Source organism: Pleurodeles waltl, chromosome 8, assembly GCF_031143425.1.
Source record: "Pleurodeles waltl isolate 20211129_DDA chromosome 8, aPleWal1.hap1.20221129, whole genome shotgun sequence".
Taxonomy (NCBI): Eukaryota; Metazoa; Chordata; class Amphibia; order Caudata; family Salamandridae; genus Pleurodeles; species Pleurodeles waltl.
Window position 1 is genome coordinate 767,326,502 of NC_090447.1, and position 72,089 is coordinate 767,398,590.

A 72,089-nucleotide genomic window follows, 5' to 3' on the forward strand; every position below is an offset into this window, starting at 1 on the left:
AGTCTCCACTGGTTCTGGAGGGGGCATGGTGCCCAGAGTGCTTCATCCTGTGTAGGACAGAGGTAGTGGATGGATGTCTCCACTGGTTCTGGAGGGGGACTGGTGCCCAGAGTGCTTCATCCTGTGAAGGACAGAGGTAGTGGATGGATGTCTCCACTGGTTCTGGAGGGGGACTGGTGCCCAGAGTGCTTCGTCCTGTGAAGGACAGAGGTAGTGGATGGATGTCTCCACTGGTTCTGGAGGGGGACTGCTGCCCAGAGTGCTTCGTCCTGTGTAGGACAGAGGTAGTGGATGGATGTCTCCACTGGTTCTGGAGGGGGACTGGTGCCCAGAGTGCATCACTCATCCTGTGACGCACCCAGTTGCATCAGTGCCCCTGCCCCTCATGGGCTAGCAGTGCCTGAGTTGGCGGTGCCCTGTTCAGCGGTGCTTGAGTTGGCGGTGCCCTGTTCAGCGGTGCTTGAGTTGGCGGTGCCCTGTTCAGCGGTGCTTGAGTTGGCGGTGCCCTGTTCAGTGGTGCTTGAGTTGGCGGTACCCTGTTCAGCGGGGCTTGTGCTGGCAGTCCTTCATGGATCAGCAGGGCTGGTGCTGGCGGTGGCCTCCTGGGCAGCTGTGCTGGGGCTGGCGGTGGCCTCCTGGGCAGCTGTGCTGGGGCTGGCGGTGGCCTCCTGGGCAGCTGTGCTGGGGCTGGCGGTGGCCTCCTGGGCAGCTGTGCTGGGGCTGGCGGTGGCATCCTGGGCAGCTATGCTGGGGCTGGCGGTGGCCTCCTGGGCAGCTGTGCTGGGGCTGGCGGTGGCCTCCTGGGCAGCTGGGCTGGGTCTGGCAGTGGCCTCCTGGGCAGCTGGGCTGGGTCTGGCAGTGGCCTCCTGGGCAGCTGTCCTGGGCAGCTGTCCTGGGCAGCTGTGCTGGGGCTGGCAGTGGCCTCCTGGGCAGATGTGCTGGGGCTGGCGGTGGCCTATTGGGCAGCGGGGATGATGGTGGTCTTCTCCGCTGTGCAGCTCTTCCCAGACTTGCCGGGTTTCTTGTGGCCCTTCCCCACCTTGGAAGGTGTCACAGCTGAATCCACACCCCAACGGGACCCCTGGGAGCGGCCTTGGTGGCTGGAGTCTTCCCCCTCTCCCACCGGGCACTGGCCAACTTCTGATGTTTCACAGGTGGGGGACTGTCTGTGCTGTGGCTCCGTGCCACACTGGCTGTCCTGGTGGCCGGTGCACTCCACATACCGGTGACTACAGGCACCACTGGTCCTGGAGATGTTGTGGCTGAGGTGCTACTCCGGGACCTATGAGATGGACGGGGTGGGGGAAGTGTGGGAAAAAGGTCAAGGCTGGACAGGAAATGTTTTTTGGACACACTGGGACGGGTAGCTTTAGGGGGTTTGGGAGTGGAGGAAGAGGTGGTGGTAGTAGGAGGTGTACGTTTGGTGACTTTGGGTGCAGTTGCATGCACTGGAGGCTGTCGTGAGGTGGATGGCTGTTGGGTGGGTGTGTGCCTGCGTTTGTGTATCTTGCGAGGGGGCGTCACAGACACACTGGGAGAGGACACAGGGGACGTGTGAATGGTAGTGGGGGTGGTGACTGCACGTGAGCGGGGTGTGCTGGTGGGTGTGCTGGTGAGGGACGTAGAGGCTGTAGAGGTAGTGCATTCAGGCGTGAGTGTAGATGAGACTGGGAGGGAGGAGGGAGATGACGAGGAGGGGGACACAATGGAGGCACTGGATGTTGGTGTGTCTGCAAGTGTGTGTTGCTTGCGTGAGTGCCTGTGGGATGTGTGGTGCTTATGTTTGCCTGAGCTTCTCTTGTGTGTTGACGTGTGTGCAGGCTGGTCTGATGGTGTGCTTGGGATAGGCAGAGGTACAGGGGATTGGGTCTGGGTGGAGGAAGTTGGAGGGGGAGGCTAGAGACGGGGACAATGGCTGCCATCAGTGCTGAGGCCAGAGTTTGAAAAGCTCGGTGGAGGGCCGCCTGACCAGAATGAATGCCCTCCAGGAATGCATTAGTTTGTTGCAACTGCCTTTCTACACCCTGGATGACATTCAAAATGGTAGACTGCCCAACAGTGAGGGACCTGAGGAGGTCAATGGCCTCCTCACTGAGGGCAGCAGGGGTGATGGGGGCTGGGCCTGAGGTGCCTGGGGCGAAGGTGTTGCCCACCCTCCTGGGTGAGCGGGCACGGGGCGAAGGCTGAGGGGCTGCTGGGAGGGCGGTGCTGGTAGGGGGGGGTGGCGGCTGTACCTGTAGATGTGGGGGGACAGATGTTGCCGCCACCACAAGGGAGCTCCCATCAGAGGACGAGTCTGTGTCGCTGGTCTCAGCTCCTGTCCCCTCCGTGAAGCTCCCCTCACCCTCCGTCCCACTGGTGAATTCAGAGTTCCTAGTCTCGCCCTCCAGGGCCATGTGGGATGCAGCTCCCTCGTGCTCCGGTGCCACTGCTCCTCCGCCTGATGATGCTAATGCACACAAGAACAGGGAGACCACAAAAAGTGGGGGGGGGGACGACAGAAGAAAGACATGCTGAGTGCATGGATTACCGCTACCGTTGGCAGACAAGACAGACACAGAAGCCCCCTGCACTACGCCGTGCTCTTGGGCTCCACTGTTCAATTCCTGGAAAATGGCCTACAAGGCTATGGACGACATCTGCACACATAGATGACACAGGGGCATGAATAGCTGTACTTGGCAGTCTACAGAGGTGGGCTGGGGTGCCACATGGCCTGCCTTATGGAGGGGCCTTGCCTACGGAACTCGCCCTGGCCTAGGGAAACCCACAGCCCTCCTCCCCCACCCATACAACTCCACTGGGCGCAAAGTCAGCAGAATGAGAGTGTACTCACACCCTTGTGTCTGCTGTGATGCCCTCAAGCGCCCATCCAACTCCGGGTAGGCCACTGGCAGGATCCTGAACATCAGGGGGGTCATGGTGCGACGGGCACCCCTCCCACATTGGGAGGCCATCCCCAGCTGAGCCTCTGCCGTATTCTTGCTCCAGCGGCGAATGTCCTCCCATCTTTTACGACAGTGGGTGCTCCGTCTGTGGTAGACCCCCAGGGTCCGGACGTCCTTGGCGATGACACGCCAAATATCCTTCTTCTGGTGCGCGCTGACCTACATGAAATGTACAGGGGAAGAAGAGAAGTCATTACCAACTGCACCGTCAAAGTGCTTGGCCCCATCCCTACCCTTGCCATGTGGCACATGCATTCACCGTCTTTCATGCATGCAGCACTCTGCCCCCTTCCTTCTTACTTCCAGCCCTCTCCACACAGGCATAGCCCATACAACATGCTCCCTGTGTACTTACCTGTTTGCCTGGAGGACCGTAGAGTAGCGTGTACTGGGGGAGGACCCCATCCACGAGCTTCCCCAACTCCTCCAATGTGAAGGCAGGGGCCCTTTCCCCAGACGCACAAGCCATTGTCTCTTCCAGACCGAGGTCACAGCAGCATTTGCAGTGTAGGTATTCTCCTGTCGAAGATCAGGTATCGAGTGATTGAACAGATAGAAAATGGCAGTCACGTCCGCGGTGGTGTGTACTGTCACCGCCGGTTTACATCGTCATTGGCTCCTAGGACCCATAGGGTCCAATGTTAACCAATGCAGCATTGCGCCGCGGTCTTCAACCGCCTACCGCGACGGTGTACAACGCCAGCGCAGTTACCTCACATCCCATTGTCCCACTTTACAGGTCAGGCAGCCGCCATTTCAGGGGCCCACATGGCTTCATTTTCAACTGCGTCACACATACCTAGGCCTAGTCTCAACACACATACAGGCCACCTTAAGTGTATCATTGGTGTTCTGGGTAAACTGTGGGTACGTACCTCTGAGTTGTTTGACTCTGTGCTTGCTGTTGTCCTTCATAGGCACCGTCCGCTGGGACATGTGAGAAGATGGCGGCATCCTCCGGTGTACCGACCGTTGGTGGACCTGTCGACAATGGAGGAGCGACATTCGATAATCACCTGCAGACTTGACCGTGCCACAATCCAGGAACTGTGTACCCAGTTGGAGCCAGAACTGATGTCAGCAATCCGCCATCCCACAGGAATCCCCCTTCAAGTGCAGGTGCTGTCAGTGCTCCATTTCCTTGCAAGTGGCTCTTTTCAAACAACTGTGGCCATGGCATCAGTGATGTCCCAGCCTATGTTTTCCAATGTATTGTCCAGAGTGTTGTCTGCCCTTCTGAAACACATGCAGAGCTACATTGTTTTCCCTCAGGTGGAGGATTTGCCTACAGTGAAAGGTGATTTCTATGCCCAGGGACATATCCCCAACATCATAGGTGCCATTGATGGTACCCATGTGGCTTTGGTCCCCCCCCACAGGAGTGAACAGGTGTACAGAAACCAGAAGAGTTATCATTCTATGAATGTACAGATGGTATGTTTGGCAGACCAGTACATCTCCCATGTGAATGCCATGTTCCCTGACTCAGTGCATGACGCCTAGATCCTGCGGAATAGCAGCATCCCTTATGTGATGGGTCAACTCCAGAGGCACCGTGTGTGGCTATTAGGTGAGCACCTGGAAGCAAGTCAGTGGGAATGGTTGTCTGGGGTTATCCCTCCAGGTTAGTGTGTGTCTAACAGTTGCCCCTCACCATTTGCAGGTGACTCTGGTTACCCCAACCTGTCATGTCTACTGACCCCAGTGAGGAATCCCAGGACCAGGGCAGAGGAATGCTACAATGAGGCCCATGGGCGAACTAGGAGGGTGATTGAGCGGACCTTCGGCCTCCTGAAGGCCAGGTTTAGGTGCCTCCACATGACAGGTGGATCCCTATTCTACTCACCAAAGAAGGTGTGCCAGATCATCGTGGCCTGCTGTATGCTTCACAACTTGGCTTTGCGAAGCCAGGTGCCTTTTCTGCAGGATGATGGTCCAGATGGCGGTGTTGTTGCAGCTGTGGAGCCTGTAGACAGTGATGAGGAGGAAGCAGAGGAAGAAGACATGCACAACAGGGACTCAGTGATCCAGCAATATTTCCAGTGAGACACAGGTAAGAATACAATCCTGCCTACTACATGTATTTTAACACTACTACCTCTCTCCTGTCTGTCGTTTTCACCTAGTGTATGGTCACTGAGATGTCACTTTCCCTTACGGTTTCACAGATGTGGGTCCCACTGTGTGACATCTGCTTAGATTCCTCATGGACTAGAGCTGTGAGACATAGGTATGTTGACATTACTATTTAAAAAACATTTTGTCACTGTAATTGCTAATACACTATTTCGAAATCACAGACAGACTCCAGATCATTTTGTGCTTTAGGTGTGTTTATTTAAATGCTCAAAATTGGAGGGGGTAGTGAAATGGTGAGGGGTGATGGCGGAGGAGTGTCCATGGCAGAGTCCAGTCTATTAGTCTCATAGGTGCATTGCCCATATGGGCATAGGAAGTGGAGCTGGGGCAGTTTAATTATGGACAGGATGACAAAGTGGGACAGTAGGATGACAATCAGGGTGGTCTCATTTCTTGACGGGGGTCTTGGCATCGTTCTCTGTCTTGTTCCTGGATCTCAGGGACCGTTTGTGGGGTGGTTCTCCCTCTGCAGGGGGTGGGGTGCTGTTGTGGTGGTCCTGTGACGGGGCGTCCTGTCCACTAGCGCCGGCGGAGGTGGTGGGCAGTTAATCGTCCATGCTAGTGTCAGGGGCCCCTTGTAGTGCCACAGTGTCCCTCCTGGTGTAGAGTAGTTCCTTCAGCACCCCTACGATGGTGCCCAGGGTGGAGCTGATGGTTCTGAGTTCCTCCCTGAAGCCCATATACTGTTCCTCCTGCATGCGCTGGGTCTCCTGAAACTTGGCCAGTACCGTTGCCATCGTCTCCTGGGAGTGGTGGTATGCTCCCATGATGGAGGAGAGGGCCTCGTCGAGAGTGGGTTCCCTTGGCCTGTCCGCCCCCTGTCGCACGGCAGCCCTCCCAGTTCCCCTGTGTTCCAGTGCCTCCATCTCCTGGACCGTGTGCCCACTACCACTGCCCCCAGGTCCCTGTTGTTGTTGGGGTGGTGGGTTATCCTGGGTTCCCTGTAGTGGTGGACACACTGCTGATTGACATGTCCTGGTGACGGAGGTATGGGCCCGCTGGGTGGGTGCTGTGCTGGTGTTTCCAGAGGGGGGAAGGTCTGTGGTGGCCTGTGCCTGTGTGAGGGGAACAGACTGTCAAGAGGTCCCCGATGGTCCGGGCTGGTCATCTAGATCCAGTTGGACAGAGGTGCTGTCATCACTGTGGGCCTCTTCTGTTGGAGGTGTGGACATGTGTGGACCCTCCTGTCCGGTGATGTTGGGTAGGGGTCCTGCAGGGGTATAAAAGGATGTTTGTTAAATCTGTGTGTGTAATGGTGTGCAATGGGTGGGTGACCGTGTACCCCAGTGCTAGCATTCCTGTGTGGGAGCTTGTGTGATGATGGTTTAGGGGGGTGTATTGGTATGTGCATTGGCCATGCTTTGGTGATGGGTGGCCATGCTTTGTTGTTGCATACAGGGCTTGGTGTTGGGATGTGTGGTTTGTGATGTTGGGACATTTGTGAGGAGTTGGGGTGCTGGGGGTTAGGTTGAGGGTGGGGGTATGTGATAGCATGCAGGTAGGGTGGGGATGTAATAGTAAATCTTTGACATACCAGAGTCCATTCCTCCACCTACTCCTGCGAGGCCCTCAGGATGCAGAATCGCCAAGACCTGCTCCTCCCATGTTGTTAGTTGTAGGGGAGGAGGTGGGTGTCCGCCGCCAGTCCGCTGAACCGCCAGGTGGTGTCTTGAGACCACGGAATGCACCTTCCCCCGTAGGTCGTTCCACCTCTTCCTGCTGTCCTCCCGATTTCTTGGGTGTTGTCCCACTGCGTTGACCCTGTCCACTATTCTGCGCCATAGCTCCATCTTCCTAGCTATGGAGGTGTGCTGCACCTGTGCTCCGAATAGCTGTGGCTCTACCCAGACGATTTCCTCCACATGATCCTGAGCTCCTCCTCCGAGAACCTGGGGTGTCCTTGCCGTGCCATGGGATGGTGTAGGTGATGTGTGGGGTGGAGTGTGTGCTGATAAGTGTGGTGATATGTAGTGGTGTGTTGTGTGAGGTGCGTGGAAGTTGTGTGGGTGATGGTGTTGTGTGCCTGTGGATGCTGTTGTTCTTGCTGGTGGTGTCTCTCTCTGGCCTTCTTTCAGAATTTTTTGTTGTGGGGGTTTATGGGTGATGTGGGTGTGTGTTTTATATTGTAATGGGTGTGTGGGAGTGGTGTGTGTATGGGTCTCAGGTGTGTGTATTTCGAATTGTCCAATGTGGCTGTGTTTTGTAAGAGTGTGTGTATTTTGAGTGCGGCGGTGTGTACCGCCAATGGAATACCGCGGTTGAAAGACAGCCGCGTGGATTTGTGTGATAGTGTGGGCGTATTTCTGTTGGCGTGACGGTGGAGGTTTTGTTATCGCCAGTTTATCACTGACCTTTGGTGTGGCGGACTTGTGTGGGTGTCTGACTTTTGGAGGATTCCGAGATGTGGATCATAATAGCTGTAGCGGAATTCCACGTCCGCGGCGGTGTGTTGGCGGTCTTCTGCACGGCGGTAAGCGCCTTTTACCGCCAATGTTGTAATGACCGCCTAAGTTTTCTTGATAATCTGTGACAATTATGACATGCAAATGCCACCACATCTGACTGTGAATGTTTCACTGAGCTTTTTTAAGTGAGCACCACAAGTTCAGAGGTTGAAAATTTTTAAATTGAGGCTCCTTGAGGTAAGTATGATATTATTATTTTGTAAATTTATTTAACTTATATTTTTGTGCTTTGATTTCAGAATTTATTTTTGTTTCAATTTCATTTTGTTTCTTGTATATTTTCATGTTTTCATGCTTTTTGCAATAATATTATTTGTATTCAATTACTTGTTAAATTTAAAATTATATTATATATGTTTGTGCTTTATAATTTTAGTATATAACATTTTTTAATATTTGTATTTAATAGTGGTATTTTTGTTTTATTATTTATATTTATGTAATTCATTTATCTATTTCCATATTAGCTTTATTAGTGTAGTAATATATATAAATATATATATCTATATAATCTATAAATAACTATATAACTATATTTAGATATATATGTATATATATATATATATATATATATATATATATATATATATATATATATATATATATATATATACTAGCATTTCAGAAATACAAAATGCAATTCAATACATGTGTAAAAATACAATTCTGGTTGTTGTCCATTGGGTTTAAACCCAATAATGAGGATAGCATTCCTGTTTCCCAAATATATCTCTTGTTCTGGGTCTAGATAATAAGTCTGTATGTAGCGCTTATATGACATACTATCGCTGACAAAAAAATTGTGACAGTAAATATTTCTAAAAAGCTATTGTTGACACAAATATTGACTTTGTCTATTTACTATGTAAAGTACAAACATATTGACTACAATAAGATACAAACTATAGTAATTAAATAGGTAAGTATATTAATTATAAAATACTTAGCTTTATATAAACTTTAAAAATAAATTAACTTTACAAAATATTACATTAAAAAAATATATGCAATACATTGTATAAATTAAAACATGAAATAAAAACATATATTAAAAAATAAATAACAAAATAATAAAGATCTACAGTGTGCCCTGATGAGCACTTTGAGTAACTGATGGAGCACTGGTGGTTGGGGGGAGGAAAGAAGGGGATATTTGTATTGTTGCAGCAGATATGCTAATATGAGAATATGCTAATGATTTGCATATACATACTCATAAGAGGAATGATATTAATAAGTGAAAATAACGTGTAATGTGGAATATGTGCCCATGGGGAGTGGTCACCAGCTATGATAGCAGTACTAAATGGTGCAAAATGTTTTAAAGTTTTGTATTAATATCTCATAATTAACTAAATAATCTACGTTTTGTAATGCCAGACGTTCTTAGTTTAGCCAAGGGCCTTGCCTGCTTAACATGGAGACGCAATGAGCTGCCGCAGACTGGAACTGGAGAAAAGAACCTTGAACTGTACAGAGTTCAACAATGAGCTCTGCTAAGAGAAAACTACAAATTCACCAACGGACAGGAGACAATCAGAACAAATTGATACAATCATGTGTAGAGTAGGCTAAATGTACTTTCCCAGGATTTGAACAATGGAGCTACGGACTAGGAGCTGGGAGAAACAATTTTGTTAACTGAAGAAATGGATGATGTTCTCATCGACAGAAGAACCAATCATGTTAATGGAACTTGACTCTCAAAATAACATACACAAGTGGTAAACAAAATTTATAGGTTAGAGTCATAAACTCTAATGAGATTGACCAATGGGCAAATTGTGGGATGGACTGAGAGACCCTAATAAAAAGTCATGACATGAAAGGAGAAATCAGAACGGAGGTTGATGACGTCAGGAGACGCTGTCCGAAGTGCTGAAACTTGGGCTTGTTTCTGTGAGCCTGAGCCTTGCTGATGACTAATGACCTGGAGACAAAGACTGACTCGTTGCTTATCTATCTTGGATAGGTAGCTATAACCTGACTGATTAATGAATGCTTTTCTTTCTAGGTACCAACTGCGCTGTTTTAAAATGTTTTTTTCCCTTTCTAAATAGATTTTCCAAATTAATGATTTTTTACTAAATTGTTTTAGCATGAAAACCCACATGCTGATGCTAATCTGGAGATATGTAGGCTGACAAGGGTGACTTAGACTGACTGACATATTGCTGAATCATTCAATATATTATGAATTGCCATTTGCTTTTTTACGTTGATTGCATATTGATAAAGCAATGAGAATTTATTGCTTATGTTACTAATAAAGAAATTGGAAACCATGATATTGATGAATAAAGGTTTATGACTAGAGTTGTAACTAAATAAGGAATAAACAGAACTAACGTTCATATGAGTGATGGTGGTTTTTTCTGATTAGATTAGTTCATGGTATTTTAAGTCGATTAGATTGAATTGTTGAAGTTTTCTTTTACTCGCTATACTTGACTAGGATACGCTATACGATCAAAAAGATTCATCGACCTATACGCGTCCCCTTGTAAGTTTACTTACTAAGGACAAGGCGTGCTAGCAGTTTAAAGAAAATGAACTTTTCATTACCGCAGTCCAGTTTGATGCGGATGTGGCATTTCTTGTATACTATTGGGACAGGGGCCCAGATTTGGGAAACAGGGATGCCAGCCCACTGTTCGTCGGGTGGCAGAGATAACCACCCTGACGAACCACCTCCATCACCCTGGCCATATGACCACCCACTCTACTTTGAGACCTCTGTTGGCTGTGCAGAAATCTCTATACCTGCTCAGATGCTACATTCGTGGTGCCCCCTCTGAAGGCACCGAAGGCCATATTTATGAAAAATGACACACATTTGCATCATTTTTATTAACGTGAGCTAGCGTCATTCCTTAGTGCCATCCTTGCGCCATATTTATGAAATGAGGTAGAATGACATTAAGTGATGGATAGCAAAAAAAGGCACTAACAGCTGCTCGATGCTGTAAGGAAAATTTACGTTAATCCTGCAAAAATGGTGCTACACCGTTTTGCGGCACATAAACATGTAGCAAAAGGGTTAGTACCATTTTACCACTGCATTAGTGTCAAAATAAAACAGAAAAGCAGGAAAGAGTGCAATTGCAAGAGAAGATGGAATCAACAGGTTAGGAAAGAAACCAGAGAGACCCTAAACAACCAAGTACCAGCCAGGAGGGTACAGAAAAATCACAGGAGAAGGAGAAGAGAAAGTGCAAGTGTCGCTTTAGCAAGGAGGAGCATGAACATCCTGGACAGAGAGGTGACGGAGCACCAACATCAGCTATTCCTCACCTCCAAATTGCCAGTTGGTGGGAGAGACGCAATATGGCAGCAAATAGTGGACAAAATAAACATTGTCACTGAGGTGAAGAGAACTGAAACTTGCCAGGAACTGCAAGGCAGCACTGCAGACTGGGGATGGAAGTCCTGCACCACAGGAGGACCTGGATGAGCTGGATGAGATGGTTGCAACCGTCATCCCAGAGGAGCTGGTCACTGGAATTGCAAGACAGGACACCGCAGACTACCTGGAACCACCACAAATGCAGGGTAAGTTGCGAGGGGATATCTGGAACTCCACTAATGGCAGAAGGGAGAGGCACGTAGGACACACCCAATGCATGCTAAAGTGTTGCATCTGGACACATAGGCCCTGAATCAAGACACACCATCCTCACCCAAGCCACACATGTACTGACGCTTTGGTTGTGCTATGCACTCCAACACATACACAACGTCACCATAGGCCACTCACTATGGCTATACTCCACCATGTAAATATGCACCACATTGCCTGGAAGGCACGTGCAAATAGTGTGGCTGTGCCATTACGACACCCACTGCATATAGTCAAAGCCCCTGTACCAACACAATATAGACATCATAGACTAGAACGGAAGTCAATACCACCCCAGGTGTGGTGTCAGGGTAGCGTTTCAGGCCAAAATACTTCCCTGCCTCAATGTTGCATTGCCTTTACTCATGTGTACTGCATCTTGCAGCACACATTGAAATGCCATCTCTGCAAGAAGTGCTTGTACATGTGCAGGAAGGGACACCTCACTGCACATGAACAAATCATCACTTCAAGGCAGCCACCCCGTCACCATGCTACAACAATGCCTGTTGTTGGTGCAGGGAGCACTAATCTGTGCAGGCGTAGGGTGAATTGCAGGGCTGTACTGTGTACAGGTAAATATGGCACATCACTGCAGTGTACTGCAAAACATCTTGTAGCTGCCCTGAGCCATGCCAAATGAGAAAATAATCTGTCCTAAAGCTTGCAACCTGAGGAACACAACCCATACAGACTGAACACACAACAACTCACACAGAACCATGTGCGTCATAGGGGAATGTCCAGAAAATAAAATGCATACAACACATTGTGCATGTATGTGAACATCATGTGTGCAGCTGAACATGTGGCCGTCATCTCACCATTTCACAAGTTATAGGGCTAGATGAAACAGAAAATGATGGTGCGTGCTGCTGTGCAAAGTTAGGCAGCATCAATCACCGTCATTTTAAAAAGGCAGAGATGCACCATATAAATTAGAATATACTGGACCCCTGTATACCTCCCTGCACAAGTGGTAATCAAATGTTGAGCGCCAGTGCAGCCACCCTTTCACCATAGTGAAAGGATGGCTGCATTGAGGGGGAGAAGGTTTATGTGCAGAAAGGACCACCGTCCTGCACAACAACCTGAAAGGGTGATTTGCTCTTACTCTCTGTGCTGCATAATGCAGCACACATAGTAAAAGCAAGAAATGCAGTACAAATGTAAGCATTACTCCTAGACTTTGCCATGCTAAACCCACCCCTGCCCAATCTGAGGCAGTGTCAAAACGCAATGGGTGTTGCCGTGGTACACCCAATACAACACACAATGCACACACCTTCCACGCAAAGTGTTGGGTGTGAAGGGACCATATATGTGAGGTTGCATCAAGGCACAAAACGTGGCTTCATGCCACCTAGAACATATGAGGCAGGGCATTGTGCCACCTGAGCCTCACAAAAGTAACACTCAGGTAGCATTTAGGGCACCTACATATGCTCAAAAATACCTAGGGGCAAATTCATGAGCCCCAAGCACCACTGTAGCATCACTTTTTGTGATGCTCTGGTGGCGCAATGCCCTAGGCTGTATTTACAAGATGGTGTTAGCAGGGCACAAGGAGGAGGTATAGAATTATTCCTCCTCATTTTATCGTTTCTATGTGTGCTGCATTCTGCAGCGCACACAGAGGAGCCAATTCGCCATGAGTGATTGTGGATGTGCAGGAACGGACACCATCCCACACATAAACAATCAAACAGTTCAACGCAAACATCCTTGCACGTTGGCACTAGGCAGTTCTATTTAGTGCCAGCACAGGGGACAGCTCAGGAGTGCGCCGTATACAAATGGATATGGCGCATCCCTGCATTGTGAAATTGACGCAGCAGGGTGCTGACACTCGTAGCGCAGCGTTGCACTCGATCATATTCCATTACTAGTGAGCTTGACCCATGTGTGATGCACAATGCTACATATAAGTACAACCACAACCTTGAGGCAGTGACATGTCACTGAGGCTCCAGTGGCCAATACATGATATCCCATGTCAACAGCCGATGCAATCCAATATTTATTTTACACTATCTCATTGCAGAGGATCATGGCTTATCCCCTGCCGACCTGCCTGTCCTGGATTTTCCTGATGACATGGATGACCAGCTGCCAAACCTCAAAGAACAGACCATCCAAGATGTCCTAAGAGCACTCCATACACCACCTCGAGTTGCAGGAAGGACACACAGTGCTGCGGGTTTCCACATGAACCACCCAGCTACCAAAGCATGCCACCAGCCAGTATTCACATAGCCCTGGACCCCGAGGACCCAGAGATCAGCTTTCAGAGGACAGTGGTAGAAGTCCAGTGGGAGCTAGCAAAGCAGGTCTGGGTGGGGATGGAGACCATGGCAGGCAGCCTAGAGGGAGTGCGGACGTGCTTCAGTCCATATAAGGACAACTCAACTTCCATCAGAGGCACCCACTCCCCGCTATGTGGACTCCCGAAGTCTCTGGCAGGCATAGCTGCTGTCATGAAGAAGAGGCTGCCTCAAATGCCCCCCCAAAATGTCAGCAGCATGCAGAATACCCTGGAGTCCATACAGCAGAAAGTGGCCTCCCTCAGCGAAAACATGGCTACCTACCACCGTGATGTTGTTGCGGCCTTGAAGAATCAGTAGTTACTCCTTGCAGCACTGATGCCTTATGCGTTACCACAAATCGCAGTTGCTGAGACCTTAGACTCCGCATCTCAATCCCCTGAAGTGTTTATGGCCCCCTCTAGCTCTACAACAGCACCATCAGGATGAAGACGTGGAAGGAATAACATTCACAAGGAAAAGCACCCGGTAGCACCAGTCCATACCACATGGACAATTTCTCCTTAGTTCTGGGCTTAAGGTCATGCCAGTGTTGTGACAGTATAAAATGTGCCCCCTTCAACTAACCACTGTGGAATTGTCTGCTATGTGATGTCATTGCCTCTAAAATGACAACTGGAAATGTTATGACCTCCTCACTAATGCACGCTACTCCTAACCATGTCTCTCGACATGTCCCTCAACCCTGGATTCCGATTGTGCTACATATGGCAAACGTTCAATCATGGGGTCTGTGAAATGGATATTGTATAGAAATCACAATAACAATTGGACCTGTAAATAAAGCACCTTGTACACATGTAGCATTTCTACATTTACTGTGATACATCTTCTCAGCTAAAAGTTAGCATTGTGTCAGTCCATGTCAATGTGTGCAGAATATCAGTACATGAGTGCATGACTGTCAGACACTAAGGGCCAGATGTAGGAAGCCTTTTGCGCCTCGCAAACTGCTAAAAACGCAGTTTGCGAGGCGCAAAAGGCTGAACGCGATGCAGAATCACATTTTGCGAGTCGGTACCGACTCGCAAAATGTGATTCCGACTCGCAAATAGGAAGGGGTGTTCCCTTCCTATTTGCGACCGCATCACGATGTAGAGTTGCCTTGTGACCGCGAAAGCGGTCGCAAACCAACTCGCAGTTACCATCCACTTGAAGTGGATGGTAACTCATTCGCAAAAGGGAAGGGGTCCCCGTGGGACCCCTTCCCCTTTGTGAATGCTCACAAAAATATTTTTTCAGAGCAGGCAGTGGTCCTATGGACCACTGCCTACTCTGAAAACACCGAAACAAAAAGGTTTCGGTTTTCTTTCTTTTTGCAGCTCATTTTCCTTTAAGGAAAACGGACTGCAAAGAGAAAAAAAAAACTGCTTTATTTAAAAGCAGTCACGGACATGGTGGTCTGCTGTCTCCAGCAGGCCACCATCCCCGTGAGTGCCTAGACTCGCTATGGGGTCGCAAACTGCGACCCACCTCATAAATATTCATGAGGTGGGTCTTTGCGACCCCATAGCGAGTCGCAGAAGGTGTCTGAGACACCTTTCTGCATACCAGTTTGCGAGTTGCAATTTGCGAGTCGGAAGGACTCGGAATTTGCAAGTCGCAAATTGGTTTGTACCTACATCTGGCCCTAAGCCACACGCTAGGATCCAAACAAGAGAAAGCAGAATGATGGAGTTGTCAGCTACAACCAACTTACTGTGTATACTAAATGCTTTTAAACCCATATCCTTTGAATTAGACATAGGGCATGTATGGCTCAAAACCCAATGAATTATAATTTACCCAGATGGGAGTACCAGTACAACTAATTTGTGTGGAACAAGAAAAGCTAACCTTATCAGTGAAGGCCACCTGTCAATGACGTGATACATCCTTCAGTGAAGTAAGTAATATTTGTGTGCCATCACAAGGCACACATGTGAGCAATAATGCTATGGGAGTATACTAGTTGTTTGGACCCAGTGCATGTTGAAGCTCCCTTACATGGCCTAGACTAATGACACCAAGGGGCCAAGAGAACAACAGGGGTGAAGCACCAATTGCATCAATACAGTCCTTGTGGCATCAGTGCACCCCTTACCCCCACCATGTGTGCGCCTGATGAGAATTAAGGCACAGCATGATGCAGGTAGGGTCCAACTGCATCTACTTATGTGTAGTGAAATGATGTACTCAACAGGAGTTGCAACAGATCCTCACAACTTCTGCTGAGTGCATTGGGGTCCCAGGTCATACATTTTTATGCCCCCATATCACACCTGCTCTCAGCAGCCGTTCAGAGTGCTGGAAAAATTTAACTAAGGGATTTCTCATCTTACTCAGTGGCTTGTACAAATGCCACCCAGACAGGTTTTGGGACCCCCTTCCACACATGATGGATGGTGCAGGCCTCATTTGGTGCTGCTCATTACCAAGTTGCCCTATGCAGGGAAAATGGTACATCTGCCCAGCATCGGCTTCTTCTACATCTGACTTGCAGGCCTAAGGTGGCGCTGCAACTCTTCATACAGGAAGCATACGGCATGTCCACATCCAAAAGCATTACATGCAGCACTAAACCATATCTGCAACTGTCATGCACCTGCAAAAGTAAAGACTTTGTATGGAAATGTGAGATTTATCAACTGCTTCACCAATCTCAGTACCCAGATGATCCAGCAGATACTGCTCCTTTGTAACAAGATCTGCCCAGCAATGCTTTAGTTGGTGGTCGTACTTTCCACTGCCAAAGATCCATGAGAGGTGGTGGAGCACCTTCCTCCACCGCAGCTGCTGTGCCTCTGTGGGGTAGCCAAGGATTACACGACCACTCACTTGCAGCATCATAGGGAAGTAGTGCTGAACAAGCCTGATGAACACCCCCAGCTCATCAGCAGACATCCATGGCATCCTCCCTTTCCCAGACATACTGCAAATGCAGTTCACCCAAAAGAAAAAAAGAAAACAAAAACCTAACACCTAACCCAACTTCCCCAACAACTATAGTACCCCAGACAAACACCCCACAATACAGAGACAAATACAGTATAATTATACTTCAAAAAACAAGTTTAAAGACACATAAGGACAGCACCTACAGGACACAGCACAATAAACACTACAAACACTACAAAAACACAAATCCTCCTACAGCACCAGCTCCACACACCCTCACACATTCACAGACAATAAGACTGTGAAGTGAAAGTGAACTCACTGTACCATGTTTGCAGGCAGGATGTCCCTTTTCTTAATTTCCTTGGCATGTGTGTCACGTTTCCAATCATGCGTTGATTTTTTTGACCCATGGTGGTCATGTGTCGTTTTTCTCACCATTAGAGTGAAAAGACCTGTGGAGATGCGATAGACGCTCAAGGGCTAGCCGTCTTTTTGCTTAGGGGTATTGCATGGTATATGAGTATGGGCGAAAAATTTTGATGCACACGGTCATGCATGGATTTTACACTATGGTGCGTTAGAGGGCGTGTGTACGTGTAATTGCTGCTCAGGGCTCCGGCTCATTTTACTAACGTTGCAATGTGTAGTTGATGCGTTTGCGTCATTTTTTTTTACACATGACGGAATTGCGTGGATTTTTACAATGTAGGCCTTGAGTGCACCCTGATTAACTTAACATGTCACCTGGCCTGTGCAACAATGTTGTATATGTGGTATGGCAACATGTGCATGACTGTCCAGTAATGTCATTACAGTGACAATGGTATGTTGAACCAATGGGTTTGCTTATGAGTCTGCTGCATGCGAGTACTCATACCTTGTGCAAATATGCATGTGTAGCTACACTGTGTCCACATACATGCTGGCACATGTGTGCTATGTGTGAACATATGTGTATGTATACTAAGTTGTGAGTGGACTGCTTTGTTATGTCTCAGGTACAAATGTGCACATACATACAACACAATATATATGGTAGCCTATGTCCAAAACATGGTAAAGCAAGTGACAACCATGACAATTTGTGCTCACAGTATTCAGTGGACTTGGACTGCATTGATATCACCTAAACCCTGGCAATTTGCGTGTGCATGTATAACCACTTTGTGGATTGTAGTTGGATTTTATTTCATGTTGCTCTGCTACACGTGTACCATTTGGTCCTCCAAGCATCTTAGTTGCAGGAGACGTTATGTGCACATGTGTTGGTGAAGGTTGGTATATGCCGTGTGTGTGTATAGACATGTGTTGTGTAATTTCTCAACGTATGACGACAGTGGTGTGTTCATGGGATGTGAAACTTCAAATTACTATCTTCCTGCATGGACACATGTTGGCATTTGACAAATTCATGTCAGTGCCACCTTTATTTCTGTATGTTGGAACACATGCGAAGGTCATTTCTTACAGTCACTGATCTTGAGAAACCTATGCCCTTACTTTTTTGCTAGGTTGCCTTTTGTTCATAATCCATACACATTACCATGCCTGAGTCATTATACTGGTACAAGTGTTGAAAGATATGTGGCATATATGTGCATGCCACCAACAGGGCACTCACATTTGTCCACATCATGTTATGACTGTCACAAACAATGGCATTCCACTGTGTAGCAGTATTGCAGTCTGGCATAGACTGCAGCCTACTCATCATCACAACTGTGTGTGTTTGTATGGCAACACAGACCCATGGTTCAATGTGAAGGGGCAGGTTAATGGAGCTCCAGTTCACTCAGCCTCCTGTGCACATGCATCAGGCCCCTGGCAATGTCATACATTAATGTAGCTGAAGCAGTGGTGTGTGGGTTTATTAAGAAGGGACCTAGCCTTTTCATGCTTGGTATTCAGCGCAGAACTATGCACACTCCCCAGCAGACAGACACATGTACAATTGTGGTCATACAGACCAGGATATCACATTTTTCTCTGCAGTACTTGATGTCAGCTTTCCCCTCTCATATACAGAGCTCGGGTGCTTGCACATGTGGGACATGTAACATTATTTGATGTCCTTAGTTGTTTTCATGGGCAGCTTGCTAGGCTTGTATATCTGTTGTGACTTCAATATTGGAAACGTGCCAGGGTACACATGGTGTTGTCTATCACAGCCTCCTGTCATGGTGGTATGTGATGGGCCAATACCAAAGTCTGCTAGTGGCCAACATGACTGGGTTATGTACTGACCTGGCCACCCTCTCTGTACATATGTTAAATGTTGGTATGTAGACATTGATGTCTTGTACAGTCAGTGTTGGTCTATGTGTGTCCCTTCTCCATGTATTCCTGCACTACTGGTGAGGCATGTATTGTCACCTACATTGCTCTCATTCTTTTGGCTGCTTGCCCTTTGTACACATCTTCTATAGCAACATTGTCTGGTCATACATTGACATGATGCAACATGTGGCTTGTGTAATGGGAAGATGTACACATCTCCTTCTACTGGCTACTTGATAGTTGCAGTTCCATTGACGGTATTCGTGAGATGTAATGAGTTCCGCACACACATGACATTACTTCTGTCACAGCACTTGTGTTGTCTCCATTTCACCTCCCATGTCGTATTTGCAAGTATCTGTGGGTGTCTCAAAGCTGTCGATCCACAACCTCCATTGAACATGGGTATGCATTTCTTCCAGCATGTCACAACCTAGGTAACTCTTACCATGACTGAATGATATTGAAGTGTTAAATCATCTCAGTGCTGTACTGTTCATTTGCCAGTTGCAACATATATGGCTAGGTCTACTCCCACTCAGTTTGATATTGTGTATCAGACATATTTCAACAATGCTGAACATAGTAGCACATCCCACACCTGAGTGCCTAGAGGCCAAAAGATGTATGGAACAATTTGCAACTGGTGCTATCATGCACTTGTTCTGTCATGTGAGTGACAATTAGTGGTGTGTATTGCCTTGTGCTGAGTGATGTAGTTATACACAGCATACTAGGTATACATGCTGACACATCAAGAATTGTTGATACTAGCAAACCCATTGCTACCTAGGACATACATCCGTACATCAGTCTTCACATTTTTGCCTGGATTTGGTCTAGGCATGTCTCAAGACTGCAGATTTGTGTGACAAGTGTGCACCTCATGTACATAGTGAGTATTAGACACTTTGCCTACATTCGACCCAGATAAAAAATTGGTGGTGCATTTTCCCAATAAATCCATGGATCCTGACTATGGGTCATGTGTTTGGATAGTGATTCTGCACCCATAGCTGATTATTTAGTCTGGCAACCCACTGCGCACTCCACAGCCAACGTGTGTGTGCCATACGTGAGGTACAGTCCACCATGTGCCAGGGTTGTGCCCAATGACAGTGCCAGGACACAATCCAATTGATACACTGGGCAGGCTCAGCATCGGACATTGGTTACAATCCCTGGACATTTACTGAAGGTCCACAGTTACCAATGATGTTCCACCCTTGTCACACATGTACCATGCAGGCAAAGCTGCTGTCACCATGAGTTGTGACAGTGTTCTGTTCCTACGTAACTTGATATCCATTTGTTAACAGCCCCTACCTTATGTGTGCCCCCCTTGCATACATACTGTCAGGCATGGTGTTGTTGTGGTGAATGGGCTAGGTATTAGCAGCTTGCCCACTTGACGAAACAATGTATGTAGTGATGCTTGGATTTACACCTTCATGAGTCACACGCCCACAAATTGTGTGCCACTGATATGTGAGATGGTGGCAGTAGAACCTCTTACGTCACAAACGATGTTGCTACCATACTTGTCACCTTTGTGTTACTTACCTTCTCACTGAGGTTTGAGTCACATTCCAATGGTGTATGCAGTGGAGAATGAGTAGATCAAGGAGAATCAGGTGCAAAGTAAGTTTTTGTGTTATTTACAATGTGATGTTTATAGTATTGGGACTATGTGTAGAAGTTCTCAATAATGTGGAGTCTCCTACGAACTCCTGCAGCAGTGTTCTGTTGTTACCCCGCCACATTATCTGCTCCATCATCATCGTCATCCTCATTGGGGACATCAACCTGTTCATCCCAGGGGATATTTGTTCTGACACAGATATTGTGCAGGTTGCATATACCAGATTTATCTTGCAAACAAGTAGTGGAACAAACAAGAGGCTTCCTGGATTTCAGTAGCCCATATGACCTCTCCACCACATTGCAAGATTTCTTGTGTTCCTCATTATAGGCCCACTCCTCAACCATTGTGGGATTTGCAAATGGAGTCATCATCCATGGCTGTATGGTGTACCCTTGATCAGGTGCAAAGGATAGAGAGAAGATGTGTTGGTAACTGTTGATAGTGGTTTGGAACATACCATGGCAGTTGTACTTTTTAGTTGGAGTGGAGACAAACACTTGTTTGTGTTGTAGTGTATGTTCCTGTTCTTGTGAAATTGTTTCAGTGCACTGTGTTGAAGGACATGACAATCTTGGGTAGTAGCTCAAGGGCCTGGGAATTTTTTATGTTGATCCCAGAATGATGGTTATGATTTGGGTAAATGTGTTGTGTAGTCCATATTTGAAGAAGTGTTCTATTGTTAGATGGAACCCACCACCTTCTAGCACCACAATGGTGTCAAATGTTGAAACACCATAGTTGCCCTACAAAGCCAGGCTGTGCCATCCATGTTCCCATATGGCACTGCGCATGCTGCAGTGTGACACTTAGGGGCATATTTATACTCTGTTTGCGCCGGAATTGCGTCTTTTTTTTGACGCAATTCCGACGCAAAACTAACTCCATATTTATACTTTGGCGTTAGACGCGTCTAGCGCCAAAGTCCATGGAGTTTGCGTCATTTTTTAGCGTGGACACCTACTTTGCGTTAATGATATGCAAGGTAGGCGTTCCCGTCTTAAAAATTGACTCCGAGGCATGTGCGCCGTATTTACACTCCCGGGCAAAATTCATGCCCGGGAGTGGGTGGGTCAAAAAAAATGACGTACGGCCGCTTTTGCGCCGTTTTTTAGCGCCTGGAAAAGGCAGGCGTTAAGGGACCTGTGGGCTCGGAAGGAGCCCAGAGGTGCCCTCCCATGCCCCCAGGGACACCCCCTGTCACCCTTGCCCACCCCAGGAGGACACCCAAGGCTGGAGGGACCCATCCCAGGGACATTAAGGTAAGTTCCGGTAAGTATATATATATTTTTTTTTTGTGGCATAGGGGGGCCTGATTTGTGCCCCCCTACATGCCACTATGCCCAATGACCATGCCCAGGGGACAGAAGTCCCCTGGGCATGGCCATTGGGCAAGGGGGCATGACTCCTGTCTTTGCTAAGACAGGAGTCATTTCTATGGGGGTTGGGAGCCGGAAAAAATGGCGCAAATCGGGTTGAGGCGAAAAATTTGCCTCAGCCTGACTTGCCCCATTTTTTGGCGCCCAAGCTCCATATCCCCCTACGCCGGCGCTGCCTGGTGTACGTCGTTTTTTTCCATGCACACCAGGCAGCGCCGGCAGCTAACGCCGGCTAACGTCATTGATTAAATACGGCGCCCACATGGCGCTTCAGAATGGCGTTAGCCGGCGCTAATTTTTTTGACGCAAAACTGCGTTAGTGCAGTTTTACGTCAAAAAGTATAAATATGGCCCTAAGTGACCCTTTGTGACAGATGATGGTTGTGCCAGCCATCAAGTGTACGTGAGTGTGCATCACACATTAGTAGGATGATCTAATTTGATGCAGTAGTATCTCCTGGCTTCCAATACATGATTTCTGACTTTCTACACATGCAGAGTGCAGGCTTTGGGAGGAAGCAAAGCTACTTTTCACATGGGTCCCTTAGTACAGTGCATAAAAGTTCAGGTACGTCCTCTATACACCTACCGAGTCCTACTATGACATCCATGATTGTTAATGTTTTTTCACAAACTCAGCACCATGGTGGACCATTTCTGGTATTCGCAACAGACATGGTGGTGTTAGGGGGCACTAGGGGTGCATGTGAGGTGGCACTGGAGTAGATGCTGCCTCATTTCTCATGATTCAGCCCCATGGTCTTCAATGGCAGATATTTTTGTATACATATGTGTGCAACACAATGCAGCAGACAGGTGTATGTGCACACTACAGTTATGTCAGGTATGTGTAGATGATATGTAGTTGGTTATGGCACCACTTGGGTGGCATTTGATTTAGGTTCTGCCAGAAGCTTGCACATCATGGTTTACGTGAGACTGTGCCTATGTGTGACTTCCTCAAAATGACCATGGCCTATGTCATTCACATGGAGTGCGCTTCTTTGTTTGGTATAATGTGTGTGTGATCTGTATTTAGTTGTTAATCTGTGGACACTTGTAGTGGTTTGTGAGCAGCTTCTGTATGCAAAGGGGACTTGGCTCCACCTGTCCACACGTTGTGTGGCTGTGTTATGTACATTTGGGTGTATGTCTTTGTGACGTGCAATATATGCAGTGTAATGTGGCATGTTGCATATGTGTTGTTGCCTGTACATCTCTGTGGCCCTGCCCGGTGTATTTAGTGTGGTTTTTGTCTTGTTTGTCCTAGATGGTTGGTGTGTACTGTGTTATGAATGGTATGGTAGCTTACCTATGCGTAGCCCTTTGCCATATTGGCCATCCTGGAACCACTCGTTGATGGTGCAATGGCGAAAGATGTATGAATCATGGATGCTGCTGCGATATTTCACAAGGATGTTGGTGGAGAGCCCACAGTGTCCGTGACGGATTGCACATTGATAGAATGTGTGTGCTTGTGGTTCCTATGTAGGTGTTCTGTTGCTGCAGGTGACACTAGTTGCACATGGGTACAGTCCATTGCACCCAGCACATGTGAAAAACCATCAATTTGATAGAAACCTTGCTTGGTCTCCTGCTGCAGATGCTGGGTGTTTGGGAAGCAGATGTGGTGAGGTGTGAGGCGTAGGATAGCATCCAGGAACTTTGGTAGAAAGACCAAGAAAGATGACTGGGAGGTACCACCACTTGTGCACCCGTTATCTGAAATGATCCAGATGCCAGCATATGGAGGACAGCAAAGAGTTTTGTCATGGGTGGCATGTTAGTGGGAGTTTGCACCCTTGCCATGTTGTATGGTGCAATATGGTGCAGCAGGTGTACAATAGACTCCCGGTTGAATCTGTACATCAGGACCACACCTTGTTCCCTCATTCCAAGGATGGTTGTGCGCTGTCTGAAGATCCTCTCCCTCCTTCTGCGCTGCTGTTGTGGCTGCTGTGGTGGTGTTTGGGGTTGCTGCGGTGGAGGGATCTGTTGTCTTCTCAGATGTCTGCAGCATGTACCAAGCAGGAGCAGTGCCACTTCCATGTTGTCCTGGATGTTTCCAAAGCTCCTTCTGTGTGTTTTCCGTGAGTGGTGGTGTGTGAGCCTCTTTTTAGTGCCTAGTCTGACCATGCAATAACTTTTGACGCTAATCGGATTTAGTGCCATTTTTTGAGTCCGCTTCCTTGGTTTGCATTGTTTTTGTGTTGGTAGGTAAATATGGCGCTAGAGGGCTAGTGTTATTTTTAGGAAGGGAACGCCTACCTTACATCTCATTGTCGCAATGAAACGCAAGGTGGTTTGGCGCTCCCTTCAAATTGCCCTAACTCCTATATTTTGATGCTAGACGGGTCTAGCGTCAAAATATAAATATGGAGTTATTTTTTAACCACTTTAGTGTCAAATAAAATGACACTAAGGCGGCACAAAAATTTCATAAATATGGGCCTGAATGTTTAGTGAGTGACTGCCATCTTTCAGATGGCCTCTTAGCAAACTTTTTTGATTTTCAAAAACAAATTCCTGGGTTTTCCATCAGAAAGACACACTCTAGAAGTCCTTTACTTTACCCTTAAAAACAATTAGGGGCTTATTTAGAGTTTGTGGGATGGGATACTCCATCAAAATGTGACAGAGATTTGTAATTGGCTACATAGGGCATCCAGCCAAACAGCTCCTGCTGTTAACCATCATCCTAGAGAAAAAATGACTCTCTCAATTAAGACTGATTGCTTACCTCTTATTGATGTTGGGAATGTGGGAACCTTAGTCAACACAATGTGTTCAAATCAATATGAGGTCTTGCAGTACGAAAATGTGCCCACGCAATCTATCTCTAAGTACCCATCTGTCGAAACCAATCTTAAAGAGGTAACTGTAACCCCTAATATTGGGATCACATCATTATTTAAGGTAGTTGATCTTATACTAACTTTTAGGGATGAGATCAGTGATCTAAACATTGCAATTACTAAGTTAACAAATCTATTGACTAAGGTATGCAAGGATCCAAATAGCATCAGGAAAGACAGCCTGAGTCACGATGTTACTGCTACCAATGATGCCAGAAGCAGTACATTGAGAAAACCTCCACAGGTATCCAGTGTTTCTGAAGGCCCCAATTTGTGGTCCAAAGCTACCCCTTATAACCACCACCTTGCATCTGATAGTGTTTTTGGCCATCAGAAACAATATTCCTGCACTCAACCTGCCCAAAACGTTGGTGTATAAGAGTAAGGTTTCAAAGCTATCCAGGGGTACTGCTGAGTGTAGAATGTCTTTAAAATCACAAAGTAGCCCATTGGATACTTAATGTTATGCACTGCTACTCAGTAGTGATCTCTGATATTGTGTTTGTAAAATGCAATGTAGCCAATGAGGGAAAATGGTATTGTATAGAAATTGAATTTACTGACAATAGCTTTGTAGAAGGCCTAACTATGTTGGACCAACATACTTTCCCCACAGAGTTTGAGATCCAATTCAAACTTGCATTACCCAGTGCTCCACAAGTGATAACTATGCAGACAAATTGCTTTAGTAAGGCATGGTCAAAGGCCCAAAAAATGCAACATGGAAGTCATACTTTAGTCGCTGATTGACTTTTTTCTCCAACTTGTATACATAGGGAATAAAGAAACTCTGCAGGCCCTGATCAGGCTGTTGCCCATGAAACTAAGGAGGTGCCATATCCATCACACAACCCAGAAGAAGAGGGCATGTCTCAATTAATCCCACTACGGAGGTCATTATGACCCTGGTGATCACCAGATCGTGAGGGTCGCGGTCGGACCGCCACCAAAGTGGCGGTCCGACCGCAACAATATGACTGTGGCGAAAGCAGCACGGTCGGACCGCCGGCACCACCAGGTTGTCACCAGTCAACAGCCTGGCGGTCTCGGCGGTTGGGATTACGAGTCCCCTTTCCGCCAACCTTTGTAGCCCGCCATGCAAAGGCTGATGGAAAGGTGTTGGAGGGCCCCACTGCACTTTCTGCCGCCCACCAAACTCAGAATGAGGGCCATAATGTCTAAAGTAAATGAGATAGCTATTTCACAGGTATAGGGAACATACTAGAATATTGCATTGGAATATCAAATGTATGAAAGGAAGCTAGTGTATAATGGTTGGGGGCAGTTTATTGCTGACTTTTATTTATGAATTTTTCAAGAGAATTGAGTGGGCAAATAAATCCACAGGCTGGGCTTCATTGCATATAGTATTGAGGCCCAAAAATCAGTGACACGTAGGCCAACAGGGGGTCTACATCTGTGGATTTCCTATCTTCTATTAAATATGTATAACTGAAATACCCCATTGTGAAAGCCACCATGTGATTTTGATGGAGGATTTTAACACTTGTTTTGAGCCCTATTTCCTCATGACCGATTTAACAAAATGAGAGGATGAGGCCCTCTTTGTCAACACCCACAAGAAAAATGATGAGTGTGTCGCCTCCTTACAAATGGTTGAGCTGGCAGTGACCCGTGGCCTAAGAGCTTGTAATTGCTGTTCTTGTTCATACCAATGTTCCAAGCAGACCTTTAGAAGAGGAAACTATACAAGTAATATAGACTAAATTCTAATTGACCTCAGAATGTGGCACAAAATGGCTGAAATAAAGGTCATTGAAAGGAGAGAGAGTGATCATGATCCCCTTTAATTAGAACTCAAAGGTCCCGGCTTAGAGATCTGACAAATTCCGAAACCCTTTCTTTGGAAACACCTGTTCTATCTAACAATTGAAGATCTGTAAAATGGGCAGATATGGCTAAGTCTGTGAATCATACAAAAGTCATTTATAACACACTGGCTACAACCTTATCCCTGTTAGAAGATCACACTTATACAACTTTTCAATTTGTAAATGCACATGAAGAATACTTTCTAAAGCTGAAATAACTTTTTCAGAAAGATGGTATAAAAAATAAACATGTAGTTAAAACACATGAATGGTTTGAGATTGTAGATAGGCAGAAATTTAGTTGATTTCAGCCTTAAAAGGGGAGAAAGGTGTGACATAATTGAAAGTAGGTACATGTATAAATTAGCAATCAAAAATACAAAGCTCAAATGGGAAAATAAAGTATGAGAACAACTATTAGAATTGGCTGAAAAGAAAGACAACAGTGGCTGTTGGCACTTAGTTACACATGGAGGGTGCAGGGATTTTGTTAAACTTGAAATTCAACCTGGGGAGTGGGTGGAACATTTTTTGTCCCTTTACTCTGAACCGAGAAGTGTAGAGAAGTCAGTTGATACGTTGCCAAATATTCCTAACGTAAGTGTGGTGAGTGACGTAGAGAAGATATAATTCATGTTGCAAGAGACCCTAAGGGGGTCATTCTGACCCCGGCGGGCGGCGGTTGCCGCCTGCCTGGCGGGAACCGCCATTTGGCCGCTCCGCGGTCAAAAGACCGCTGCAGCCATTCCAACCTTCCCGCTGGGCCGGCGGGCGCTAACATTGTTAGCGCCCGCCGGCCCAGCGGGAAGGGGGCCTGCAACACTGAAGCAGGCTCCGAATGGAGCCGGCGGTGTTGCAGGTGTGCGACGGGTGCAGTTGCACGCGTTGCGCTTTTCACTGTCTGCTAGGCAGACAGTGAAAAGCAGGCTGGGGCCCTGTTAGGGGGCCCCTGCACTGCCCATGCCAGTGGCATGGGCAGTGTTTGGGCCCCCAGGGGCCCCTAGACACCCGTTACCGCCAGCCTCTTCCTGGCGGTGTAAACCGCCAGAAACAGGCTGGCGGTAAGGGGGTCAGAATCCCCATGGCGGCGCTGCTTGCAGCGCCGCCATAGCGGATTCGCCCAACCGGGGGAAATCCGGCGGGAAACCGCCAGACTCGGTTTTCTGACCGCGGCTTTACCGCTGCGGTAAGAATGGGCAGGGAAGCACCGCCAGCCTGTTGGCGGTGCTTCCGTCATTCGCGGCCCTGGCGGTCTTTGACCGCCAGGGTCGGAATGATCCCCTAAGTGTAATAACTGCCCAGAAATGCGGAAAAGGCCTGGGCTTAGATAAAGTCCCCAGAGATTTGTTCTGCTCTGAGCCATTAGTATGGGGTACTTATATAAATGAGCTCTCAAATGCTAGAGCTGCAGGAGCCCCAATTCCAAGAGAGTAGAAATTATACTGGGATTCAAGAAGGAGTCTAGAAGTATAACATCCACTTATCGTTCAATAAGCTTTATTGACAATATTCAAAAGGTATAAAGCAAACTTAATGAGTGGATAATTGAAAAAAAAATATTTACCCTCCTTCAGACCGGGTTTAAATCTAACACTAGTAAGGTAAACCAGGTGCTACACTTTTTAATCTTAAAATATAAAACTGTGGATGTAGAGCGAGTTACCTTTGTTGACCTAAAAGCAGCATTTGATTTAGTCCCGAGGAGGTGACTGTGGGAGGTTTTGTGGAAAGAGGGGGTTCCAGCTAGTCTTCTTCATTTGATTGAACAGTTTTATACTGACAATTTTGCTAAAGTAAAACTGGGAAACTACAGAGGCCATCTCAGTAAGAAGGGGAGTCTGTCAAGGGTGTGTTTTGGACCTGACCCCTTTCTTGCTAGTTATTAATGGCTGTATATGGTTTCTAATTGTCTGTGAAAATGATTCCCCCAAAATTGCTGGGTGAGAATTCCTGCCCTTTTATTTGCTGATGACACGCTTATCCTCTCCAAAACACCTATGGGGCTAAGCTCCCTCTTAGAGAAGTTTGACTAATTTTGCAAGACCATAGATTGGAAATAAACAGGGCAAAAAACAAATACATGGCAGTTAATTCTGGGAAAAATAAAAGGAACTGTATCCCTAGATGGTAAAGTTTTAGAGATGTTGGTCGAATTCAATTATTTAGGGGTCAGACTTACAGGCACCCACACAAAGAAAGCCCAGGTTGAGAAAAGCTCTTCAACATGGAAACATAGAGCTGCAGTGATTATGAGTTTTGTTAATTGGGCTCCATGCCCTATGTCACCAGTATTAGAGGTTTACACGGCACAGGCATTAGGATCAGCTCCTTATGGAGCTAAATTATGAGGAAATGGAAAACTGGGTTCCGTGGAAAAAAGTGAGAACTCTTTTATTAGAACTTGGTTGAAACTCCCATTAAGATTGCCACTTCTACCTGTCAGAGTAGGTTTGAATTTGAAACCAATTATTATGGTTGCTAACCTAAAACCAATTATATATTGGATCCGCATATGGTCAACTATGGACTTAAACCCTTTTAGAGATTGTCTTTGCGATCTATTAAACCATCCTATACAATTCACGATCTCTTGTTTCGGCTATATAAAATCGTAGCTGTGTAGGTTTGGGCTGTCTCAGTATTGGTCCCATCCCCTTTTGCTTCCTAAAAATAATTTAAATATGGTTTCATCAAGGTATTGGAATATCATGTCAAATGTCTGGGGCATTAAGGTCCTAATTGACAACCTTGCATACAAGTTCTTACTGGTTAAATGTGATTTCCAATTTGAAATATTCATGGATGTTATTTCCCCTGCACATACTAGATCCCTGTTCAATTAGTTTAGATTGGGAATTCTTCCACTTGCAAGTTTTACCTCTTCATGGTCCAAAGGAAGCACTCCATCTGAATTATGATCAATGAGTTGTCTAAGTGAAGGAAACAAAGAAGATTTGTTACTCTTTTGCAAAGCGTATAGGAGACAGCATGTTTTGGGTGTTAGGGAACAATATCATGCCTTGAGGGTATGCAAAACTGAGGTCAGCAGTTGGGTAGTGTTCTCTGTTTTGAAATTTTTCGAATTGATTTGGTGCCTTAGAATACAAAGCGCAAAGCTAACTTTGATGGCTATGCCTAAAGATCAAACTTAAAAGGACGTTATATTTTGACTAATATTGTATTTATAATTGTACTACCTCTTCTGCCTTTTGACTAGCACCCTTTAAACATCTCATTTAGAGATTATTAAGATGTACTGTTTTGTAATTTGCATGGTATACAGGGGCAATAGAGAAGGGCTGACCTAGGTAGAGTTTGATTTTTTATATTTGACTTCTGAGCACTTAGCACTTTTTGTAGGTTTTAGTACTAGATATATAGAGTATTGTTTTTATTTATATATGTAGATTGTTAGACTTTTCATCCTTGGCGTGGTCTCCCTCAACCTTTTGCCTCTGTTTCCCAGGTTGTTGATGTATGCTGGACTCTGATTTTGCTGTTTTTGTTACTCTGGGCACTTTACCACTGCTACCCAGTGCTAAAGTGCAAGTGCTCTTATAAAACTGTTTATGTAATTAGTTGATCCATGATTGGCATATTTGATTTACTAGTAAGTCCCTTGTAAAGTGCACTAGAGGTGCCCAGGGCCTGTAAACCAAATGCTACTAGTGGGCCTGCAGCACTGGTTGTGCCACACACATAAGTAGCTATGTAATCATGTCTCAGACCTGCCACTGCAGTGTCTGTGTGTGCAGTTTTAACTGTAAATTCAACTTGGCAAGTGTACCCACTTGCCAGGCCTAAACCTTCCCTTTTCTTACATGTAAGGCACCCCTAAGGTAGGCCCTAGGAAGCCAGAAGGGCAGGGTGCAGTGTATGGTTAAGGTAGGACATATAGTAATGTGGTTTATATGTCCTGACAGTGATATATTGCTAAATTCGTTTTTCACTGTTGCAAGGCCTGTCCCTTCCATAGGTTAACATGGGGGCTACCTTTCAAGTGTAGATTCCCTTTGGGAGCAGATGGACATGTGGAGTTTGGGGTCTCTGGGCTCACAATTTAAAAATACATCTTTTAATAAAGTTGATTTTAAGATTGTGTGTTTGAAAATGCCACTTTTAGAAAGTGAGCATTTTCTTGCGTATACCACTACTGTGAATCTGTCTGTTTGTGGATTCCCTGTCTGCGTCAGTTTGACAGTTGGGCTGGTTGCACCTCACACTAGACAGTGACACAAAAGGAGCTGGGGTGTAGTCTGCATTTCCTGATGAGCCATCTCTGCTAGGAGGGAGGGGAGGAATTATCACCCACACCTGAAAGGGCTGTGCCTGCCCTCACACAATGCAGTCTCCACCCCCTGGTGACTGTCTGGGGTCGGGCCTGGGCAAGGCAGGATTTCACAATCAAGAGAGACTTTGGTTTGAAGTAGGCTTCCTTCAAAGGAGAAAATGGGTATAAGAAGGGCACCCAAAACCACAGACTTTGGAACACTTCTGGAAACAAAGAGGAACCTCTGCCAGGAGAAGAACTGAAGAGCTGCCTTGCCTGTGACTGTGCTTGTGGAGCTATCCTGCAGTTGCTGCTTCTGCCAGAGTAAGAGGACAAAGACTGGACTTTGTGTGCCTTCCATCTTGTGAAGATCTCCAAGGGCTTGATTTAGAGCTTGCCTCCTGTTGTTTGAAGTCTCAGGGACAGCAAAGACTTCTCTCTGACAGCACCTGGAGTCTCTGGAGAGACTTCTACTCTGCCAAGTGGTGCCCATCCAGTTCCGCGGCCTAAAATTGACGCTCGCCATCAATGCGACTGAAGAATCGACGCACAGAGCTGCGGAGGCTGGGAGATCGCAACCCACACTGCGTGATTTTCGTATCATCGTGTGGCTGGATTTCCGACAAAAATACTGCTGGCGGTGTAAAAACAACGCAAGGCCTGCCCGGACCTGAGAGTACTGACCGGATCGACGCATCGCTCTCCTGCGGAGAGAAGAAACGACGTGCCCTGACCCGACGAAAGGAGAAACAACGCAAGGTCTTGCTCCTGAGTGAAATGGATGCACCCCAAGCCCTTTTTGACACACACTCGCAAGTGTGAGGCTATTTTTGACGCACCCAAGGTACATTTTCACGCTAACAGTGTTAGTGTGTGTTTAAAACTACATGAGGACTCTTTTTGTTTTTTAATTGATAACTTGAGTTGTGTATTGTGGATTTTTGTTGTTTTGGTCTTGTTTTGTTTAGATAGATATTTCCTATTTTTCTAAACCTGTGTTGTGTAATTTTGTAGCGTTTTCATTAAGTTGCTGTGTATTGGTACAAATTCTTTACACCTCGCACTCTGAAGTTAAGCCTACTGCTCGTGCCAAGCTACCAAGGGGGTAAGCAGGGGTTAGCTGAGGGTGATTCTCTTTAACCCTGACTAGATTGAGGGTCCTTGCTTGGACAGGGGGTAACCTGACAGTTAACCAAAGACCCCATTTTTAACATAGATTAACTCTTTTTAAATTTTAGAATTCAATATTGTCTTTTCAGAGTATGTATGGAATTTGTGATACTGTAGGATTATGATCCAAATAGTATGAAGCTAAATGTATTTTCCAACTCACTAAATTGCTATAGATCTTTGTTTGGACTAGGGAATGTTAACTTAATATACTAGCATTGATGATTTTAGCTATCTCTAGAGAGCACAATGGACTAATTTATAGACATATGTTGCACATATGTTGCACTTTATTGCATATCAATATGATGTGAATTTGGAAATGTGCAATGTGAAATATGTTTTCTTGTATGCAAGATTTTATGGTTATGGTTTAACAAAAAATAGCAGGATTAATTTTGTAAAATGTAAAAAGATTGGAAACATTGTTCCCAATAGATGCCGCACTTCAACCACTCCATCTTTCTGTTCACTGCTTTTGTCTCTTTCCTAACAGAGCATCTTTGCCCCATCAAAAATAACACAGTCCCGTTTGAGATGCTCTACATGACAGGTGCCCAGTGCAGGTCCAGGAGGGTTAAATCCATGGCAGATTATCTGGATAACCCTTAACAATGTAAATATTTTCCATTTAGATTGCTACCATGTATATTGTATAAGAGGATAATCCAGTGCCTAGACTGGACGTCAGAGGACCAAAGGGCAAATTTATGCTTTTTCACGCAAAACTGCATTAACGCAGTTTTACATGAAAAAGTATACCGGCGGCTACTGCCATTCCAAGACACCGGCCGGGCATCATATTTAAGGAATTACAGTAGTCGGCGGTAAGATCCTCTGGCATCCCACTAGGGTGGGTGAGGGGGTCCCTGGGTCTACGGAAGGGCACCTGTGGGCCCATTCCATGGTCTCTGACCATGGAAATAGGCTCACAGGTCTCCTAACGCCTGCCCTGACCCAGGCGGTAAATAATGGCGCTAAGCAAGCTAAGAACCATTATTTAAGGCCCTCATCCCCCCGTCCTTGATTTTAGCACAGGGGATAGAAATGGCGCTAAGTCCATATCGTAATTTTTTGCTCGGGAACGCCTACCTTGCATTTCATTGATGCAAGGTAGTTTCCCGCTAGCAAAAAATGACATTAACTCAAAAACTTTGGCGCTAGACCGGTCTAGCGCCAAAGTATACATTTGGAATTAAGTTTGCGCAAAACAAATGACGCAAATTCGGCGCAAAGCAAGTATTTATCTGGGCCTAAATGTTCATGATAGCTGTACATTTCCGGTAACCTCTGAAATTGGCAATCACTTAGTAAGTGTGAAATTAATTTTAGTGTATTATTTGATACTCTACGCTTCCATTAACATATTCCAGTGGAGTTGACTACATTGGCATACTACACCCTGACCTGGGAAGAACACTTCTGCTTCCTGTTCTGGATTATTTGCCACAAAGTTTACCTACAAAATACAGATTCTTGATTTGGGAGCATGTTCTGCTCATTGTGGTGGCTTCTTCATGGGCTTAGAGTATAAGGACACTCTATTGTCTAATGCTTTCTCACTTCCAGATAGAGCACCTGTCCTTTATGAGCTATTTTCATTCTCTGCTGGCCACACTTATTATTTGCCTTTGAACCATTCAGTGAGCAGTGCTCTGGCTTATCTATGACCTTTTTATATTGATCAACCACTTGTGGATGGGGTATGTCTGGACAGTTTCCTGATTAGCCTCTCACTGAGACATGAAAGCCATATCCCCTTGAGCTCAACCCTGCCTAAACTGTACTGTGGCATCCATCTCTGCCAGACTATCTAAGGCCCTCCCAACAGGCATCGAATATCTACTGGGCTAATGCTGGCTGTGTCATAAAGTAGCATCCACCTTCATTTCCTAAAGAAAAGTGGTGGAGATTACTTCAATCCCCAATGGGAAGGGGGAAGGCACCCTTCAGGTGGCCCTATCAGGCAATAAAAGCATCAAAACCATTCAACAAGATCAACAGGCCATAAAACTGGATCTTCTGGGCTATTTTTCCATGCACTCAGCCTAGTCTGAAGTATGGCCCAGAGGTTAACATGGGCAAGGACAGAAGTCCATTGAGCAACTCTTCCACGTTGTACACTGACACCAGGCCCTTCTACTATGTTGGACATCAGCCAAACAAGTTGGTAAACTGTATCTAGTTCATTTTCCATGTGAAATATGATGGATTGCACCACTACCATTTGCAGTAGTATGCAGAGCAAGTGTTTGTGAGCTGCACCAGTACATGTTTTTAACTGTGTCCCATAACCGTAGGTCCATTATCCACACTGCAATTTTATGAGCTGTGAGCTATGGAAGAATTAAATCAATAGCACGTTTTATGAAATATGCCCAGCGATCAACAGTAAAGTGTGTCAACACATTTTTGGCACATGTCCCCCATGCACGAATAATGCCCTTGTACAACCCTCACAAACTGGAGAGGTGAGCCCCTGTGGTTTTCTGGTGAACAGTTCTTGACTTATGCTCATGTTCCCCCCATACCCATGGGTGTAACAGAGGCCCCAGCAGCCCCTGTGGTGCTGGGGCTGGGCAGCCTTGCCCATACTGGAGGACCTCCCAGCCCCTACTGATGTGAGTATTGGGGGGGGCTTCAGCATGTCTTGTACCCTTTAACTATAAACCAGGCATCAACAAACAATTATGTTGATTATGTTATTGGCAAACTATTACAATATTCAAGCCCATAATCATCCTTATCCTCTCTTTCACACTGCCTTTTGTCACCAGCCTCCTTTTCTCTTCTTAATTACCTCTCTTCATCATGGCAATAACCCATCATTTTTGCTCTGCTAGAAATTCCAGTGCATGATCCTTGGTATCAGAGAAACTCTCAGCCTCATTATTCTACTTAAACTTGATACACAGCAAAATATCACATTCAATAAACAAAATCCTTCCATACAAATGTGTCTCTTTCGATCTCTGTTTGGTTGGTCCATTCGCACAAATACAACCTTTCTCAATTACTTCTGTGACCCTCACCTCCTACACTTTACTGGCATCAAGGAGATCTGGATTGGTATTAATAAGATGCCACACAATACTGTGCATCCTAATATTAACTTGGTGAGGGTCATTCCCATCCTCAAGAAAAGGACCCTCAATGAAAGCAATTTGTTTTTCATATAAACCTTCCATTTTTCTCTAACTACTTAACCAGGCCTTCCCATTACGAGGTATATATAGGATAGCCTCACTCACAATGTTTGCTGTTTTTCTTGTGTGCATCCTTCATTAGGATGGGCATCCTGATCTCTTGCTGCTTTTGAGCTCCGTCTTAATGAATTTCAAGTGCTGGATTGAGCAAAAAGTGATAGGCTGTTGATGGCGCTGGCTTGTGAGAATCCCCTCCTTCTTATGGAATGGATGCCTGGGTATGAAGACCCATGGCTGTGATGTCTACAAGTGAAGAGTCCAGAATTAGTAAAAGTCTTACTACCATATCCAAGCTATTGGCTGGAATTGTCTGACCTTGTAGAGCGGGAACCAAGGACAAGGCCTGTTATTCAAGGAGATCCCCGGAGGATGTGTCCTGTCCCTTTCTGAAATCTCAATTCATGGACTAAACCAGTGTCCTGCCCAATTCTGCACTCCCTGCTTCATGCACATGTCCATGTCCTGGCAGCAGTGGGGGTCAGTGCTTTATAGACCAAACCTCCCTTGTGTGCTTTAACTGCAGAGAAAAGCAGTATCTGCAATGACTTGTTTAGGCTAGATTTGGGAGTTCAGACCGTTGATAAGTCAGTGGCTGATGTGTAATATGAATAAGGAGTAGTAGTATGCTGGGCCAACTCCCATTAATTTTACAGGCCTGGATGATATCAAGGCTTCTGACAGACCCATAGAATGTGGAATATGATGAACCACTTTCCTTCCACACTTCATTTAGTCTGCTTCCCTCCAGTTTGGGCTTGGCTTGATAGGAAAATGTACAATTATTGAAGGTGAAAGATGTTGAGTCCTGACGCGCCCTCTGCACTGGACTCCTTCTTTATGGTGCAATGGGTACTTAAGATGCTATATATTGGTCCTATTGTTCACGTCACTTTCTTCCCTCGTGAAACTACCGGACAATGTCTACAGTGATTGTGGGCCTACTTAAGTCATATGTGCCTGGGTTGCTTGTCTATGAGCTGCTGTGATAATGTTTTTGGTTCAGTCTTGGCTGATCTGCTCTCGGGGTCATAGAGCAACTTTATTGGCATCTTTCACATTGGGTTTATAGCCAACCTGAGATGCTCAGCTCTGGTGAGATCTCTGTTGACCACTTCATTCCTTCATTCTTTAATTTCTCCTTTCCTTCACCTTGACAGATTCAGGGGGAGCAGTGTAATCACTGTTAAACAAACAGTGGTATGATAACACTGAATGGTGACAAGGAAAAACCTGCAGTAGGACATGTGGCCCCTCAGATGTAGGGACTGATGTATATTGGTTCACCAGTGTCCTTGCTGGGTTGCATGAGGTGAGTAATTGGATTGATTTAGCAAACTGACATCACTGTCCTTGTTTATTGGATTATGTCCCTGTCACATTTAGAGTAAAGGCCCCTGTAAGATGTTTGCAGCAGTTTTCGGTTTTCCCTTCATAGTTGGGTGGGATGACTGTAGAGGGTTGTACACCCTGAAGTTGGCGTGCGGTTCCATACAAGGTGTAATTGACTCCAGCATGGGTGCTCTATGGTGCAGCATTTCCCCTGGACTGTCAAGGGATGTGGTGGAATTGCAGGTCACTGATAGGAAGATTTGGTAACCGATTGAGGTTAACTCTTTTCTGGGGGATTCTTGACTATATGAGACAAATCGCTTTGCAAAAGTACTATAGGTTCAACTTCAAGCATAAAATATTGGCTTATTTTTGATTGACGAAGACAACCTTCACTAGGGTACAGAGGGTTTCTTGTTCTACACAGCCTAATTCTGCCACTCCTATCCTGTGGTGACTCCACTCTGAGATGTCTGACTTTCCCCATTTATGTCATAGTGCTCTCTCCATTTGTACTTTTTTCCATGAATGGAATTGGCTGTTATCTTCAGATTTTTCCGCTTATAATTTTATGGGTCTCATGTATAGTTGAATGGGACATCATTGTTGGAACAGCTTTGCTTTAATTTAACACTACTTTTTTCTGTATTTATAAAATAGATGTTCCTGTTGTTCTCTCTACCTTACTTGGCTCCATGGCTGCCTGACTGGACAGGGTGACTCAAGGATGCTGTTGGAAAAGGTTATCACTGTTCTTTGGTGCCTAAGCCAGTTTCATTGTTCCAAAGCACTGAGGTATACATTTGAGCTGATGCCCTCTTAATCTTGATGACAGCTACAGGGCATCTCTTGCCATAAGTGGGTGTTGGATCATCCTCTGTTCTCTTCATTGACCTTCATGCTAATATGCTATCGTTTTCTGGAAGGATATATGTTTCTTGCTGTGACTGCCTCTTGTGTTATATTCATTGATTTTTTTTATTGCGGCTCAGGCATTGTATCTCTGCTGTTTGCTCTTTCGCAATACTTTTCTCCGACCAGCATGAAGGTTCTTCATGTTTTCACCTCAGTTTGCCAGTAGGCCATATCAGTGGTAGACGGCTGTGTCAAAAATAGCGTAGCCCATCCATTAATAGTATGAAACTAAAGCCATGATAAGCTTGTGTGCAAGAACCATTGCACTGCAGTCGGCAAGCTGGGCAATGCTATATTTAACACTACACATCCAACACTGAAATTTCAAGTGCTTACTATTGTGACTTACACGTTGGTCCTCTCAACTCATTTAAATTCCTATGGCTTGAATTGTTTTTGTGATACTACTGCACATTCTCATCCCTTATTTTCAGGAGAATACAAAACCTGATGCTAAGATTTAAGAAATTCTATATCCGAAGAAACACGTGTCAGCTGTCAGATATCTATGTACTAATTCTCATCATCAAGATTTGTGTGGAAACTTGAAGTACTGACAATAAAACTGGAAGAGCACAAAAAAAGTTTGGACTACCTTTTCAATGCAATTTTTGCTATGGATTGCGTCTAGTGTGTTATAGTGCTCCGGTGTCATTGTAATTTTAGATTTGCTAGTAACCCAAGCCGGGTCACAACATATGCCACGCCCTACTGGTAGCAGGGTGTTGGACATTGTTAGCAGCACTCAATGAAAATGTGTCTAATAAATTGCCACATTAGTATTATACTAACCCTTACTAGGTTCATTGTAGGTGTGCAATAATGTTCTGCTACTGCAACCTATTTTTGCTGTCTGAGTTTTCTGCTCATACTAATTGCAGATTTCATGAGGATTCCTCACTGTCATTTAATCACTCTGGGGTGTGATGGGGCTACACACATCTTCTTCTTCAGTATTGTCCACATCAGATCTGACAGATTTTCTCTTGAGTTAACTTCCAGACAGTGTTACGGCACTGCTCACTCTGGTCAGCTTATTCATCTTCAGGTGTAGGGGGATTCTGGACAAGGCATGCCGTGGGGGAGTTTGCCTGTTGTTTCTTAGTGCTCATTTTGCTGCCTTACTCTCTGTTTTTGAACACTTTGTGCTGTCTGTATTGTAAGGTACAATGAAACCATTCTGCACTTTTCTTATTCATCTTGGTGCTATTTAATATGGTTTGTGATGAGATCATACCACTTGGGTGCATCCTCATTCAGTAAGGAATGGATAGAAGAAGCGGTAATGGTCAGGTTACTTACTGACAATCTTCAATTCCTTGATTCTCCTCTCCTTATCTTACTACTTATATTAATTAGGGCATTTAGCTATGATTCTAACTGTGGGTTTGCTTTCTGGCTGGTTATGGATAAGGCTGCATTCTATGGACCTTTCAGGGTCATGTTTTTTCGGTAAAGGGTAAGAGAAACAGTAAAAGGGCTCTATTCACTTTGGTAAATATAGAATTGTAGAGTTAGTCATGTGTAGTTTTACTGCTACACCTAGTGTTAGCTTTACTCTTTTTTGCTATTCACCGTTTCAGAGGGTAAAGTTACTTCTAGGTGCAGTTACATGTCTCCACCCTAGTAGAGCCTTCTTCTTCCATTGATTTAAGACTATAAAGTTGCAAATCCTAACCTTTCACACATTGGCAGAGACTTCTGCCACCATGGCGGAGAACCCCCTATGAGAAAGTATAGGGAAAATGAAAACGATTTATTAAACAAATAAAAAATATTATACATATTTTTATGTAAAATGTAATGTAAACTAGTAAACAGTTATTTTAACATACAACTAATAAAATAAAATGTTACAATACAATGACTTTAGTGTGTAGTAAATAATTAATTAATATGTTTGATTAAATTGTGAGTAATATTTCTAAAAAATGACTTTAAAAATCCCATTTACTGTATAATGTGTATTTTAATTTATTATTACATATTAACCTTTAGTAAAAGTTAAAATTAATTTAAATAATGTTTAACTTTTTTAACAAATGTTAATATATAATTTTAAATGTAAAATGTTTAATATTACCTTCATATCATTATAAAAAACTATTTTAATTGTACATAATTTATAAACATTAACTATATATTTTGGTTTTTTTATTTATTTAACATTATTTCCTATTGGGAGTTATTTTAAATCCTTTCCCACATAATTTTCTGTGTGAGTGTCTTGCAGTCTGTCAGTCACTCCATGCTGTTCCAGATTTATTCCAAACAGAGGTGGAATACATTTACTGCTGCTTTTGAACTACAAAATGCAGTCCGTGAATAGGCCCCAAGGTTTCTAGGAAAAGCAAACTACTTTTGTAGAGGATTCAGTAGGTTACCAGTAATTAATGCCAAATGTAAGCTCCCTTACTCAACTCAGGGGCATAGCTTTGGGTGGGGGGTGGTGTATGGGGTGTTACAGCACCCCGATAAATTAATTTTCTGAAGAATAGTTGAGTACAGGTGCTCTCAGTCGGGTATGGTGAGATGTCTGTCCTGTTTCACCAGGAATTTTTACATGTACACAGAAAAAACGCTCACACGCTCTCTCCCTCTCTGATTTGAGTCTTAAAAAATGTAGGTTATTTTACAGAGTATTATTTTCTTTCCTGGCCCTGATTTATACTTTGTTTGCACCGCATTACCGTCATCTATTGACGCAAAAGCGGCGCAAACTTACAAAATACAATTGAATCAGAAAATGACAGTAATGCGCGCAAAAAAATATAAATCAGGGTCTCAGGGGCATTTTTATACTCTGTTTGCACCAAATTTGCGTCAAAAAAGTTTGACGCAAATTTGGCTCAAACCTAACACTATATTTATACTTTGATGCCCGACCCCGCAAATGTCAAAATTCAGCAGTGTATGTCATTTTCTGGATGCGTGAAACCGCCTTGCGTTAATGGCATGCGAGCTAGGTGTTCCCGTCCAAAAAATGACTTTAAGGCCTGTGCGCCTTAATTATACTCCTGCATCATTTTGACGCACAGGAGGAGGCGGAACTTAAAAAATGGCGACCAGCCTGATTTGCAGCATTTTTTAATGCTTGGGTGAGGGCAAGCGTTAAGGGACCTGTGGGCTCATTTCCATAGTCTCTGACCATGTAAGTAGTCCACAGGTGTCCTTCCCTGCCCCCAGGGACATCCCATGCCACCCACGCCCACCCCTGGAGGACACCCACGGATGGGGGGACCCATCTCAGGTAAGTACAGGTAAGTGGAGGTAAGTATTTTTTTATTTTTTTTTAAGTGGCATGGGGGGGCAAACTTGGGTCCCCCTACATGCCTCTGTGCCCAATTACCATGCCCAGGGGACAGATGTCCCCTGGGCATGGCCAATCGGCAGGGGGGCATGACTCCTGTCTTTCCTAAGACAGGAGTCGTTACAATGGGGGTTGTGCGTCAAACAATGGCGCAAGTCCGGTTAGAGCCGTGATTTTTTACTCTAACCTTTTTTGACGCACAACCCCCATTCTTCCCTACGCCTGCCTTGCCCAGTTAGAGTCATTTTTTTTTTACTCTAACCAGGCCTCAGCGCTGGCTAACGTCAATCCATAAATAAGCCGCCCGCCTGGCACATTGGAATAGCACTAGCCGGCGGTAAATATTTTTACGCAAACCAGCGCTAGCGCTGGTTTGCGTGTAAAAGTATAAATATGGGCCTTAGTGCTCCTACCAACCCACATTCCTCTTCCTTTCCACTGCCCCTTAGGCCCCTCTCATGCCCCCTGCTTGTGGTATATTGTATTTAAACATTATGGCCCATATTTATACTTTTTTAGCGCCGCATTTGCGCTATAAACATGTTTTTTATGTCAGCCTGATTGTCGGAAAATCTGAAGCTCACACTCCCCCAACTTCACTGTCCAAGCTACGCCCCTGACTGATGGGTTTATTTTTCTCACAATTTCAAGGTGTATCACTGTACTAGGTACATAAGAAACATTCCACTAAAAGCATTCTGTGTTTCGCGGGTTTTCATGACAACGTACGTTTTCTCTTGGAAGCGCACGGGTTCCGGTTTTTTTGGTATAAGTTCTGTTTTTTGGACTTCTTTCAAAAGATTGTACGTGCCTTTTTACAGTGCCAGACTTGAAGTCCTAATTGCTCCTTCTAATGTTACAACGTAATTGTCACTTTGACGGAAATAGAATCTCCACAAAACACTCAGAATGGGTTGAATGTCATCATTCATTTGGGGAATGTTGGCACTGCTGCTTAACATGACAAAGTGTAAATCCAGACACTGTGGCACCAACGACTCAGTAGTGTTTCACTACACTTTTTCCAAATTACGGGCAGAAAATGGCGGTCACTGCAATATACAGTAAATCAGTGTGAAATGAAAACGAAAAATTTCAGTCTTAAAATCACCTGTCTGAATCCTCCTCAAAATAAGACGAATACATAGGCAGAGAGAGCTAACTTAATATAACATAACATTTGTCAGCATTGTACAGTGAAACTTAGATGCTCACCGACATACAAGCACACTATGTACTTCTGAAGTATTTTCTGTAAGACGCTGTGTGCCACTTGCCAATTGCTTCTCAGCACTTTCCTAAAGTAATGAGATATAATTGTCACAGATAGAGATAAAACCAAAGAGAGAAATTAACCATGATGACATCTAAGTATGGCTGTTCAGTTCTTATAAGCAGTCATCCTACAAGAACGGAAAGTACCTGTTGAAAATGTCTAGTGATAGGAATATTGCTCCAAGTATGCCAATGGCCATCAACATTCCAAGGCAGGTAGAAGTGGAGGCTGGTCTTAGGCATTCTGACGGCCTCTGCGTAGAGGAAAGCAAGTATCTGATACTTTCTCTTCTATATGGACAGCAGTGATTTGGTCACTTCTAACCAGCGCTTAATTTGAGCAGGGGTTGTAGGTGGGCCCGCTGGCACTTAGTTTTAGGTACTGTCACTTATTTTTTCTCAAAAGACTTTGATCCAGAGCAAGAAAGCGCAAAATAAAATGGGGGAGGCAGGGGAAGAGTAAGCTGGAAAGACAATGACAAAGGGAGTAAGCAGGGATGAATAAGCCCTATAAAATTGAGATAAGGAGAGTGTCTGGCAGTGGAGTAAGGAGGCATGAGGTGGAATCCAGACTATACAGCCTTGGTATTCTTCACTAAGACCTTCGATAGTGATAGTTTTGGCTGTGGGCGTCTGAGCACAACCGTGAGACCAGGCACTTATTATTTTACAAATTAAGCACTGCTTCTGAACAATAGGCAGAGAGGAAGAAGTATTTTTTTAAAGCTGAGTGAAAACTCTAGAAATGTTCATCAAAGTGTTAACAGGGTATTCTATGTGATGAAGTCTACCATCTATCAATCTGCCTTCAAAGCATTCCTATCTAATCAGGGGAGCGGATAGAAAGAGGTAACGGGTCATCTCATCTGATAGGCTGGTTTGTATTGCTGCGGGGAGGTATTAACACTGCTCCTGAGGACTATTCGGAGCCTTCGGAAACAAGTTTCCCCATCCCAACTGAGCCATGAGGCAGAATCGTGAGGAAAAAGTTGGAGGAATAAGAACTGTACATGCACAAAATAAGAACATCAAATTTGGTACAAGTGGAATCAATAATGAGAGTTTCAATTCTATTTTAGGGCTTTAGTTAATTGTTAGTTTGTCAATTTCTTTATTAGCAAATCATTAAATGGCAATGCAACTACAGATAGAGCATGTAGGGTGCCCCATAAAAACCTAATCTCTATTCTGATCTAATTTCAGAGTAAAACCCATAAAGAACTCTTGTCTTAGATATGAATGCATACAGTCTTCTAATAGTTTCTCATAAAAAGGTGACTGAGAATTTCTGTAGAATCTCTCAGAAGGTCTTTGAATGAATCCAAGGCACATCAGCAATAATAGTTAGAATGTGTCAGAGTCAGAGTGCCCTCTAAGGGAAAGGGTCTAACCTTTGGAAAAAATGATTCTCAAAAAGCCTTCCTGTCTTAGTCTGCAAGCACATTTTTATACACAGTACAACAATATAACAAGTTACAAGCCTTGTTTAGATCACTTCTGGTTCAAACTAATCATAATCAATATCTTCATGTAAATAGGACAGCTTCCTTTGATCTTGCACGTTTTAACAAAGAGCATTCTAAACACACAATCAATTTAACACTTTTGTTAAACAGTATGAAACATTCTGATTTCCCACCATTTGTAGTCTATAAGGCAAATCAAGTCACAGTAAGCACAATACATTTCGAGTTGGTCTCACTCCCATTCCCATATGATTTTCTAACAGTGCCTATTCATAAGAAGCAGTTTTAAGATTAATCTAAAGTTACAGTAATTCTTTTCATAGGTTAAATGGTCAGGAAGCAAAGTTTTAACACTCTCCTAATTCATATTGGTATTACCATAGAGTATGTGCGTATGAAATTTTACACTTATGAACATCACACAAGTCAAAACGAACAAAGAGGAAAGGAAGAGGGAGAGAAAGAAATTAGAATTTGTCCTTGTTAATAATTTAACTAAAAACATGTCACTGTGCAAACTTCAAATGCAAAGCCACTTTAAATGCAATGTTTAGTAAAGGCCTATAAAGCCCTTCTGGTGCACATTAATAATATAATGTTTTTATTCTTATGAAGACACTCTAACAACTCCCCCATCTGATGGTTTGGAACTGTTAACGCGTCCCTTTATGTTAATTTATTACACATTAGGACTCGTTTTAGGTCAATGAATCTTTTGACCCAGTTGAGAGACACCGTAGGACGAGATAGCTAATCAATATATCAATAATGTCATCAATATTTATCACAACAATACATTTCACTTTAGTCAAAGCCATTAATCAATTCAACGACTCTACCATGACCTTTCAGCCATGAATAACCACACCAGTTTAATAGAAATTTATGAATTTTATTCCCTATTGGTTACAATCTACCAGCAAAAGGGTTAATCTCAATACCAAGAAGCATAATAGCATAGTCACAATGTGGCAATTGTGATAAGATTGCATTAACGCGAGAATCACAAACATCAGACCATAGCACGGCGTGACCATAGATCAAAACAGCAGAGTGTCAATAACACGTCAATTCAACATAGCATAATGTCAGTCACTTGTCTATTTGCGTCAGTTTTGATGAACACCTGCCCTAACCACTAATTAGCATTAGCATGTTGGGCTTCATGCAAAACAGTTTGGAACACTAATTTGGAAAACATCTAACTAAGGTCTCTGTCAAAAGCAAGCAGTTGGTACCTAGAAAGGAAAAGCAAACAGACAAATTACAATTGCATTGTCATTATTACCCTCCAAGGATTAGGTCAGCGCACAGGTTCAGTCTTTCTCTTCAGGACATCAGTCAGATCGCCATCAGTCAGGACCCATTTAAAGGGCAAAAGGGGCACTTCCCTCATAAGGAGGAAAAGTGTAAATGGGCTGTCTGTGGGTGAGGATGGTTCTCAATAAATCTCAAGTCACCAAACAGAGTGACAGAGTTTCTGGATAAAATCAATAGCATTCCCTACCTCATTCCTCGACCTTTCTGTGACATGGTTTTTTATCCCTTTTTCGTAGTACATTCCCCCAAAATTCTATTGGACATTTGCTATACCCCACTATCTTTAACCTATCAAATTTGACATTAGGTAATCCCAATTTTCACCCCATATTGGTTTATAGGTTTTTGATTGGTCTTCGTAATTGACGTCTTCAGAGGTGGCACATCCGGCGTTACTTCATCCCTTTGTAATTCTTTGTACATCTTTTGGTCAGCAGATCTTCTGTCGTCCCCGGTTTGAATGACCTTGTACATTACATTAGTCTACACTTGTTTTAATTCATTTATAACTTTTAATCCATGGCACAGAAGATGCGCCTGGGAACGGATTTAACATGGTTACATTCATCTTCCAAGTTTGAAGAAAAAGAACATTTGCGGGGTCATGGACCCTTGTGAGTCAGCACACTGAAAAACAGAAAAATGCATTTAATATGAGAGCCAGGCAGCTAAGCTGCAGCTCACGCTAACTTAAGGCCTATGAGGATTTTCAATACAGATTCAATAATGCAAATGTTAATATAAGCTCAAATGAACATAGCATAAACATTTTATCCATCATTATTAAGTTGCGGATACATTGGTGGCCACTCTTCGTGGTCACAATTCAAGTGCACGTTTAAGCAAAATCGCTATTATTATAGTTTCTATGCAGCATCATTACATATTAGTTCATAAACATTTCGTGTTAATATAGATTATATAAGCTATGTTCTCTCAGTCCCTCCTCTGATGACGTTCGTCATCACACAAACCTTTCCCTTTGACCTTTCACTTTAATTTTTCACCTTACGCATAATGCGCATTTCAACATCTTGTCCCTCGTGTGAACTTTCCCAAATTTCGCTGAACATTTTCTCCCTTTCACTTTCTTCATTCCTCCTGGTTCTTTTTGTCCAATTTCTTTTAATTGTATCATTAATTTTGCATGCTCCCCATAATCCTAATAGACAGGCCAGAACAATTAATAGACCCCCTAACATTTTTGCAAGTACCCCATTCCAAATATTGATAAACCAGCTCCCCACTCTGGCAATTCCTGTTCCAAATTTCTCCCACACTCCAGATTCCTTCAAATCCTTCAAATCTACACTATCTCTAGTTAGGTTAGTAAGCATACCTCTAATCTTTTTACTATTATCCAGAATGAATGAGCAACAGTGACGCTCGTTGAGCATCTTGCAGACCCCTCCACTCTTTGCTAAAAGAATGTCTAAAGCAAGCCAATTTTGAAGAGTCATAGCTCTTTCTGCAGCAAGTTCAGTATCCATCAGGAGTATTGCCCCTGTAAAATTTGTCAGCATGTTATCCACAATAGTAGACAACTTTTGAATCTTCATGAAATTCAAGATAACCCCTACTGAAGGGATTATGGCTCCAAATATATCACCAATGACATCAGCCACTGATTCTCATTTTTGTCTAGCATGTTGTAATTCAGACGTTTTAGGTATTTGCTTTAAGTCATCAATCTGGTAAATCTTTGGGAAAACTATCCCCAAATAACATGTCCCATACCATCCCTTAGGGAGACGGTAATAAGCAGTAAGCCCACAGATATAATAGATCCCAGGGGTTGCTGGATCCTGTCCATTCAACATAAATGTCCATTTACTCTGAAACAAAAACACATGTCTACACTCACTCGTTCCCACAAACAGATTGTCCTGCTCAGATTTCGGCCTATATATACAAAGCCTCCCTACATGTAATGCATCTATAGCTAATTTGCCTTGCGTCTTAATTGCGGTGTAAGCATAATCATTTGCATATGTGCGTTTTTCTAGCCCCTTTTCTAATCTTTCCTTTAATGCTTTGCGTCTATCATCAGTGTGATCTAAGAAGCTTTTCTCTATAGGTGACAGTATGCAGGTCAGATTGTTGCGATGTGCATAAGCTGTTCCAAATGTAAGCGTCAGTTCAAAGAAACCTCTAACTATTTTTATATTCTGCTCTTTAGCTAGCTTGTTCAGGAACTCAATCACAGGCACAATAGAAAACACAACATCCAAATTTGAATAAAAGTATTGCACATGCTCTTGATTATAGAATCTGGTTAGTATCAAGCTACAGCTAATCCCGTAGGTTAATGGAAGGCTATGATAGGTGACCCCTTCTTGCACTGATAAAGGAATCTTTGTACACACATAACAGTCTCTCGCATCCATGGTCTCAACATACTCATTCAGCAAGCGATAGAAGACATTAGTAGAAAGCTCCCCCTTTGAATTAGTTCCCTCATGCAAGTGTCTTGCATCCTGCTCAAACTTTTCCCACGTGTTAATGTCGTAGTCTCAGGTTTTGAAGTAGCGTTAATTGTTTTTTTATCTAACCACGGCATTCCCACAATCACTCCCACAATTATTACTGCACACACAATACCTATTATAAGGCTTAACCAACCACACACCTTACTCTTCTTGTTACTACCTCTATTATAAGCCATGTCTGTATAGAATCAGATAGCAGAATAACAATCAACTTGAGGACAATATAAACTTTTCTTCTTTCTCTCTTTTTGCGTGTATTTACAGCGTTTTCATTCACTCCAGGATCCTTTTTGTCAAATCAGGTTAGCAGCTCGTCACAATCAGGTTTTTCAAAGTCGAATCAGGTTATCAATGTCGCATCCGGTAATTTATAAGTCTCTTTTCTTTTGTTTTTCAGTTTTCAATTTTTAACAAAGTCTTTTCTTCGAGTTATTTCAGGTACCGTAGTATTGGCCTGGTACTTCTCGATCAAAACAGAACGCTAAGAATTCTTGTTGCCATTCAGATGTTGTTGCATATGCCCATTCAGGACCTGCGTACCTTCTGTTTGCAGTTCTCTTCCTTTTTAGTCTGCGTTCACCTTGTAATTCTCCTTCACTTAGATCTTCTATTCGGGATGTATCAGTTTCTTCTGTTAATGTTTCACCTGGTATGCTTCTTACCCTTGCAACCGGTTTCTCTGGCCAGTTATCCCCCTTATGCGTCTTCTTCCGATTTGTCTTTTCAGGACGTTGAACAGCACCATCCTCTTGTAATATGGTGTTTTCGCTTGATGGACCTGCAACTGGCTCAGGGGATGCCGGTACACTCTAGTCTCTTTCTAATATTTCCCCTTCTTCTTCTTCTTGATCTGTAACGGCTTCAAGTTCTAACCCGTATCCGTCTACTTCTGGGAGAACCTCTCCTTGATTTAGTTCTCCTGCTGCCCCTACTGAGATAGACACACTGTCACGTCTCTCGCGCTCATTCACTGTTTGAGGGACAAGGCTGTTCTCAGTGGGCTCTCCTGCAGTCTCAGTTCCCTCTTGGCTGTTTTCTGGCCCTGAGACTTCCTTTTCTGGAACTGTTGTGCCGGAAACTTCAAGTTCCTCATCAGTTGGAAACGTTACCTTCTTTGTGTGACTGGCATGTATCCAATTTGGAACGCCTGCACATTTCACAGCAGTAGTTGTTGACAAGATTACTTAATACGGCCCCTTCCAGCGCGGCTCCAAACACTACTTTCTCACATGCTTCTTGACAACCACCCAGTCACCCGCCTGTAGGGTGTGACCTGGATCTCCGATCAATGGCAATGTGTTAGCTTCTACCTGGTGAGAGAAAGAGCGAATCACATCAGCCAAGCCTTTGCAGTAGTCCAACACCATATCATCTGTGATATTCACTAGAGCATTCACAGGCACTGCCGGTAACCTCATAGCTCTGCCCATGAGGATCTCATGGGGTGATAGTCCTGTTTTCTTATCAGGGGTGTTCCTCATTGACATCAGCACTAAGAGAAATGCATCTGGCCATTTCATAATGGTAGCTGCACACATCTTTGCCATCCTTGATTTCAGGTACCATTCATTTGCTCTACTAGTCCTGATGCTTCAGGGCGGTAGCTACAATGCAGCTTTTGTTCGATGTCTAATGCGGCACACAGGAGTTTAATCACCTCATTGTCGAAGTGTCTGCCCCTATCTGACTCTATAGAGACCGGAAACCCGAACCTGGGTATAAGTTCCCTAAGCAGCAGCTTTGCAACTGTGAGACTGTCGTTTCTACGTGTGGGGTAGGCTTCAATCCAGTGACTGAAAACACACACAATCACCAACACGTACTTCAATCCTCCGCAAACAGGCATCTCAATGAAATCCATTTGCATCTTGCTGAATGGACCACCAGCTCTCCCAATGTGGCTCAAAGTTTCCACAGTCCCTTTTTCGACATTCATCTGCTGACAGATGATGCACCTGTGACAGGTACCTTCTGCGGCATGTCTGAACTTTGGGTTGAACCAATCGATTTTGAATGACCTAATCATTGCATCCCTTCCAAGATGAGCCTGTCCATGATAGAGCCTAGCGAATTGCGACAGAAGGCTGTTTGGCAAAACTAATTTCCCCTCCTCTGAGACCCACAAGTCGTCAGCCCTCTGTACACACTGCATTCTCTGCCAAGAGTGTTTTCCCTCTTTGCTAGCACGACCCTGTAGTGTCTTTAACTCATCTAGGGTATCAACCACCCTTAATGCAAGGTTCAAACAGGTGTCATTTTCAGTTTGTGGTAGGAATTCCCACTGTTCTTTGAACGATATACAGTTCAATGCGCAAAACCTTGCGACTTGATCTGCATAACGGTTACCCATGGACACAAAGTCCTGTGACTTAACATGAGCATTGCACTTCACCACGGCAATTTCAAGAGGTAACTGAATTGCATGTAACAAATCCTTTATTTGTTCACCATTTTTCACAGGAGAACCAGAAGAGGTTATGAAACCTCTCTGCGACCACAGTTGGCCAAAATCATGTACAATTCCAAATCCGTATCTGCTGTCAGTATAGATAGTGACTCTCAGATTCACAGCTGCGTGGCATGCCATGGTAAGGGCAATTAGCTCTGCCACTTATGCGGAAAACACTCTTTCGAGCCAGAAAGCTTCGATGATACCAGCAATGGTACATACAGCATAACCAGTTCTCAGTGTTCCGATGGAATCTATCAAACAAGACCCATCAACAAACATAATGCAATCATTTTCCTTTAACTGTGTATCTTGAATATCGGGTCGTGGTTTGGTACATAGTTCTGTTACCTCAAGACAATCATGCTCAACTTCCTCCTCATTATTAACTTCAGCATTCTCAGCAGGAAGTAAAGTTGCCGGGTTCAACACAGTACATCGTTTCAGCGAAACATTAGGTGACCCCAGTATAATTGTCTCATATTTGGTAAGTCGAGCATTTGTCATGTGTTGGGTTTTGGTTTGAGTCAACAAAATTTCAACTGAATGCGGAACCATTACTTTTAGGGAGTATCCCATCACTATGCCTTCACATTGCGTAAGGCTCTGACCAACTGCTGCTACCGCGCACAAACAAGACGGTAAGGCTGCTGTGACGGGGTCCGAGGTAGCTGAAAATTATGCTACAGGGCGATTTGCACCTCCATGGACCTGTGTCAAGGCAGACAAAGAACAAGCATCACGTTCATGACAAAACAGTAGAAAAGGCTTCGTGTAATCAGGCATACCTAAAGCTGGCGCCCTACACATGCATTCTATCAATTCCATGAATGACTCAAGCTCTTCTTTGTACAAAGCTATGGTATACAGCTCATCCTTGATCTCTTTACCTGTCAGCTTTATCAAGGGTTTTGAGATAATCGGAAAGTTGGGTATCCACTGGCGACAGTAGCCCACCATTCCCAAAAACATTCTGACATCTCTCTTTGTTGTTGGGGGGTTCATTTGCAAAATGGCTGTTATTCTTTCTTTTGATATTCTCCTGGACCCTCTTTCAATCAAATGTCCTAAATATGTCACCTCTTTCTGACAGTACTGCAGCTTCTTGGGTGACACTTTATGTCAGTTTTTTCCCAAATGAGTCAGTAAGGCAATTGTGTCATATTTACAATTATCACTTGTCTTGGATTCAATCAGCAAATCGTCAATGTACTGTACTAGAGTTGAATTAAAAGGCAGTACTAAGGATTCTAAATCCTTTTTTAATATCTGATTGAAGATGGACGGTGACTCAGAAAACCCTTGAGGAATTCTGCACCAACTGTACACCTTATTCAGGAATTTGAAACTGAACAAAAATTGGCTGTCCTCATGAGGAGGTATTGAAAAGAAGGCTTGTGACAGGTCTACAACGGTGAACCACTCAGCATCACACGGAACCTGAAACATGATCCCTGCTGGATTTGGCACTATAGGGCAACATTTTACCACAATCTCATTTATTTTCCTCAAATCCTGCACAATTCGAACCTTCCCACAGGGCTTTTTCAGACCCATTATCGGTGAATTACATGGGCTGATCAACACTTCCTTCAGAACTCCCTGTTTCAGAAAATCTGCAATTATTTGTGACACTTCAATAAGAACATCTTGTGCCATATGATATTGTGGCACCTGGGGAAACACTGCATTTGGTTTCACTTGTACTTTAACTGGTTCCACACCTTTTATCAGTCCCTCTTCTTTTCCTGTCAAATCCCTCACTTTCTCTGTCACTGTTCCTTGTAACTCAGCAGGTAGATCAATCACTGTGAGCATCGGGAACAATGTAATCAAGGGGTAATCTTCATTTGTAGTTCCTGTCTCTAACTCTGAGAACTGACCATCATCGCCTTCATCATCACTGTTTGTTTGCACTTCGATTCCATCATTGGAACAGGTAATCGAACATTTTGTCTTACACAGTAAGTCTCTTCCCAGTAGGAATACCAGACTCGAATCGCAGACTACAAACTTGTGTAGTCCCTGGAAGTTGCCGATCTCAACCTGTACTGGATCTGTAATCTGGTTTGTCAGGTTCTGGTTTGCTACTCCGACCACCTTTATGGTACGCCCCCAAAGTGGTAATTTCGGAACCTCTGCACCTCTGACTGTAGAGCGTGTAGCTCCGGTATCAACCAGGAATGAAACCTTGTGACCCATTGCTTTCCCTTCTGCATAGGGACCCCTCTGATCTACCTCTAGGGATGCTGCAAGCCTGCACTCTTCGTTATCTGAGCTGTCATCCGACCACTCCTCATTCATACCATCTTCACCACGTAATGGGAAATGTTGCACTGTATTATTCTGACTCATTACCTGACCTGTGACCTGCTGAGGAAGCATCACCTGTTGCTGTCTCATCAGAGCCATTGGTAATTGTATTTGCTGTCTAGGTACCATGGGAACCTGCTGTTGTACTTGTTGCATTTGCGCTGGCTGAACACGCGGCATCTGCATCTGTTGCACGGGCTGTAACCCCTGCATCTGTACCATGTTATTTTGGAAGTTCGGATTTTGGTTTCTAATTTTTGATCCTCTCATATTTTGAAATGTACCGACATTAGTGCTTTGTTGAACGACACCATCCTGCACCACATTTGGGCACTCCCGTTTCCAATGCCCCACCCCCCCGCACGCGTGACATGGTGACATCTTTTTCATCCCTTGCACATCGTTTTGGACCACAACAGTATTTAAGTCTGGACCGCGATTCACAAAACCTCGACCTCGACCTCTCGGTTGCGCCTGAAACACACCGTTCACTTGCGGTTGCTGCTGTATCATTTGTTGAACTCCATTTCCCTGTATTCCTGCCTGTGCAGCCCTTATCTGCATCACCATCACATTTTCTTTCAACTTTTTCTGCTTTAATTCAATTTCGTTGCTACAGTATTTCGCATACTGCAACACCTCATCAATCGGCTTCGCTTGCCAACAAATCAAATGATTCTTAATCATCTGGCTAACCTCTGGTCTCAGCCCTTCAACAAATCTGAATACAAGATGATTCATATCTTTCGGCTCAATGGTCTCAGTACCACTGTAATGTTTGAATGCCTTTAACAACCTCTCATAGTAAGCATGTATAGATTCCTTAACCTCTTGTGAGGTCCGGTCGATTTTCTGCCAATCAGTCACCTTCGGTGACACTTTCTGCTTCAAAAATTCAATCACTTTATGATAGTACTTCATCACCTCTTCAGAAGGTGCTCCGGTCACCTTATCCCTTGCCAGCTCCTTCGTCGGCCAACCTACCCCTCTCTTGCACTCAAGCCACAAATCAGGCGGAACAATGATCTCAAACAAGGTATTCAAGTCTTCCCAAAGACACTTTGCAAGTTTCACGAACCTATCGGTTTGCTGATACCACTCAATCGGTTTCTCCCTCAACCTGGGATAATCGTTAGTAAAAGATAGGATGTCTCATCTGGACCACAGCACATGAATTAAAACACCACCAGCTGTTTCTCTCATGGGTAGTATTTTTACCGATTCTGTATTAGGTGACGCTTTAGTCTGACTCGACCCTGGACTGTCACTTTTCTCCTTATCTCTTTTCTTTGCCCATCTGCCTTCCCATTTTTCTAACGCACCCCAGATTTGCGCACTTTGCAGTATTTCTTTTAAATGTGCTTTCATTCCGGCAGACCTCATGTGCTCAAAGTCTTTTGAATCGAAATCTAATCTGTAACTTCTTTTCAAATGTTTAGTGTTCTCACTATCAATGTTGTACTTGTCTGCTAGGTTCGCTAGTCTCTGATGTACCTTGCCTACCTCTTTGGTGATCTTAGGACACAGATATCTCAGTTCTGCTTCGGTGTATGACTCTAATCTGTTTACCCCCATTGTTCCGTCCACTAGTTCAGCAGCTTCCACCCCCAACCTCACAAAAATCAGATACTCATCTTTCCCTATCTTTTCTGGTTCTACGGCAGTCACTGTAGTCTTTTGTGAAGCATAGGTCTTTTCTAGCCTTTCATTCAGCTGTTGCACTGTAAAACCTTGCAGTGAAATGTTCCCTGCATGCATCATTGGCAACTGTGAAGTGTTCGTACTTATCGTCTGTGGGGTTAACACCCCTAGCCCTGCCTGACGCATTGCTTCCAATGGTGCTTCCACTGGGCTAAGATCTATTAAGGACCTCGGCTTTTCAACTGCTTGTTCTCCTGGGGCCATTAACTGGGGAGTTCCGATGGACCCTCCTCTTATTGCATCTTGGTTCATTACTCCCTGATCACATACGCCAGATTTACCTTGTGCATATAATGACACTGGTGGACCAACAGTAATTGGTAACGATATTGCAGCAGGTGTCTGACCTGGTCCCAAACTTCGTGAGCAGTAACTCCATAGGTCTGTTCCAAAGTACCCGGGACAGGTTCTAATGGAGGACCGGCTACTGGCTTGTACCCTGGTATCAGTTGTGGCTGCGACTGGGACAGCAATTGCGGAGTTGACTCAATCTGCACTAACCTCGATTTTGCATATATCGGGTCTGGCGGCACTATCAGATTTGTAGTAGTCTCAAGTACTGGGATGTCTGGATAGATTCTCTGTATCTGCGGTGGAGGTTGCAATTGTATCTGCATGTCTGGCGCAGTGGGTACACTGACACCATTCTGTATCGAAGCCGTATCACTAGTCTGTATCATATCAGTAACTCCCCTTCTCCTGCGTCTGGTTCCCAGGACCCACGCTAGTGCTCGGAACACTGTTGCTCACCGCATAAGGTGGCGGGCGATCATGTAATAATCGGTCCATGAACTCTTCATCATCTGAATCGTCTTCCTCTTCCCAAGCTCTCTTAGTTTCCTTAGGCTTACTAGAATCCTTGTCTGTTTTACAGGAGGCTTTCTTTCCCTGTGTCTCTTCTCCCTGTGCTATTGCTGGGAATAATTTTAATCCATCAACTATTCCCCGTCTCCACATTTTGTTCTCATTATCCCATCTGGCTTCTGCATAAGACTTTTCTGCTCTTTTCAGTCTTCTCTAGAATCTTTCTTGTCTATGTTTAAGGGCCATTAAATCCCAAATCGCTAAAGTCTCGTACTGAGCTGGTCTCGGAGGTGGTTTTTGTGTACTCAACATCCACATTAAGTTCTCTAGTACCTTCGGATTGAACGTCCCATGTTCTGGGAACGCTAAACATCCCTCTTTCTCTGTTAATTTGGCTACTGTTTCATCCATAAACAAGACGCGACACATTTCTCCTCCATAACCATGTAAGCTGGAGTACCCTCAGACGGAGTAGGCTCCCCTTCAGTTGCCATAAAGTATACATCTCCTTTCAGAGCACTCTTAAAGGCTTTGACAAAATTCATTTTTGCGTTTTCTCTTGTCTATATTTAATCAGTAAATGACTTTAATTCCCAGGACACTCTTCACCCACCTTTCTCAACCTATTGCCTCTCACGAACGGCAGCCAATCCGTGCGTGACCCCTCTCAACAACTGGCCTATCTCAGCGCGGCACCACTGACATCACACTCACATACTGCAGCTGACAAAGTCTTGCAGCTCGTCCGCCCCTCACTGGATTCACACAAAACAAATGCAAAATTACTGCGAGCACCTTTAACAACAAATCTGCCGGTTTACTACAGGAAGGGTAACACATTTGCTTCAGAACTTTACAGAGATTTCACTTGAAGCCTCGGCCGCTACTCTCTCCTTCTCAGTTCCCGCATATGCAAGCAGAATTCGACCTGCAAATCCTACTCTCGACTTGTCAATGGTTCGTCCTAGTGCACTTTAGAACTTGCCAAATCTCCATCAAAGGTTTCACACATACTTTTTGACTCAAACTCGACTTGTCAACCACGCCCAATTGACCTATTAAACCGCACAGATCACAACATAAACCCAAGTGTCTCCTACACTTGTTAATATACTCCGGAGTCTTAGACCACGACGGGTCCGTACAAAACAACCAACCACATGGATAATTTTGAGCACAAAGCGCCACACTCATATGAAGTACGCCGACTTCCCTACTCTCATACTGCTGAGTACGTCCACTCCTACTAAAACAACATTTACCTGGCCTAAATACACCCAAACTTCACAATTACCTGCAAAAGGCATAAGCGGAGCAAGCGCAAACCCCTGTACCACACACGCTATGACGCCGAGAACATTCCCAACTCACTTAGGCAGGCTCCGAGATCCCGGGAAAGTCATGGTGAATTTAGAAACACATCATCTCTCCAATTTGCATTATCACAGAAAAGCAATTTAAACAATGATTCTCCGTCCTAGGGCCCCAAAGGGCCAAACCGTTGCTCTGCTACCAGAACTGTTAACGCGTCCCTTTATGTTAATTTATTACACATTAGGACTCGTTTTAGGCCAATGAATCTTTTGCCCCAGTTGAGAGACACCGTAGGACGAGATAGCTAATCAATATATCAATCAATACATCAATAATGTCATCAATATTTATCACAACAATACATTTCACTTTAGTCAAAGTCATTAATCAATTCAACGACTCTACCATGACCTTTCAGCCATGAATAACCACACCAGTTTAATAGAATTTTATGAATTTTATTCCCAATTGGTTACAATCTACCAGCAAAAGGGTTAATCTCAATAACAAGAAGCATAATAGCATAGTCACAATGTGGCAATTGTGATAAGATTTCATTAACGCGAGAATCACAAACATCTGAGCATAACACGGCGTGAACATAGATCAAAATAGTAGAGTGTCAATAACACGTCAATTCAACATAGCATAATGTCAGTCATTTGTCTATTTGCGTCAGTTTTGATGAACACCTGCCCTAACCACTAATTAGCATTCGCATGTTGGGCTTCATGCAAAACAATTTGGAACACTAATTTGGAAAACATCTAACTAAGATATTAGATATCGTAATTGACGTCTTCAGAGGTGGCACATCCGGCGTTACTTCATCCCTTTGTAATTCTTTGTACATCTTTTGGTCAGCAGATCTTCTGTCATCCCCGGTTTGAATGACCTTGTACATTACATTAGTCTACACTTGTTTCAATTCATTTATAACTTTTAATCCATGGCACAGAAGATGCGCCTGGGAACGGATTTAACATGGTTACATTCATCTTCCAAGTTTGAAGAAAAAGAACATTTACGGGGTCATGGCCCCTTGTGAGTCAGCACACTGAAAAACAGAAAAATGCATTTAATATGAGAGCCAGGCAGCTAAGCTGCAGCTCACGCTAACTTAAGGCCTATGAGGATTTTCAATACAGATTCAATAATGCGAATGTTAATATAAGCTCAAATGAACATAGCATAAACATTTTATCCATCATTATTAATTTGCGTATACATTGGTGGCCACTCTTCGTGGTCACAATTCAAGTGCACGTTTAAGCAAAATCGCTATTATTATAGTTTCTATGCAGCATCATTACACATTAGTTCATTAACATTTCGTGTTAATATAGATTATATAAGCTACGCTCCATCGAAAAATTGCATTCACACATTTATTCAGAGTTCACTTTCAGCTGCCATTTCAGTTTGAGCTCTTGTTTCTCTGCTTTCTATGCTAAAAGTACCAATGCCACCCTGTAAGGTATCTGACAATTGGATTTATTCACTTGTCTGGAGATCTTCAACCCTGTGACCTCGAAACTGCGTAGGTTGTACAAATTGGCGTGGTATATTTACAAATGTTCTCAGTTCTGGCTCATAGAACACTATTCTCCATAAGGCTCTCTTGTTATCTGAGTATGTGAAGCATGCACCCAGTTTGCCACTCCCCACACTTGACAGCTGTGTTCATGTCAGGATTACTTGGTAAGGGCTTTTCACCTTGGCTCTAGACAGGACATTCTTGTATGTTTCTTGACAAGCAGCCAGACACCAGGACTGAGGTCATGGCACTGCTCTTGATGCAGATTTACAGTGACAGTACAATTGTACTTTGTAAGTTTGCACCGATTTTGTGTCAATAAGCAACACAAATGTGGCGCTAAAAAAGTTTAAATATGGGCCTTTATGTCAGCCTGATTGTCGGAAAATCTGAAGCTTACACTTCCCCAACTTCACTGACCAAGCTACTCCCCTGACTCAACTATGGTCTCTCTTCTTGTATTTTTGTATTTTTTAATTAAATATTTTATTAACTTTTTGCAGTTGTACAGATTGTATTATCCAAGGCATGCTCATAATTAATCATTGCTTTACATTCTAAGCATCATTACTCTTTAATCTATGTAAGTCTGGTATGTGATTTGTAGTATCCCAGTTACATTAGAGTACCTTATTAACCTTATCCGCTCTTTACTTATGACTGTTCAAATATTCGGTCTCCGATCACGTGCTCTCACTAGCGGTTCCTTACATGCTGTCCTGCCAGCTTTAACTTAATATGAACATAAACATGATGGTGCCATGATTCCCTGTAAGCTATTTGTGAGGTGGTTGTGATGGAGCAATGCTTCTACGGTGGTTGACCCTCACCCAGTCCCTGCCATACCTTCCTTATGTACTGGGTCACCTGGCTATCATCTCGCTTTTCTCCGTCCCCTCCTTCTGCAACCTTCCTTTGTATTGTGCCTCCCCTCTGCTTTCTAGTGGTTTCATGTTCCCGCCGCTCGCCCTCCATGTTATTAATTTAATTCTTATGGTGGGTTCTTCCCTCCGCCATACCAATGGACTAGTTGATCTGTTAACCCGGGTCTCCTGTGTCGCTGTCTTCCACCATCACTTCTCGCCTCCATTTTGTCAGTACCTCCTCCCAGGCCGGGGCTATTGGTATCTGGCGCAAGCCTTTCGCCTCTTCGCTCTTCAGGACCTGTAATTCAGCTCCTGCCCACCTCAGTACCTCGCATCTCCACTCAGTCACAGCCGGGCCCCAGGGCGATTTCCAACCCACAGCTATTAGTCTTCTATATAAGACTAGTGTAGTGTCTAAGTAGCGCTCCTGCACCTTCCCAATGGTCAATCCCTGCTTCAAGCCCGCCAGGCACACTGCTGGGGTTTGTGGTATTGACATTCCCATCAGCTTCTCCAAATCACTCACCACCGTTCCCCATCCAGCCTGGACCACCGGACAATGCCAGATCATGTGCTCAAGATCGGCGTCCATGGTACTACACTTGGGGCATCCCCTAGGGATGCCTCCATATATGCGGGTAAAATCTTGTGGGGTGAGGTATGTCATATGAATGTAGTTGTACTGGAAGTATCTCAAGCGGGCATTCCTTGATACTTTCTTTGGGTATGCCAATATCGTCCTCCACTCCGTGCCTGATAGTTCTCGTTCGAAGGTCTCTTCCCATCTATCTCTCAGTGGTCTCAGCTGATCTAGTGATTCCTCAATTTGTATTCTATATCATTCTGTGAATAGGTGGGTATCTGCCCCCGATGTCAGTAGAAGGTGTAACCCCCGGTGTGTGGTAGGTTCCGCGTTAATCGTTTCCCAGTGTTCTCTTATGATATGGGTTAGTCTCTGGTGTACGAGGAACTGTCCGCTGGGGATCCCTTTATTGTTTACCAGCTCAGTGAATGGGCTCAGCGCCCCCCCACAGAACAGGTCTCCTATTGTCTCTACTCCAGCCTTCATCCACGGCCCTAGGTCTGAGTCCACCCGATTCCCAGCAGTCGTTTCTACCCTCAACATGCTTAGCGGTAATGCAGGGGAATAGGCCCTCCCTACTCCCACTCGCTTTGAGCACTTCTTCCAGCAGAACAAGGCCACTTTCGTCAGTGTGCTCTTTTCCTGTGACTTCATCTTCCGTCCCACCATTTCTGATATGATCTCCTCCACACCCAGTTCTCTCCTCTCAGTGTGTCTGTCCAGGTTGCCCCCGCCCACGAACCATCTGGCGGTCCACTGTAATTGGCATGCTAAGTAATATAGCTCGAAGCCCGGGACTCCGAGTCCTCCCTCAGTAGTTGGTCTGCATAACGTCGATAGTGCTGTGCGGCGCCGGCCTCCGTCCCATACTAGGTCTCTGAGTAGCGAGTTCAGCTCCCTAAACCATGACGCTGTGATCTGTATCGGTAAGTTGGTGAAATAATAAAGGAGACGAGGTAACATGATCATTTTGGTTGGTGCTATTCTGGTCATTATAGATAGTTTCAGTGACCTCCAGAACCCCACAGATGTTCTAAGGGAGCCGAGCGCCCTACCAAGGTTACCTTCTCGTAAGTCCCTCAGATCGTGATAAACCTGAATCCCTAAGTACTTAAATGTAGGAGGATCCCATACCATGGCCTCTGGGAATGCAGAGGGCTGGGCGCATCCCTTTGTCATCGGGAGAACGTATGTTTTGCCTCTGTTAAGTTTTAATCCTGAGAGACCTCCGAAGCGATCCAGTGCCTGCAAGGCCCAGGGCAGTCCAGTTTCCCCATCTTTGAGGTAAATTAGGATATTGTCAGCTTATAGTGAGATGTTGTGTTCAGTTCCTCCCCATGTCACTCCCCTGCCCTCACCTTCCATTCGAATGTGCGCGGCCAGACGTTCGATAGCCAGGGCAAACAATAACGGCGATAATGGACATCCTTGTCTGGTGCCCCTGTGTATGGGGTAGGGACATGAGACGATTTTCCCCGTCTTCAGTCTCGCTTGTGGGGCTGTGTAGAGAAGATCCACCCAAACCACCCACTGGTCTCCCATGCCCATCCTTAGCATTACCGTCCTCAGGTAGTCCCAGCGAATCGAATCAAAGGCTTTCTCAAAGTCTATGGCCAGTAACATCCCTTTTGGGGGTTTCACTGTTCCTGGCATCTGTAGGATAGCGAAGAGACGTCGGAGATTAAGTGATGTATTACGGTTCGGTACAAACCCATTTTGGTCCTCATGTACCAGGGTGGGTATGTGCTGAAGCAGGCGGTTAGCTAGTATTTTGCTAAGAATTTTAAAATCGCTGTTCAGCATTGAGAGCGGTCTGAAGTTGGTGACTGACGCTTCGCTTGTTTTTGTCTTAGGTAGGGAGATTACTACTGCTTCCCTGAGTGTGTTTGGGAGTAGGCCACGGCGTAATGCTTCTGCGTAGAGGTCTACCAGCTGCGGGGCCAGTAACTTGGAATATTTCTTATAAAAGTCCATTGGCAACCCATCAGTGCCTGGTGTTTTCCCTGGGGCCAACTGCGAGATAGCCTCCAGTACCTCCTCTGTCGTCACCGGGCCCCCTAACTCTTCACCCACTTCACTGGCCAGGATCGGCAGCGGAAGTGGTCGTAAGAATTCCCTTAGTCTGTCCTCATCGAGTGTATCCGGCTCCCTGTACAGGTAAGTATAGTACTCTTTGAAGGCGTCGTTTATGGGACCGGGTTTGAATCTGTGGGCCCCTTTCATGTCACGTACGCTTACTATGGGCGTTCTCTCTCTTCTTGTATTTGATCCTGTAAAGGAGACATTTAGCTGCGCTGGTGGATGGGTTAATTTTTCTTCACAATTTCAAGGTATATCACTGTACTAGGTACCTGTAATTTTAGTCGGAAGCTGCACAGCTTCTAATAATCGCCTCGCTTGCTCCCCATTCCTAACCAGAGATCCTGATGAGGGCAAGAAACCTCTCTGTGATAATAACTGTTCAAAATAATGGAGCACACCAAAGCTGTATTGAAGATCTGTATATATAGGCACTCTCATTTGGGTGTGAAGCTGCAAGCTTTAGTAAGAGCAATCAATTCTGCAACTGGTGATAAGGAAACACTTGGAAGCCATGACGCTTCTACCTTTTCTTGAATGGTACAAATAGGGTAAGCTGCTTTCAGGGAAGCATCATTTGTCGTTAAACATGAGCATCCACAAAAAGGACATAATCAAGACTTAATAATGGCTCATCTTTTATAGCAGGTCTTGGCTTGGTGCATAAATCTGTGACATCAAGACAGTCATGCTCAAATGTATCCCCTGTCTCATTTTCAGGCAAAGGCATGAGTGTACTTGAATTCAGGGTTAGGTTCTCAGAAGCGAGAATCTGCTTCTCATACATAGTCAACCTTTTGCTAGTCATATGTTGTGTTTTCATTCTGGTAAGCAAGACTTCGACTGAATGAGGGCCCATACTAGTTAAAGGATCTCCCATCACTATGCTTTCACATCTCTCTAGACTACTACTGACTGCAGCCACTGCTTTAATCAGGCAATGCAGCAGCCGCAGGATCAAGTATAATTTACAAATATGCCACAGAATGTCAGGCTTCACCACGTGTCTGTGTAAGCACTAAGATAGCATAGCCGTCCCTGTCATTACAAAATAATGTCAAACTCTTTGAATAATCAGGCATTCCTAGTAACAGGGCACAACAGATAGTTTCTCATAGCTGTACGAAAGCTTTCATGCATTCGTTGTCCCATGGAATCAGATCAGGCACATTTCTGTGTGTCAGCCTCAGTAAAGACTTTGCCACCAAGGAAAAGTTGGGCATCCACTGTCTAAAGTAGCCAATCATTCACAAAAGCATTCTGACTTCTCTATGTGTCTTTGGAAGACCCATTTGTAAAATGGTTTCCACTCTTTCTGGTGATGGTTTTCTCATACCTTTCTCAATAATATGTCCCAAATAGTGGACCTCATTTTGACAGTACTGCAGCGTGCTCGGGGACACTTTATGTTCATTCTCAGCCAAATAATTTAACAAAGCAATGGTGTCTTGTTTACAAGATTCTCTAGTTTCTGATGCCACCAACAAGTCATCAATCTATTGAATGAGAACTGAATTACAGGGCATGATTAATGTCTCCAAATCTGTCTTCAAAATTTGATTAAAGATTGAAGGACTGCTAGCATATCCTTGTGGGACTCGAAACCATGCTAATACTTCCTCTCAAAACAGGAATGAAAGTAGGTACTGGCTATCCTCATATAATAGAATCAAGAAGAAAGCGTGATAAAGATCTACAACAGTGATTCACTGCTTTACATGGTACATGGTAAAGTATGGTGGCTGGATCTGGTTCTACAGGACAACATGGGATTATAATTTCTTAACCTTTCTCCAATCTTTTACAATCCTACATTTTCCATTGAGTTTCTGTAATCCCATAATCAGTGTGTTGCATGGACTTTCGATTATCTCTTTCAAGATTCTCTTTTGTATCATATCTTCAATTATTGGTGTTCTCCCTGCTAATATTTTTGGAGTCGTGGTAAAGTGGTGTTCTTGGGAAAACTGCATTTGATTTGACATTGGTCCAGACTGGTTCTACAACTTTAATTAGTTTGATATCTTTTCCTGTGTAATCCTATACTTCTGGGTTTACTGTCTCTTTTAAATCTGGAGGCAAATCTTTAGCTATTATTATTGGGTAAAACCCTACTGAATCTTGTTAAACCAATTTAAACTCAACATTCTCATCCAGGGTCTGACTTCAACCTCTTTGGGAGTTCAATAAATTGTACAATTCAATTTGCACAACAAGTCCCTTCCCAATAGATTTACAATACTTGAATCACAAACAACAAACGGATGATTTTCTTCAAATGTGCCTATTTTTAAAGGAACTTCTTTTGAGATTGGATTTGTAGTTTACTTATTTGTAACTTCTGCAACTTGGATCTTCTTTCCCGAGTTCTGTGACTTCTGTTGTTCTTTTTCTTTAAACTTTTTTTTGAAGGGTGTTTTGCAGAAAACAAAGAAAAAAACCAAGAATACAAAGGCTACAATTTTTAAAAATATTGCTGACAATCTACAAAATAAAAAAAATAAAAACGTTGAGATCCGTGAATCAAGAAGCCAGAAAAAAAAGAGAAGTGAGACAAGAGAGGCGAAAAATCACAGAAGGAGAAAGGCTAATATGGTGTGCTGGCATCATTGAGATGAAGGAACATTTCATCCAATATCGTCAGGTGGGGGATTCAGGGCTGCAAAATAGGTCCTAAGAGTTTGCCATATGTCTTTGGGTCTGGAAAACAAGTGTGGCGAGCGGTGTAGATTTCGCTAGTGGTGTCACAGTAGGGCATATCCCACAGCCAGGCTGGCATGGTAGAGAGAGTGCTGCTGCCCCAATGGAGGGACTTCTGCTGTTCTTACAGTGGAACAGGTAGCTCTAGTGTCAATCAGGAATGACACTTGGTGATCATTTACTTCACATTCTACAAATGATCCAGTCTGGTCTATCTCTATGACTGCACCAAGCATGCAATCTGCCTCCCCTCTCAGGCACCATCATTCTGACTTGTCTGAGTTCAAGCTCTCGTTATTAAACATGGGAAACTGTTGAACGGCATTTTGGTTTTGTACCTGCAATACATTTCTCTTTACTCATGACAATTGATTTTGATTCAATCGTAAGTTACATACATTTTATTGAGCCACAGGGGCTTGTGGGACTGGCATTATTTGAGCTTGATTCTGCATTGATGCTGGCATCTGTTGCACAGGCACATTCTACATCTGTATTTGGCTTCCTACCCATGTCTGGTTAATATTTTTTCTGTCTGGATTGAGCCTACATTTGCACTTCCAGTGGACCAAACTGTTACAAAGATGACAAGAAGTCATTTTCTTCAATGTAACAACATCACCACTTGTTTTTGGATCAATCGGAACTCCTTGACCGCTACCCTGTGAGGGAGCCGTACCTCCTTGAACATCTTGCATTCCAGCTTGAAATCCAAATCCTTGCATACTGCCTTGAACACCAACACCTGGCACTGTACCACCATTTTCTGTAAACATTTGATTCTAACAACCTCTCAGTGCCATCATTGTCTGTTCTAGTATAAACTTCTCCTAAAGCTTTCTCTGTTTCATTTCCTACTCATCACAGCAGTACTTTGCATACTTCAGGACCTCGTCTAAAGACGTAGGGTCTAATTTAGAGTTTGACAGATGGGTTTCTCCATCACAAACGTGACTGATACCTGTCCGCCTTATAACGATTCCAATAGGATATCATGGGATCATATTATGGCAGACGGGATATCCGTCACAATTGTGACGGAGTAACCCCATTCACCAAACTCTAAATCAGGCTCTTAGTCTGCCAACCAATCATATTCTATTGTATATGCTGACTAATTTCTGGCCTCAGACAAGCAAGAACAGCAAAATAAAGAATCCCATTTTGGTAGGTTCAAGATGCGTCTGGCCCGTATGTTCTTGAAATTCCTTCAACAATCTCTCACAATACTCATGTACTGATTCCTTCACTTCCTGCTGGCTTCAATTCAACCTCACATAATCCAAATCCTTCAGAGGGACTCTGCCTTCCAGAAAAGTAATCACATCATTGTATTTAGTCATCACTAGAAGCAAAGGTGCATTAGTGCGAGGACCTCTTGTCGGCTCAGGATCTGGCCACTGGATAGCAATTTTGCATTCAGCCCAAAATTTGTTTGGAACAACAATGTCAAAGAATGTATTCATATCAATCCACAACACCTTTGACATTTGTGCAAATCTCTCAACTTGTGTGTACAAGTGCATGGAGTCTCTCTCAGTTTAGGAAAAATTATTTGTAAATGATTCAATATCTCCCCTGCTCCTAGGCACTTGAACATATCCTCCACCATACCTCTCTTAATGGGTAAGCATCAGCTCCCGCATTCCTTGGGGGACATGGGGTTGTTAGCATAGCCAGCTATCAAAGCAAAAGTTTGAGGTATGCAAAATTTTGCACAGAAGCTGGAGAGAAACTCGAGTGGCAATACCAGCTGTCAGTAGCCCTGTGGAATTTCAGATATTAAACCCCTTTCTCAAGTAGCATTTACTCTAAAAGATTGCCAGTTTATCTGAGGTGTTACATGTGGAGCAGGGGCTCTTACATGGTAGTCGAGAAAGAACTTCACAGTTTTGGAATGAATTTCACATTTGGTCAGGTTTAACATTACAAAGTCTGTTGTCAATCACCAGCAGAACACAGTTAGAAATGCACTGATATAATCTGAAGATTCAGATGGTTTATCTTTTAATGTCAAGATCATTGTGGGGTGGTCAGCATTTATAATAAACTTAACTCCATACAAGTTTAGAAGCTTTGCTAAGGGTGGAAACAAATAATGAAAAATAAGTGGTGCAATATCTGATGAGCTCGTAACTCCCCATTACATAGGCCTGGAGATAGATTCAAGTTGAGATTAAACAAAACCCTGCATCATGTCTATCAGAAACTAGCCAGGTCAATCTTTGTGGAATAATTATGCATTCTTTCATTCAGAGCCCTGTTCCTCTATTGGACCATTCTTTCTGTCTATCTTGTGCTGTTTTCAAGAAATATAAACTAATGCGTTCTTATCCTCAACTGCCGAAACAAATATACTTATGAGCCTCCTTTCCAATATATTTAATTTAGAAGGGCTGCTGCAAAAACTCTACTGCCTTGTACTTAATTTAAGTAGATGCTGCCTTAACTCCCAGCATTTTTATTCTAGACAATTTTGGGATCAGGTGCGAAATGTAGGATTTTCTAATACACATTATAGGTTAAAAGGTTATGCATTGGCAAACAGGAATTTTCTGAGAAAGGAAGGCTTGTCACCACACATTCACACTGTATTCAATCTGCAAGATGAATTTAGGCTTCATGATTAGGTTTTTTGTCTCATAGTAGCTTTATTGCAGACGTTTATGAATTCTTGTGAATTCAGCCTGCTCAGGAATCCTGCCCAGACTCATGTTATAATGATGATAATGATAATGAGTATACAGTAATGTTGAATTCTAGTCATTCAACATTATACTCAAATCACACATTCTTCTATTGCTGGTTGTGTTTTTGACCAAAGGGCTGAGAGGTGATGCCTATAAGGACTTCAGTCTGAGCGCTTTTTTCTGCAGGCTGTTTAATAATAAAAAAAATGTATTTTCTTGTTGCTCAAATGTGCACCTGTTTAGGTCATTTATTGCTGTTAATACAAACATATTCAGTCAAATATGCCTCCTTTATAGGTGCAAAACTAGTAAGACAATCTCTGCAATTCCCTGCTGTTAGAAATGGGGTTTTTGGTTGGCAGTCAGGTTGCCCTCTGTCCAAGCAAGAACCCTCACTCTAGTCAGGGTAAGTCACAACCAAACCAAAATCAGCCTGTGCCCACCCTCTGGTAGCTTGGCACGAGCAGTCAGGCTTAACTTAGAAGGCAATGTGTAAAGTATTTGTGCAATAAATCATACAATACCACCATATAGCACCACAAAAATACACCACACAGTGTTTAGAAAAATATATAATATTTATCAGGATAATTGTAGGTCAAAAAGAATAAAGTTGCAATGGGAAATTGTAGAGATATCACTGAAAAGTGATATAAAGTGTCTTAAGTCTTTAGAATATAAACAAAGTCTCTTTCAAGCACAAGTACCTGGTTTAGCGTGGAAAAATCTCCTCAGAGGGCCACAAAAGAAGAGGTGCGTGGAAAAAGGGTGTGTGCGTCGATTTCTCCTCAGCACACCCGGACTTGCGCCGTTATTTTCCACGCGGGGAAGTCGGGCGTCGTTTTCCGGCGCGGACAGTCTCTTTTCGTGGATCGCAGGGATTACCAGATGTCCCGGGTCTGTGCGTGGATTTTCCTGTTTGTTTTCCGGCTGCGTGTCGTTCTGCGGGGCTGCGCGTCGAAATTATGATCTCACGGCAGGCGTCTCGTCGATTTCTCCTCTAGAGGTCGGGCGGTGTTGTCCTTGCGAAGCCGTGCGTCGGATTTTCGGTCGTCCCAAGAGCGTCGCGTCGATCAGCGTCGGTGTGCGGCGTTTTTCTCGCCGCGGAACAAGCTGTGCGTCGAAATTTTCGCCGCACGGAGCGTCCAAGCGAAAGAGGGAAGTCTTTTTGTTCCTGAGACTTCAGGGAACAGGAGGCAAGCTCTATCCAAGCCCTTGGAGAGCACTTTCACAGCCAGACAAGAGTTCAGCAAGGCAGCAGGCCAACAACAAGGCAGCAGTCCTTTGTAGAAAGCAGACAGGTGAGTCCTTTGAGCAGCCAGGCAGTTCTTCTTGGCAGGATGTAGTTTCTGGTTCAGGTTTCTTCTCCAGCAAGTGTCTGATGAGGTAGGGCAGAGGCCCTGTTTTATACCCAAATGTGCCTTTGAAGTGGGGGAGACTTCAAAGAGTGGCTAAGAAGTGCACCAGGTCCCCTTTCAGTTCAATCCTGTCTGCCAGGGTCCCAGTAGGGGGTGTGGCAGTCCTTTGTGTGAGAGCAGGCCCTCCACCCTCCCAGCCCAGGAAGACCCATTCAAAATGCAGATGTATGCAAGTGAGGCTGAGTACCCTGTGTTTGGGGTGTGTCTGAGTGAATGCACAAGGAGCTGTCAACCAAGCCCAGCCAGACGTGGATTGTAAGGCACAGAAAGATTTAAGTGCAAAGAAATGCTCACTTTCTAAAAGTGGCATTTCTAGAATAGTAATATTAAATCCGACTTCACCAGTCAGCAGGATTTTGTATTACCATTCTGGCCATACTAAATATGACTTTCCTGCTCCTTTCAGATCAGCAGCTGCCACTTCAACAATGTATAAGGGCAGCCCCAATGTTAGCCTATGAAGGGAGCAGGCCTCACAGTAGTGTAAAAACGAATTTAGGAGTTTTACACTACCAGGACATATAATTACACAGGTACATGTCCTGCCTTTTACCTACACAGCACCCTGCTCTAGGGGTTACCTAGGGCACACATTAAGGGTGACTTATATGTAGAAAAAGGGGAGTTCTAGGCTTGGCAAGTACTTTTAAATGCCAAGTCGAGGTGGCAGTGAAACTGCACACACAGGCCTTGCAATGGCAAGCCTGGGACAAGGTTAAGGGGGCTACTTAAGTGGGTGGCACAACCAGTGCTGCAGGTCCACTAGTAGCATTTAATCTACCAGCCCTATGCACACAGGTTGCACCTTACTAGGGACTTATAAGTAAATTAATAGTCCAATCAGGTATGATTCAAGGTTACCATGTTTTAAGGGAGAGAGCATATGTACTTTAGCACTGGTTAGCAGTGGTAAAGTGCGCAGAGTCTAAAAACCAGCAAAACTGAGGTCAGAAAAAGAAAAGGAGGAAGGCAAAAAGTTTGGGGATGACCCTGTCAATAAGCCAGGTCCAACATGACCCCCTCCCAGCCTAAAGCCAGGGTAGAATAATCAACACTCTGATGGACTTCCCTGCTTAAGGCGATAGAACATGGACAATGGCCCACTACTGCAGGGGCACTCACCAGTTCTACGCCTTTCTGAACTCAGTGAGGCTTCTTTGTCTATACTCTCTGGGGCCACTGATCTGGCCCATGGGGAACCCTTCTCATCACCTGAGGACCCCATCTGTACAGCTCCTAACTTTAATTTGCTTACAGATGCATCCCAGTATGCAGACAGTATCACCATGGCCAACAAAGTGATGTGGCCCATTCCATTCCTTGGGTCTGACTTCTGTCCCCAACCCAGGGAAAACTCTGCCCACAAGGACAGAAACCAACAGATGCCACTGACAGCTGTCAGTGTTATGAGCCAGGCCCCTGACCATCCACTGCTAGGTGGAGACCCTGAGGGGGGCCGTTGGCTGAGCTTCTCCTCCAACTGGGGGGCTCGTAGGGAGCTCCCAAGGGATTCCTGTAGCATCCCAGAATGGGGGGTAGTAACCCCAGGGGTCTTGCACCCCTTCTCCACTCTCACCAGGTCAGGGGTGGGTCCTTGATACTGGTCCCTCAGCCCAGGGTCTGTACTCTGAGGCTGAACAGAGGACAGGGGTGAGTCCTTCCTCCCCGTGCCTCCCCATCGGGGCTTGCATACCCTCCTCTGGGGAGTGGTACTGCCAGACATCTGAATTGCTAGGGCACCCTTGGGGGTTGGCCCTCTCAGCTCTCCTGACACTAAGTGAAACTCATTCCCCAGAATGCAGTCAATGGGCAGCTGGGGACTAACTATGACCCGCCTCTGGGTCACCTCCCCACCCCACTCTAGGGACACTCGGGCCATGGGGCGGAAGAAATCTTCCCCAATGGCTGGAGTCACTCTACACACCTGTCCGGTGTACGGCTCTGGTGACACTAGTCTCTCCACAATCATGGTAAGACTAGCCCCTGTGTCTCTCAGAGCGGTGACTGGGATCCCATTCACTCCCACCTGGTGGAAGTGACGGCTCCCACCCTCAGGGATCACCAGTTTACCCTCTGAGTCCACCTCCCAACTAAAGGAGATGAAGGCATGGTCTACGACCTGCCCCTGGGGACTACATTCCCCTAAGGCCACATGGGCCACCCCTGTAGAGGTCCCAATATTGGGTGAGTTCTTTGGACAGACAGAGTCCCCCTTCCTGTGTCCTATCTGGGAACACTCAAAGCAGCGGGGTTGGGAATGGGATGCTTTGGGCCACTGCCCACCAGAACCCCCACCCTGTTTCTCAGATGGGGTATGGGAACCCTTTCTTCCCCCCTTACTCTGGGACTCGTCTGGGTCATTTCTAACCTCCCCCTCACTTTGTTGGGGGGAACCGGAACTGCCCTTCTCGGGGTCACTCCCAGATACCTTTTTGGACACTCTGGTGCTTGCCCAGAGGTCCGCTTCCTCAGCAAGCTTCCTGGGATCAGTCAGCTTACTATCTACCAAGTGCTGGCGCAACTCTGTAAAAGTAGTATTAGGCATATGCTCTCTCAGAATCAAGTCATATAACCCTTTATAGTCATTTACTTTGTTGCCCCGCACCCATCCATTCAGTGCCTTACTGGAAAAGTCAAAGAAATCTACCCATGTTTGTGTGTTTTGTTTGGTGCTGTCCCTGAACCTCTGACGGTATCCCTCAGGGGTCAGCCCAAACTTGGCAAGTAAAGTGGCTTTCTGAAGTGGGTATGTGTTTTGATCCGGTTGATCCAATGTGAGAAGTGTGTCCCTCCCCAATGGCGGCACATAACCCCACATAGCTACCCCCCATTGCCCTTCAGGAACCTCATGAGCCCTTAGTGCAACTTCATAAGCAGCTAACCATTTATCTATGTCATCTCCCACAACAAAACTGGGCACCACATTTTTGGGTATACGAACCTTCTTTTCTCCAGCAGGTCCTGTCAGTATGCTGCCACCATTATTGCTGGATTCAGACTGTCTTGCCTTGATCTCCAGCTCCTTGAGACTCAGTTCATGAGCCAACAATAGTTTCTTTTCAGCCAAAGCTCTTTCAGCTTCCACCTGTTTGGCTGCTCTTTCAGCTTCAGCTTGTTTGGCTGTTCTTTCAGCTTCAATCTGTTTGGCTGCTCTTTCAGCCTCAGCTTGTTTGGCTTCTCTTTCTGCCCTTCTCTCCTCCTGTTGAGCCTCAATTTTCAGTTTTGCCATTTGCAATTGGAACTCCCTTTCTTCTCTCCTTTCCTCTACGGTCAGGCTTTGCACAGAGACACTGCTCCCTGGCCTGGAAGGGTGCACAATTGCAGTGGTAACACCATCCACAGATAGTGAAAATTCCTCTGAGGGGCCATTTTCTGGCTCCTCTTCCTCATCATCCTCTAAATGGGCTTCTGCCCAGGCCCTCAGCGCCACTTGAAAGTCCTCCTTTCTGGAGGCCCCTTGGGTGGGTACCCTCAATGCCTAATGTCCTCTTAGTTGTTTGACCGTATATGTATCCAACTGGACTAGGTCAAAGTCCCCTGTCTGAGACCCAGTCAGAGACATGTTGAGTGAGGATTTAGTTTTTGAAAATTGTCAGGAAAAAAAAACGGATTTGCAAAAAGAGATAAAAACCAAGTTGACCTTCAACTGTGGGTAGGTAGTGAAATACTTAGCTACTGTATGTCACTGCACAAATACAAGTCCTATCCTCACCGCTGATCACCAATGTTAGAAATGGGGTTTTTGGTTGGCAGTCAGGTTGCCCTCTGTCCAACCAAGAACCCTCACTCTAGTCAGGGTAAGTCACACACAATCCAAAATCAGCCTGTGCCCACCCTCTGGTAGCTTGGCACGAGCAGTCAGGCTTAACTTAGAAGGCAATGTGTAAAGTATTTGTGCAATAAATCATACAATACCACCATATAGCACCACAAAAATACACCACACAGTGTTTAGAAAAATATATAATATTTATCAGGATAATTGTAGGTCAAAAAGAATAAAGTTGCAATGGGAAATTGTAGAGATATCACTGAAAAGTGATATAAAGTGTCTTAAGTATTTAGAATATAAACAAAGTCTCTTTCAAGCACAAGTACCTGGTTTAGCGTGGAAAAATCTCCTCAGAGGGCCAGAAAAGAAGAGGTGCGTGGAAAAAGGGTGTGTGCGTCGATTTCTCCTCAGCACACCCGGACTTGCGTCGTTATTTTCCACGCGGGGAAGTCGGGCGTCGTTTTCCGGCGCGCGGACAGTCTCTTTTCGTGGATCGCGGGGATTACCAGATGTCCCGGGTCTGTGCGTGGATTTTCCTGCTTGTTTTCCGGCTGCGCGTCGTTCTGCGGGGCTGCGCGTCGAAATTATGATCTCACGGCAGGCGTCTCGTCGATTTCTCCTCTAGAGGTCGGGCGGTGTTGTCCTTGCGAAGCCGTGCGTCGGATTTTCGGTCGTCCCAAGAGCGTCGCGTCGATCAGCGTCGGTGTGCGGCGTTTTTCTCGCCGCGGAACAAGCTGTGCGTCGAAATTTTCG